This window comes from Rana temporaria, chromosome 1 (genome assembly GCF_905171775.1).
Source record: "Rana temporaria chromosome 1, aRanTem1.1, whole genome shotgun sequence".
Taxonomy (NCBI): Eukaryota; Metazoa; Chordata; class Amphibia; order Anura; family Ranidae; genus Rana; species Rana temporaria.
The window spans coordinates 639,843,178-639,915,266 of record NC_053489.1 but is presented as its reverse complement, the minus strand read 5'-3'; the positions used below and the strand labels follow the sequence as shown (position 1 = coordinate 639,915,266).

The window sequence follows — 72,089 nt, the reverse complement described above, 5'->3', positions numbered from 1 at the left end:
AGTCTGGCAGTTTTGTATCCTCTTTGCCTCTGGAGAAGATCCATTTTCGTAAATTCCTGTCACACAAGCAGAGATGGACCTGCAAGATGGAGGGGCCACCAAGCTCTTCCTATGACCACTCTACCAGTCCGTCATGGTGATAAATCAAAGGGTGGCAGGAACTTTCGTTGACGAAATCTTGTTGAGAAAGACATTTGTTCAGTCATTCAGAAAGGACGGTGGCAAATTGGAAGACAGATGAGGTCATCCATCACTGAAGACTCCCAACCAACAAGGAGAAGTGGACGGCTAGCTGGAAAGCTTTGGTTTCAAGGTGATAACAGACATGAGCTTCTTTAAAGAGCCAGTTCAACCAGCTCTACAGAGGTCCTGGGCTGGTAGGACATCATTGGAGTCATCAGGATTCCTCCAAAACATCTATCAGACGTAAAACAAGTAGATACTTTTGTAAAAGAGATGGTATTCTCTAATATGTATCTTACGTGAAGCTAAACCCAGGGGCAGATCCACAAAGGTATTACGCCGGCGTATCTCTTGATACGCCGCGTAATTTCAAATTTTGCGCGTCGTATCTTTGTTTTGTATCCACAAAACAAGATACAACGGCATCTTGTCTAGATCCGACAGACGTACGTCTTACGTCATAGCGCTTCATTTTTTCTTTCTCACCTTTTGTACACAACATTGTTTTTTGTTGGTGCTGGCCGCTACAGGTTTCACATTATTTATGTTTAGCGCAATTTTTCCACCAATTTTCATTTTCGCCGTTGGATCTAAGCTGCAATTTTTTGGCGGCCGCTAGGTGGCGTTTCCGTCGAATTCCGCGTCGAGTATGCAAATTAGCTAGTTACGGCGATCCACGAACGTACGTCCGGCGCATTGTTTTTACGTCGTTTGCGTTCGGCTTTTTCCGGCGTATAGTTAAAGCTGCTATTCTGAGGCGTACTCAATGTTAAGTATGGCCGTCGTTCCCGCGTACAATTTAGAATTTTTTACGTCGTTTGCGTAAGTCGAATAGGAATTTGCCTAGAATGACGTCACTGTCGTAAGCATTGGCTGGTTCCGGTTTAATTTCAAGCATGTGCACTGGGATACCCCCACGGACGGCGCATGCACAGTTAAAAAAAACGTTGTTTACATCGGGTCACGACGTATTTACATAAAACACGCCCCCATTACATCCATTTGAATTCCGCACCCTTACGCCGCCAGAGATACACTACGCCGCCGTAACTTACGGCGCAAATTCTTTGAGGATTCAAAATAAAATAAATAAGTTATGGCAGCGTAGTGTATCTTAGATACGCTGCGCCCGGCGCAGAGGTACGTGGATCTGCCCCCCAATCTCTAATTCCGCGTACACACGATCGGATTTGTCCGACAGCAAAAGTCCGATGTGAGCTTTTGAACGGAAATTCCGACCGTGTGTATGCTCCATCAGACTTTTGCTGTCGGAATTTCCGCCAACAAAAGATTGAGAACTGGTTCTCAATTTTTCAAACGGAAAAAATTCCGATCGGAATTTCCGATCGTCTGTAGCAATTCCGATGTGCAAAATTACGACACATGCTCAGAAACAATTCAACGCATTCTTGGAAGCACTGAACTTAATTTTCTGGGCTCGTCGTAGTGTTGTACGTCACCGCGTTCTTGACGGTCGAAAGTTTAGAGAACATTTGTGTGACCGTGTGTGTGCAAGCCAAGCTTGAGCCGAATTCCGTTGGAAAAAACATCCAAGGTTTTTCCAACGGAAAATCCGATCGTGTGTACGGGGCATAAGGCTGCATTCATACCTGGAAGTTTTGAATGGTGGCGATTCTGCCCGCAATTTCAAAACGCTCTGTTAAAATGGCAAATCGCACAACTCCAATCTCATGCATTTTAATTGCACCTAAAAATGTGGTGCGGTTCTGTGGCGATCGGCACGCAATAAATCGCTGCTGCAATCGCGGCAAACCGCATTGTGCAAAGCTTGTGACCCGAAAGAAGCTCCTCATCCTATTTGGGTGACTAGCCTGACGCCATATCGTTTTGCCACAACTGCAGCGTGATTTACTGCATGACAACTGCGGCAGAACCGCACCGCATTTTTAGGTGCCATTAAAATGAATGGCATCTAAAATTTTCGTTGTGCGATTTGTCATTTTCGCTGAGCGTTTTGAAATCCTGGGCAGAATCTCGGGGATTCTGCCAACGATTCAAAATGCCCAGGTGTGAATGTAGCCCAAAAGGTCATTAACACATTAAGCCCTGTTTCCCACTAGTGCAGCTTTGAAATCACACTACTTCTGCGCGATTTCAAAGCTGCACATCAGTGCGATTTGCACTGCAGATTAATTGCAGCTTGCGACTTCATTTAACATAAGTCCATACAGTCACAATGAAATCAGTAAAAAGTAGTGCAGGAAACTTTTTCATAATCGCTGCGACATGAGTCAAGGTAATATGAATGATTCCACTGCCGGCATGCGGAATGCGACTTGTCGCACCTGTGTGAATGAGGGCTCGAGAAAAAGAAGAAATGGCTGCACATCCAAAGTTTCCAAAAGTGCCTTTTATTGCAGATGGTCAAAATACACCAGAGACACCAGGTGTTAGTCACGTAGATGTGTTACACACATCTGATCTGTGCTTAATCATGATTAAGCACAGATCAGATGTGTGAAACGTGTCTACGTGACTAACACCTGGTGTTCCTGGTGTATTTTGACCGTCTGCAATAAAAGGCACTTTTGGAAACTTTGGATGTGCAGCCATTTCTTCTTTTTCTCAAGTCTTTACGGAGGCAGGTCTGGGCTAGCACTCCTACTTGGTTCCAATCAAGGTATTGCACACACCTGGAGCAGCAAATTCCTCTTCTTTTGAATGAGGGCTTAGGTTAGGTTCACACCTACGAGTTTTGCAGTGCGTTTTCAGTTTTGCAGAAACGCACTACAGTCCATTTAATATGATTTCCTATGGGTCACGTTCACATCTGGGCGTTTTCAACCAGTGCATTTTTTTAAAAGGATCAGGGACTTTTTTGCCTTCAGCAGGTTGCATGCTGGGTTCCGTAGACTTCAATGGAAACGCAGCAGAAATGCACCAAAAACACAGTGCTTGCGTTTTTTATGCGTTTTTGATGCATTTTTTTGCTGGCTTCTCCCACATGACAACACGCACCTCCCAAAAATGCAAAACGCATCAAAAAGGCATGTAAAAAACGCACCAGCAAAACGCATCAACCACAACCTGCATAGTTATGAACCTAGCCTAATGTAATTTTAAAAGTGGGTTTAAAACTTTTTAATATGCAGCTTTCATTAAGAATACCTGTTGATCCTGCCATAAAGGTTGGGGCACTTCCTGGTATGGGGTGACGACTGTCCCCATTTGTGACCTCGTCTTGGCACCTTGATACCCTACGAAGACTACAAGAAACAATGGAACATTGTGACCATTGTCACAAGCCGGTTCAGACTAATGACATTCAGCCCACGCTGCAATGGGTACATGTAGGCAAGAAGTGGCTGAAAGAGGTTGGAGGTGCTGAGCACCACTGAGATAAAAAAAACAATGAAAACTGATGCCTAGTACACACGATAGGATTTATCCGCGGATACGGTCCTCCGGAAATTGCAGGATCGATCCTCTCGTGTGTACGGGGCCTAACTTTTTTTTGTAAAAAAAGGGCACCAGCAGTGTATTATACACTGTGCTTTAGCAAACTAAAGGCTAGGTTTACACTACTGCAGCTGCGACTTTATCCAATTTTCAGTGTGATTATTCCATGCGACTTTGTTGCGTTTTGGATGTGGTTTGTATATTCATTGGGGCCAAAATCACAATTGAATCGCACCAAAGTGGTACAGGACAGGACCCTTTTCCAAAATTGCACTGCATGGCTGTCTGAATGTAAACCGCCAGCATTGAAAATAATGTGATTTCCATTGTCATGCAATTCTGTGAAGCTCAAGTCACATTTGAAATCGCATTAGTGTGAACCAGTCATAACTGTCATCCAGTAAGGGTTCTTTCAGACAGGCAGTAAGAATACCGCCCCCAGGAAAGTGATTCACGGTGGATCATTTTTAGAGGGCGGTATAGCAGCGGCTGACAGGCACTACTACCACCTCCTATGCCCCAAAGCACCTTGTCCCCATGTTTATGGGGAAAAGGGCCTCTTCCCCACAACATTGGGCTGTGGTTGGTGGGGGTCTGCGGAAAGGGGGCTTATCAGGATCTGGAAGCCCCCAGATCCTTCACCCCCATGTGAATGAGTATGGGGTACACTGTACCCCATACTCATTCCCCAAAGAAAGTGTCAAAAAGAAATAAAAACTCTGTTTTTGACAAATCCAGCGTTATGGCAGGCATCCTGATTGAGTTGAGTTGTTTTGAGTTGAGTGGCATCTTGATATATCACAGTCATTTACCCCGTAGGATCCCGACGCGTTTGGTGTCTCTGAAAAAAAAAAAAACAGGGGCTAGGAGGAGATAGAAGCAGGTGGAAGCAGCATGAGAGATGGAATAAGAGAGGCTATGTAGGAAAAGTTTGTGTGAAAAGCCAAGTCTTCAGTTTCCTGCGAAAGACCAAGATGGTAGGGGCCTCCTGGAGCTCAGCAGGGAAGCCATTCCACAGCACGGCACCCTGGTGGGAGAAAGCTTGACCACCACGCCGGGTCTTCTTAGGCACGGCGATGTGGAAGAGGTCTCTCCTGCTCGAATCTAAGTGATCTTCCCAGAACTCGTCTGTGGAAGCGTGAACAGAGGTAACTCGGAGCAAGGCTTCTCATGATTTTGAACATGATACAACAACCTGCTTTAAACAGAGTATGATGGTAGACCGGCAACCAGTGCAAGGCACTGTCTTCTTTGGCAATCCCAGATATAATGAATTGCAATAGTCTAGGCGGCTGCCTATCGTGGCACAGATGATGGTTTTCTTGTCCGGAGGGTCCAAGTATTTAAACAAAACCCTCAGGAGTTTTAGCTGCCAATGGCATGCACTGACAACCGTATTTACCTGCAGGACCAGGGTTAAGCCTGAGTATAAGATGAATCCCAAGTCACGAACCTGGGAGGCCACCTCAGGAGGAGAACCAAATGAGGAAGGCCAGGGTGGAATATCTGGAGGAATAGCCAAATCACTGAAGATGATCAATTCAGTTTTTCTACCATTGAGTTTCAAAAAAATGGTGGACAATCATGTATTGATGGCCTCCAAACAGTTGACAAGGGTGCATCAGCCGACTGGTCCCTAAGAATCCTCAGGTAAACCTGGGTGTCGTCCGCATATACATGGTACTGGACGGCGTGGGTGTTTAGAAGGTCGGTAGGAGGCCTCATATAGATGTTGAACAGCAGAGGAGACAGGGCAGAACCCTGTGGCAGTCCAAGGCAGTGTTAAAATGAGTCTTGACTCCCTGAACTTTGCCCTCTAAAAAAGAGGCCACCGACCTGCTCATGCCCAAAGCTGATCTCATCGGCTCCAGTAAAATTATATGGTTGATGGTGTCAAACGCGGCTGACAGATCCAAGAGGACCAGTGCTATCTCTGTCCAAGCCTTGAAGGACATCATCGTAAACACTGATGAGGCTCGTCTCTGTTCCGCGACCAGGTTGAAATCCGGACTGGAATTAGTCCAAAAGATAAAAGGACTCAAGATAAGCCTGTAGCTGGATAACCACCAGGCGCTCCATCGCCTTTGCCACAAAAGGCAAGTTGGAAATCGGCCTATAGCTGCCCAGGACGGCAGGGTCCAAGGTCGGCTTCTTCACCCGGGCCAATACTACTATGGCCTGCTTCAAAACGCCTGGGACGGTGCCTGTCCTGAAGCTACAATTGACTATTTCCCCAATAAAGGGGGCCAGAAAAACAGCGGCTTCTTTAACCAAACCAGCAGAACAGACATCCAGGGGGGAGGAAGATGGTCTCAAAGAGGCAATTACCTCAACCACCTGTTCAGCCGTTACCAGTTGGAAACAAGACATTCCAGGGGCCATCAATGTTCGTCAAATGTTCTCCTGCAAATCTCCGGCCTAATGATATTGTCGCTAATGGTCTTAATCTTAGAAACAAAGTCTGGTTTGGATAGTGGGGGGGGTCCCAAACCGGTTTTTCCATTTTTGTATTGCCAGCAGTTTCTACACAGTTTACAGATGCGCCACTTCACAGGCAGACTAAGATGACCCCCTAGGCACTATAGTTAAAGGAATATTACATATTTATTGTTTCACTTTCAGCATCATTAAATCACTGCTCCTGTAAAAATTATCTTTAAAAAAAAATAATTGCATTGATACATGGGACATGTATCAATGCAATTATTTTATGGCCAATAACTTGCATATAAGCCTTCAAAATGGGAACTTTAGATTTTTTAGGTTCAGTTCAGGTCGCAGGTCAGGTCCGAACTTTTTACATTTTAGGGAGTTCTGGTGCCAAACGAGCCAGGGGGTGTTCAGTCCAATTCTACTGCTCAATGCTAAAGGCAGTTAGTATTCGTTAACCATGGACATCATATATTTTCCAGCACGATTGTGCAGCATAATCCTGTGTATGACTTTGAATGATGAGCAGATTGTTTCAGCAAAGCTTACAATCATCATTACAATCAACCGGATGTTTGTCACCGATCCCTGGTAATTCTTCCCATTTTAATCAGAGGTGTCAAATTCTTTCCTGTAGGCAGTCCCCATACTATGCCTTTCACTCCATGACCTCAGGTCAGCAGATAATCCGGGTTTTCTTTTCTACAGAGTAATGGGCAATGGAGGGAGTCATGGGCCAAGATTTCCTGGTTTACAGTGACATATTTGACTTAACCACTTGACCACTGGGCACTTAAACCCCCTTAATAACCAGACCAATTTTCAGCTTTCGTTGCTCTCACATTTTGAATGACAATTACTCAGTCATACAACACTGTACCCAAATGAAATTTTTGTCCTTTTTTTCCCACAAATGGAGCTTTCTTTTGGTGGTATTTAATCACCGTTGGGTTTTTTATTTTTTGCGCTATAAAAGAAAAAAGACTGAAAATTCTGTAAAAAAAATACATTTTTCTTTGTTTCTGTTATAAAATTTAGCAAATGTGAAACTTTTTTTTAAAAATGTTGGCCCAAATTTATACTGCTACATATCTTTGGTAAAAATAAGTATAAATTGGTGAATATTATTTGGTCTTTGTGAAAGTTATAGCATCCACAAGCTATGGTGCCAATATCTGAAAATTGTTCGGGGTATTGCAGAGTATTGTGCAGGGGTATTGCAGAGTATTGTGCGGGGGGTTATGCAGAGTACTGCGCAGGGGGTATTGCAGAGTATTGTGCGGGGGTATTGCAGAGTATTGTGCAGGGGGTATTGCAGAGTATTGTGCAGGGGGTTTTGCAGAGTACTGCGCAGGGGGTATTGCAGAGTATTTCACAGGGGGTATTGCAGAGTATTGCGCAGGGGGTTTTGCAGAGTATTGTGCAGGGGGTTTTGCAGAGTACTGCGCAGGGGGTATTGCAGAGTATTGCGCAGGGGGTATTGCAGAGTATTGCGCAGGTGGTATTGCAGAGTATTTTGCAGGGGGTATTGCAGAGTATTGTGCAGGGGGTTTTGCAGAGTACTGCGCAGGGGGTATTGCAGAGTATTGCGCAGGGGGTATTGCAGAGTATTGTGTGGGGGTATTGCAGAGTATTGCGCAGGGGGTATTGCAGAGTATTGCGCAGGGGGTATTGCAGAGTATTGTGCGGGGGTATTGCAGAGTATTGTGCGGGGGTATTGCAGAGTACTGCGCAGGGGGTATTGCAGAGTATTGCGCAGGGGTATTGCAGAGTATTGCACAGGGTATTGCAGGGATGGCTGGATTTGTGACTGCAATAGTCACAGATCCAGCCCACAGCGCTGCTGACACCCACTCTCTCCTCTCACACTGTACCGATCGGTACAGAGAGAGGAGGGAGGAACCGGCGTCATCAAATGACGCCGGTTTGTTTACATGTGATCACTCCGTCATTGGACGGAGCGTTCACGTGGTAAATGGCCGCTATCAGCATCAATTTACCGCGTTCCGTGGGGCGCGCAGGAGCGCGATTCTGGGAGGACGTCCTCCCAGAGTTAAGGAACCGCCTTGCAGCCGTAATTCGGCTATGGGGCGGTGATTAAGTGGTTAAAGCTGAAGTGTAATGTATGCATATAATACCTTCTCTTTTCTTCCTTCCCCAATGATCAACATGCAGTTAAAAAAAATTGAAACTTTTGAGGCCCTGCAATTTAATAACTGTAATGATGTGTATGCTTTATGTTATAATTCAAGTTCAATTGTTATACCCAGTTCCTTATCATGTTGGGAAACAGTTAACAGTTTTGGTCATGTGATCTGGGGGTGGGGATCTGTGGTTATTTCTAAGATGGAGGCTACTGAATAAAGACCAAGCTCATGCTGTCTGCCTATCCTTCTGTAGCAGTGTACGTAGCGGTGCTTTCTGTTGAGCAAGGCCCTGAGAGAATTTGGATAGATACCGTATTTATCGGCGTATACCGAGCACTTTTTTGCCCTGAAAATCAGGGCAAAATCGTGGGTGCGCGGTATACACCGATACCCGCTTTCCCGCGCCAAGTTTTGAATACTGTGCCGACATTTACCGAGCGCAGTACACTCGGGTATAGTCGGGCAGTCTCGGCTCCTTCCGCACTCACGTCCTGGACGTACAGGACGTCAGCGCGGGTAGCCGAGCATTGCCGACAATACACGAGTGTACTGCGCTCTGTATATGTCGGCGCAGTATTCAAAACTCGGCGCGGGAAACGAGCGGGGGGGACACGAGGACGCCGTAGAAGGACGCCGGACCCGCCGAATCGGACACCCGACCCGCCGAAGAGGACACCCGACCCGCCGAAGAGGACACCCGACCCGCCGAAGACGGACGCCGGACCCGCCGAAGAGGACACCCGAAGCCACAGAAGGACGCCGGACCCGACGAGGCCGCCGATGGACGCCGCGCAAGACACCAAAACTATAAGTACAAAAAAACATTTTTTCCACAGCATTGGGGGCCACTTTAGGGGTGCGCGTTATACGCGGGAGCGCGTTATACCGCGATAAATACGGTAGTTGAAAATACCTAGTGATGTCTCCAGCTCCTTTTTGGAGGTTGGGGCTTTCATGTTAAGAACTGCTGTATCTTCTTTGGATCAGGCTTCAGACCCTCTTTGGTTAGAAGGTGTCCAAAATATGTAACTTCTTCTATCCCAATTTGCATTTTGTTTGGATTGAGTGTGAGATTCTTCTCACGACACCGATTGAGCAAAGCAGTAAGGTTTTTGTCATGTTCCATTTGATCCTTTCCATAGACCAGCAAATCATCAACTATAACTTCAACACCCTGTAGACCAGCGATTTCTTTTGAAATATTTCCTGTGCAGATGCTATGCCGAAAGGTACTCTTGTGAAGCGCCATCGACCCGAAGGGGAGTTAAACGTGGTCAAGTAACTGCTGGCTTCATCAAGACGCAATTGCCAGTAACCAGAATGGGCGTCTAGTACACTGAATACTGTTGCTCCTACTAGCTTGTGCGATATATACTCTATGTATACTCTATGGTGGGGAGTTTGTAGTGTTCTCTCATTATGACTTTGTTCAAATCACGTTGGTCAATGCATATACGAATTGCACCTGTGTTCTTCTTCTCCACCACAACCATAGAACTTACCCATTCAGATGGTTCCGTGACCTTTTTTACTACCCCCAGCTTCTCCATCCTAGTGAATTCTTGTCTGACTTTATCCACAAGAGTTAAAGGTATTCTTCTTGGGGCGTGAATGACAGGCTGTGCCCCCTCTTTTATATGTATGCGGCTTACACCCAGGAGGCACCCCAGGCCCTTGAATAGATCACAGTACTCACGTTTAATGCCAGCCTCTGTCAGACCTCTGTGCCCACCAGCAACAGTCATATGGGCTTTCAAAACAATACTTTCAAGACATGGAGTGTGTGAAGAACTCGTGTCTGATAATGGGCCACAATTCTCATGTTCTGAGTTCCAGTGCTTCCTGCGTGAATGGGGAATCGGGCACAAATCCACAAGCCTCTATCACCCACAGGCCAATGGTCTAGCAGAGAAGTATGTTGGCATAGCCAAATCCATTATACTGAAAGCGCAATCATCAGGGCAGGATGTGTACCTAGGACTGTTAAACTATCGTGCAACACCTATGGAAGGTTTATGCTCACCTGCACAGCTGCTAATGGATAGAACACTGAGGACCACCGTGCCTATTGCACCACAGAAATGGCAGCCGCAGCCTCAGTCCATTCCACACGATCGAGTAAGAGATCAGAGGATCATAAACATGAAAAGGCAAAAACTGTATGTGTTTCGTCCACTCTCTGCTGGGCAAGCTGTGCGACACAGAGTAACTGGGAATACATGGGAACCTGCTTGAATTGTCAAAGAAGCCAATGCACCAAAATCATATATAATTGAGACCAAGTGTGGACGAAACAGGCATCATCTTCGTCCAGACACTGCTGCGGATACATCATTAGAGGAACTGCGTGACAATGGAGATGAAGAACAAGCCTATGACGGCACAGAAGTCCGAAACACGGATATTAAGTCTACTGAGGACACAGAGGACAGCATAAACTTACCAGCATGTGATAACACTGGGAGTGACTCTCAACTGGACACCAATCCTACGGATGATGAGCCAACGGTTACTTTCTCTCGCTATGGTCGAGCTATTAAACCAAAGATATGGAGGGACTTTGTCTCATATTAAATGCTTCATACTTGAGAGGGAAGATGTTGGGCACTTGCCTTAAAGCGCCAGCGCCGACCCTGGGAACAGGGCGGAAAAGTGATCACCGCCGAGTCACCCCCGAACAGAGTGTGTGTATCATCCACTGACGGTCACGGACCTATGGCATTGGCAACCTGAGACTGACATGGGAAGTGCCATGTGGCGCTATGGGGGGGGGGGGGCTCCCAAAAAAAAAGCTCCCTGCTTGTAAAACCTGTCCTCCTACGGCTGGGCTGCGGCCACCTCCCGCACTATATCCCCGGCGGCACGGCACCTACAAAAAAAATGAGCTCAGCTGTCTGGCAGGCAGCGCAGCATGGAGGAGCCGAGTGTGACAGGCGCCCCCCATGCTTCTTGAAAAGTGTGACCGGCCAGACCAGCGTCATTCCACTGACTAACTAGCGTAGGCGGAGCCTAAAGCTCCGCCTACCCTCCTCTGCGCGACTTCAAGTTTACTGAGGCGCTATAACGCTAAAAATAGCGCCTGCAAAGCGCCCTGAAAGAGCGGATCCATTCACTCCAGTGTGAAAGCCCAAGTGCTTTCACACTGGAGCGGTGCGCTGGCAGGACAGTAAAAAATCCTAAAGCGCCCCTGCCTATTGAAATTAAAGCGGTGCTTTGCGGGTGTTTTTTTAAACCCTTTCTTGGCCGCTAGCGGAGGTTAAAAGCACCCCGCTAGCGGCTGAACAGTGCTGCTAAAAATAGCGGTGCTTTACTTTCCGATGCCCCCACCGCCCCAGTGTCGGGGGGGGGGGGCGCCAAAATGCACCTTCGCCTGAATTGGCAAAAATCCTTGCACCGGCCCTGGGCGCAAGTTCCGAATGCGCCCAGAAAGAACTACGCCGTCATATCTCCTATCTGAATCCGGCCCAATGACTATATGTGTCTGCTGATCTTTGCTCTGAGTTTGTTGAAAAGAACACTTGGGCACCTGCACACATCACAGCACCCTGTCTTGGATCTTCTTTAAAGATTATTATATGGAAGAACACATCCCGGGCATCCCTTTAGATGGGCATTTGCCTTTCTGCTGGCCACTGGGTGCTGCAGGATTTAGCTGTGCAATCTGCTGATCAGTTGTTTGAGCATGTACATCAAAAGGCATGCTGTGAATTTATACAAAGTTTGGGAACAAAATTACTAATGACAAAGAAAGCTAACAACTGTGAGAGGCAGCCAACAACAGTAAAAATCAGGAGGAGAAAGGATTGATGATGATTGACAAGTCGGTCAAAGAAATTAAGGTGGGCTTAAAGGGGTTGTAAAGTCAGAAGTTTTTTTATCTTAATGCATTCTACGCAGCCCCCCTAACACTTACCTGAGGTCCCGTCCCTCTCTGTCCAGCGATATTCATGAGTGTCTCAGCTGTCCGAGATTCTCCCTCCTGATTGGTGGAGACATAGCAGTGGCACCATTGGCTGCTGCAGCTTCTGTTTGCAGATGACGTCCTCTTCTATCTGACAAACCCCAAAATTTCAATCCCAAAGCTATTAGACTTATGTACGCAGTATGGAGAAATATCAAACTTTAAAATCAACGAAGCCAAAACCGAAATCATGAACATAAATATAAACAGGCGGGAAGAGAAGGATCTCAGAATGAAGCACCGATTTACGTGGGTAAAAGAACTTAAGTATCTGGGTATTTATTTAGCAAAATCAACAAAAAAAATGTACGAGATAAACTTTACCCCCCTGTTAAATGAAATTAGGAAAGAAATAGGGAAGGTGAAAAATAGACCACTATCTTGGATAGGGCGAATTAACTATTGTAAAATGGTTATACTTCCAAAAATTACTTACAGGTTTCAGATGATACCTATAAGTTTGCCTGGAATACTTTTCTCAGCTTTAAAGAAACAGATTATGAATTTTATTTGGAAAGACAGGAAACATAGAATTTCTCTCCAGACCCTAAGACAACCCAAAAAAAAAGGGGGACTAGCGGTACCAGATATTAAAACTTATTACGACGCAGTGATGATGGCGAGGGTGGTGGAGTGGGCCAGAGCCAGTAAAGAAAAAAGGTGGGTCAATATTGAAAATTAATTGTCAAAAACAAGGTTGGACAAGATCATTTGGAACCCGCCCCAATTTAGGGCACTTGATAAGAATACACACGAGATAACAAAAAACGCACTAAAAATTTGGGACACAATATATAAAAAAATGGAAAAGGAATATAACTCACCCTTATTAGCATTAAAAAATGATGATTATTTTGCACCGGGCAAAACACATATTGGAGGAAATTGGATAAAAAAGGACACTATGCAATTAAGAGATGTAATTAAAGACGGGCACCTAATGTCACTACAAGAATTAAAAAAGAGAACATTTTTTATAGAAATTAACGAGTGGAGGTATCAGCAGCTAGACCATTTTATTCACACTCTGCCGCACCCATTAAGGTCAGGGGAACAACTGACCGAACTAGAAAAAATATGTACAACGGAGAGGGTTAAGGGATCTATTTCAAAACTATATAAGATCTTGTTGAAATTGGACAGGCGAATGATTCCTCCATTCGTTGAAAAATGGGAGAGGGAACTTGGGTCACAAAAAGATAGGGTCACAATAGATAAAATGTTGACTTTGGTACACTCCTCGGCGGTAGATAGCCGCACCGCGGAGATGAGTTATAAATGCATCACTGGGTGGTATATGACCCCAGACAAACTATCTAAATTTAGGGAGGGGCAAACGGGAGACTGTTGGAGGGGATGTTGTCAACCGGGAAACATGGCCCACCTATGGTGGAAGTGCCCAAAAGTTGTGGAATACTGGGAAAAAATCTTGGGGTGCATAGAAGAAATCACAAAGGTGAAAATTAAGTTGGACCCCTGGGTGGTATTGTTCCACGGGGGAGAGGAAGGAATTAAAAAATATAGAAAAAGCTTGGAGCCACACCTACTGAATGCAGCCAAGAGGCTAATACCAAGAAAATGGCAGGAGGTGGACTGCCCTTCTATGTGGGAATGGATTGATTCAGTAGAAGAAACATATAGAATGGAAGAACTGAGAGAGGGATTGGAAGGCAATAACATAGCACAAGACAAGAAATGGGATAACTGGCGGATTTTTAAGAAATCTTGGAGCTATGCTGAAAAATTAAGGGAGGAGAGCTAAGATAACACCTCAAAAAGGGGAAAAAAAAAAAAAAAAGGGGGAAACTTAGGTGGCATCAGAGATTATTTAAGGTGAGATAGGGGGAGGAAGGGAGGGGATAGGGGAGGGGAAGGTGGGGGGTAGGAGTAGGGTGGGGGAGGGGAGGCGAAGGGGACAAAAATGTAACTTTCAAATTTCATATTTAAAAAAAAAAATATATATATATATATATATATATATATATATGAATGAATGAATGAAAAACTTATATAGCGCGGCACATGCGAACTGAATCGCCTCTGGGCGCTTGATGTTTCGTGTCTCATGACATCAAAAGAGCAGAGTTTTAATCTGTCTTCTGAAAGTCAGGTGGTTTTCCTCCAACCGAACGCTGGTTGGTAAAGCGTTCCATAGTCTCGGACCTTGAAAAGCAAACCTTCTTTCTCCTTTGGACTTGTATTTGGTTTTTGGCACCTTGACCAGATTTTGGTCAGTGGATCGCAGAACGCGATTAGAATTGTGAGGTTCTATCTTGTCGCAAAGATATTGCGGAGCCTTCCCATGGATGCACTTATGTGTCAGGCAGAGTGCTTTAAATACAATTCTGTCTTTTACTGGCAACCAGTGAAGGGTTCTCAGCGAAGGTGAGATTGATTCCCATGTCCTTTTCCCAGTCACCAGTCTGGCGGCCGTATTCTGTACGACTTGCAGATGAGCGATTTGGTACTTTGGGAGCCCGAGGTAAAGGGCATTTGCATAGTCCAGTCTGGAATTCACGATTGTTCCCACCACGACTGCTACGTCTTCTTTGGGGATAAATGGAATAAGTCTGCGTAGTAGGCGCAACAAATGGTGTGATCCGCTGACTACTGACCCTATTTGTGCGTCCATTGTCATGAAGGTGTCAAAAATGACTCCTAGACTTTTGACTTTGGAGCTAGGGGTGATGATTTGGCCCAGAATGGGCGGCGGTGTCCAGGTTGTTGCCAGTTGACTCTTTCGGCTGGCGTGAAACATAAGAAGTTCTGTTTTGGAGCTGTTGAGTTTAAGATAACTCTTAGTCTTCCAGTTTTCTATCGAAGAGAGACATTTCTCTAAACTGAGATGATGATCCTTTTTGTTGCAGATGCGAAAATACAGTTGCGTATCGTCTGCATAAGAGTGATAAAGTAGTTCTTGGCTACTGATAATATCAAAGAGAGGGCGAAGATAGATGTTGAACAGCACCGGTGACAGGGGGGATCCTTGGGGGACTCCACATGGCACCGTGCGTTTTTCCGACGTGAAAGATCCCAGTTTCACTGTTTGTGATCGGTTTTCAAGAAAGGAGGAAAACCATGGTAAATCACCTTCTGCGATTCTGGCTACCTCGGCCAGTCGCATCAGTAACATTTTGTGGTCTACTGTGTCAAAGGCTGCGCTTAGGTCCAGCAGAACCAGGAGACAGGATTCTCCCTCGTCTGCGGCCTCGAGGGCATCGTCCCATATTTTGAGTAAGGCCGTTTCTGTCCCGTGTCCGGGACGGAAACCTGATTGAAATGGATCGAGTAGATTGTGGGTATCCAGATGCTGTTGCAGCTGTTGTACCACTATTTTCTCCATTATCTTCGAGAGAATATTTAGGCCTGTTATGGGGCGGCGGTGAGTTGGGTCCTTGGGATCCAAGTTAGGTTTTTTCAAGATGGGCTGGATTGTGCCCTCTTTCAGCAAGGATGGCACTATGCCTTCCTTAAATGACTGATTTATAAGCTGTGTGATGGGAGGCGCCAGAATGTCGGCGCATTCCTTCAGCAGCTTGGTGGGAATGATGTCATTGGGTGCTGTGCTGTTCCGCAACGCACCAATGATATTTTTGGTGGTATCGATGGAGATGGGTTCCGGAGTGAACTTAGTTGATTGTAGAAGGTTTCTGTTGGTGTTTTGTGGTTGATTGAAGAGGGGGCTGAGGGGGGTATTATTTTGCAGAATACTTACCCGGATTCTTTCGATTTTGTCGATGAAGAAATCCGATAGTTCATTACAGAACTCTTGGGTGTCTGAATTGGGGACTTCAAGACATCCCGGATTCATGGTCTGGGTGACCATCTTGAAGAGTTCTGGGGGGCGGTTCATGGCGCTGTTAATCGTCATAGAAAAATGATGTTTCTTGGATTTGAAGATATATATATATATATATACTGGAAAAAGTAAAGCAAATAAATGATAAAGAGACACACTAATGATGCGAAACCAAAATTAGAGACGCTAAGGGCTGGCAAACAGAACATGAGCGTATATACGCATACTCTATGAGGTCGGAGTCTGAAGTGTTAAAAAAAAAAAAAAAGAAAGCACTTGCCTCTAAAGTTACGGCGGCATATCGTAAATCCCCCGGCGGAATTCAAATTCCGCGGCTAGGTGGCGTGGGAAATTTAAATCAGGCGCGGTCCCGCGTCGAATGAACGGCGCATGCGCCGTCCGCAACATTTCCCAGCGTGCATTGCTCCAAATGACGTCGCAAGGACGTCATTGGTTTCGACGCCGTATTCGCGAACGACTTACGCAAACGACGTAAAAAATTCAAAACTCGGCGCGGGAACGACGGCCATACTTAACATAGGATACGCCGCACATACCCCTCATATAGCAGGGGTAACTATACGCCGAAAAAAGCCGAACGCAAACAACGTAAAAAAAATGCACCGGGCGGTCGTTCGTTTCTGAATCGGCGTAAATGCTCATTTGCATATTCGACGTGTAAAAGACACGGAAGCGCCACCTATCGGCCGGCGTGAGATTGCAGCCTAAGATCCGACGGTGTAAGTCACTTACACCAGTCGGATCTTAGGGAGATCTATGCGTAACCTGATTCTATGAAACAGGCGCATAGATACGACGGCCGGACTCAGAGATACGCCGTCATATCTTCTTTCTGAATCCGGGCCTGTATCTTTCTGTTCAGATCAAAACTTGAGGTCAGTTTAACCACTTAAAGGGGTTGTAAACCCTCCTGTTTTTTTAGGACACTTTTCTCCCATGCTTGTTTTTTTCTCGCTGCTGTAAGTAGGATTGTAAATAAACACTTGTTCGTTTTATTGGATGTTGCGCAATGAGTCTTTCCTCTTCTTGTTGCCATGCCATGTATCTGGTCTTTATATTTCTGAGGAGAAGTCTGTGTGGTGCTTCCCATTAATTCCATCAAAAGGACTGTTGAATAACGCTGGAGTAGCCTAAACCTGAGGGGTGAAGCTCACTAAGGCGACTATCGACCTGTATTAGTTCTATGTTCCCGTAAGAGGCCATATTTATCTACCTGAAAGGGGAGCACTGGGTGATTACCACTGGAGGATATAAGGAATCATTTTGGCACAGTTTGGACTATCACTATATGGACTTTTTAAAGATTTTTTATTTCATACAGTTTTTGTTGCACTTTAATTTTGCATGTTTGCACATTATATAATATATTAATGATGAAATATATAATGAATTGTAAATAATCAGCACTGATGCACTTTACTAAATAGGTTTACTGAGTTGATTCATTATTACTATATCAGTGACAGCGCAACACAACTTTATATTTTTTTTGAACTCCTATTATTTGGCTGTTAGTTGCCATTAAAGTCCCACACTTTTTTGGGGGGCAATTTCTCTTTCTATGCAATAGCGGGATGTTGGCAACAACCAAATGGTTTTCTCTGGTGGATCCTCTGGACTGTCTAAAGGGCTGGTGGTCTTACACACACATCTTAGGCCTCGTACACACGACCGAGTTTCTCGGCAAAAAACAGCAAGAAATTTGCTGTTTTTTTTTTTTTGCCGAGGAAACCGGTCGTGTGTACACTTTTCGACGAGGAAACTGTCGAGGATCTCGTCGAGCCAAAAAGAGAGCATGTCTTCTTTTTCCTCGACGGCAATGGAGAAATTTGGCTCGCCGAGATCCTCGACAGCCTAACAAGGAACTCGACGAGCAAAACGATGTGTTTCGCCGGTCGTGTGTACGAAGCCTTACACACACTCCAATGCTGTCCCTGGCTCAACGCTGTATCCTGGCCTAGGCCGACAAGGCCCAGGCCTAGGGCAGCACTTTGCAGGGGAGCAGTACGAAAAGAGTCCCCGCCGACTTGCACTACACTGTTAGTGTAGCCCCAGTCTTATGGGGTGGACTAGGCTGAGCGGCAAATTAGTCTAGCGCCCCCATAAAGTAGAAAATCAGTGTAATTTAGGGAAATCCATTGTACCCCCCCCCCCAAACTAGTGTGCCCACTCAAATATTTTAGGGTGGGTCTTAAACAGCAAGGGGTGTGGCATTGACAGGAAGGGGTGGGTCATATTTAAATTAGGGGGTGCATTAGTTTAGTCAGGCCTAGGGCAGCACAAAACCTAAATACACTACTGCCCTGGCTACCTCCTCAGCCCATTCCTGGAAGAATGTCTACCCCTGCCAGAAGAAGAAGAAGAGAAAGGTGCCCTAATGTAACCAGACCAACTAAAAGACTATAGGAAGAAGGCATGTATAGTTTTTTTTTTTTTTTTTAAAAAGACTAGGGAGTACATCAGGGGAAAGACTGGAGTTCTACTTGAATTTTCGTTTAGCATACTCATATAGTACAGAAAGAGAAATTGCACAAAGCTGACTACAAGAACCAGATTTTTAAATTTACCACTCGTATCAGAACAGATAGAAACCGCTGTGGAAGCCGTTGTTCATATTGTACATGGCAAATGATCCATGTGTTCCAAAGCAGCTGGGTTACTGCTAAGTTGGGTCATTCTTCACCAGGACTAAGGAATGCGGGTAGATATGTATAAATACGGCAGTTCATCAGGTCATATGAATTCCTCCCTCTTATTTACGGTGGAGAGATGATAGAAGGCTCATAACATCCGAGGCAGAAGCCCAGGGACACCTTACAAGGCAGGAGCACAGCTGAATCATCGCCAGGATGGAGAGGATGGTGGGATGATGACAGCTGGATCCTGTGTATAGAGCTGGTTGCTCACTCCGGGGCCAGGAAGGTTCAAGTTCAATGACCATGGACTTTGTAAAGCGAGTAAAGAACTCAATATCCATAAGGGTAATGAAGACATGGCTTACACAGGAGACTGTAAAAAAACAACAAACAAGATTGAGGCCCCGTACACACGACCGAGTTTCTCGGCAGAATTCAGCCAGAAACTCGATCGGAGCTGGATTCTGCCGAGAAACTCGGTCGTGAGTACACTTTTGGCCAAGGAAGCCGACGAGGATCTCGGCGAGGAAATAGAGAACATGTTCTCTATTTCCTCATTGTTCAATGGCAAATTTCGGCTCGCCGAGATCCTCGGCGGCTTCACTAGGAACTCGACGAGCAAAACTATGTGTTTTGCCCGTCGAGTTCCTCGGACGTGTGTATGAGGCCTTACTGTTGTTTTCTATCTAATCACAAAACTTTATACCTGTCCAGGGCTAGCTGCAAATTCTTCTGAGCATCATGTTGCAGGTATCTGGTAGGGTCTGTCTTTGACTTTGCCTTTTAGCTCTTATAGATACAAATAACATATAAAAGAACGGCCTCTTATGCATAGGCGTGCGCACAGGGTGTGCCAGGTGTGCCCAGGCACACCCTAATCACCCATTACAGCACAGATTCCCCCTACTTCCCTGGCTCCCTCCTTCCCCCCTGCAGTGCTACCAGCTTCCCTCCTCTCCCACCTGCAAGGATGTTTTAAGGGGCCGGTAAATATGTAATTGACCATCCCCTTCCCTTTCTGAATGAACATTGTGAGTGATCAGTAGTGTGTGTTTGAGCTTTGGGGTGCACACCCTAATGCAATAGACTGCGCACACCTATGCTCTGATGACAGGTACAGATGTGCAGAGGCGGCTCTTTAATTAGGCAAATTAGGCGCCTAATTTGCCTACTAAAGGAAGAGGAGCACTGGCGTAGCGTGTGCACCTGGTGGACCCGCACTGTCCCTGGGTCCGATGCCCCAGCCAGCCGCCAGAGTTTTTTATGAAAATTTCAAATAAAAACATTGTAAATAAAGAAAAAGGTACTTATAGCAGAGTTCCGGCCACAATTGCACTTTTTAAATATAAATACCCCTGTAATACACAAGCTTAATGTATTCTAGTAAAGTTAGTCTGTAAACTAAGGTCCGTTTTGTTAGGTTGTTACAGCATTTAGACACTTTATAAAATAGAAATTGACTGGGGCCATTTTAAGTGTGGGCATCATGAAGCCAGACTGTATGACTTCCTGGATTTCAGCCTTGCAAATCTCGCACATGCTCAGTGCTGCACAAGCAGTGTCAGATCAGGTTTCAGGACCTGTACTGTCCAAGTCACATGATTCTTTGAGACTGGGGAGTGCACAGACTCCTGGAAAGTTACACCCACTACATTCCCAGGAGTCTGTGCGGTGAAGCTTAAGCACCTAGGTGCAGGAAGTGGGAAGATTAACTATTCTGCCTAGCAACAACACTTTGAAGGCATCTAAAAAAAAAAAAAATTTTCGTAAAGGACTAATGACATTTTTTTAAAACTACTGATGTAATGTTATATTTATGGGTGGAACTCCACTTTATGCCGCATACACACGACCGTTTTTAATGTCATGGAAAAAACAAAGTTTTTCTCGACGTGATTCTTGTCAAGCCTACCTTGCATACACAGTATCGTGAAAAAAAAATGCTCAAGCAAAGCACGGTGACGTACAACATGTACGACGTCACTCAAAAGGGGAAGTTCCATTCGGATGGCGCCACCCTTTGGGCTGCTTTTGCTGATTTCATGTTAGTAAAAGTTTGGTGAGAGACGATTCGTGCTTTTCAGTCTGTTACAGCGTGATGAATGTGCTATCTCCATTACAAACGCTAGTTTTACCAGAACGAGCTATTCCGTCTCATAACTTGCTTCTGAGCATGCACGTTTTTTTTTCACATTGTTAAAGCCTACACACGACCGTTTTTCACGACATGAAAAACGACGAGAAAAATTAGAGCATTTTCTAAATTTTTAATGCCCATTTTTCACGTCAAGAAAAACGCTCTGGAGCCCACACACTGTCGTTTTTAATGACCAATTAAAAAAATTTAATTTATCTCGTCATGAAAAACGGTTGTGTGTAAGCAGCTTTAGTTTTTTTCTTCTATTATAATAATTACAGTGTCATCATCTATATACAGTAATAGAAGGGGGAAATTTAAATGTAACATTGTGTGTTTAGTATTACTTTAAGAATGAATGGCACCCCTGCACGTCTGCTAAAGCAGTGCGTTTCTGTGCGGGTCGGGAACGTGTGCGATTATTCCAAACTAGCACGTATGTGAACCTAGCCTAAATGTCCAATCCTTGAAGTTGTCTAATCAATTTTGAATAGTTGTCGAATTCGAAAAGTTTTCAAATCAATACCGAACTTGAAAAGTTTTCTATTTTGAATAGTTTTCCAATTTTCGAAGAGAATAAAATAGAATAGAAATTAAAGGAAAATAAAAGACAAAATATATATATACCGTATTTATCGCGGTATAGCGTGCTCCCGCGTATACCGCGCACCCCTAAAGTTACCCCCGAAATTCCTGTAAAAAAATATGTTATATGATTTTATTACTTACAGTTTTGGTGTCTTCCCAGTGTCCATCGTCCGGTCCGGCGTCTGTCTGCGGCCTCGATGGTGTCCTCCCGGCTTCTCCAGCGCGCGCCTCAAGTCGAGTCTCCGCTTCCCGCGCTCAGTTCGAACGCCTCCGCCGACATATACCAAGTGCAGTACACTCGGGTACATTCGGCAAGGCTCGGCGTCGCTCACGCTCTGTGACGTTTATGTGTGAGCACGAGCGAAGCCGAGACTAGCCGAATGTACCCGAGCATACTGCACTCGGTATATGTCGGCGCAGGATTTCAAACAGAGCGCGGGAAGCGGCTATCGGCGTATATCGCGCACCCACGATTTTCCCCTTATTTTAAGGGGAAAATAGTGTGCGATATACACCGATAAATACGGTATATATATATATATATATATATATATATATATATATTCTATTCCTTTATTTTCTTTTCTCATTTATTCTTTTTGGAAATTGGAAAACGATTCGAATTCGAAAACCTTTCGAATTTGATTCCTTTTCCAATTTCCAAAAAGAATAAATGAGAAAAGAAAATAAAGGAAAAGAATAGACAATATATATATATATATTCTATTCTATTCCATTATTTTATATTCTCATTTATTCTTTTTGGAAATTTGAAAACTATTTGAATTTGGAAACTTTTCAAATTGCCAAAAATAATAAAATAGATTAGAAAATAAAGGAATGTATTAGAAAAAAAATATATATGTATTTTTTCTATTCTATTCCTTTATTTTTTATTCTCTTTGGAAATGCAAAAACTATTCAAATTCAAAAAGTTTTTGGAATTTGAAAACTATTCAAACGATTCAAAAACGATTTCGTCCCAATTCGAATTTCGTCATTTTGGATTTGTTTCAATTTGGTACTATTATAATTCAGAAATACGGATACTATTCCAAATAACGAACCGCACATGTCTAAGACCCCTTTCACACTGAGGAGTTTTTTAGGCGGAACAGCGCTAAAAATAGCGCTGCTATCCCGCCTGAAAAACTCCTTCACTGCAGACTCAATGTAAAAGCCAGAGGGCTTTCACACTGAGGCGATGCGCTGGCGGGAGACAAAAAAAATCTCCTGTCAGCAGCATCTTTGGAGAGGTGAGAGGAGCGGCATGTATACCGCTCCTTCACCGCTCCTTCCCATTGAAGACAATGGGAAACCGCGGCAATACCGCCTGCAATGCGCCTCTATAGAGGCGCATTGCGGGCGGTATTAACCCTTTATCGGCCGCTAGCGGGGGTTAATACTGCACCGCTAGCGGCTGATTCCCGTGGCAATCCCGGCGGTATAGCGAGGCTATTTTTAGCGGCGTTATACCGCCACCACGGCTCCCGCCCCAGTCTGAAAGGGGCCTAAGAGACACCAGAAGCTGGCAGATGGTTACTTTGTAATGGTAAAATTTTACACGTGTATTCATCCTTCTGTTTATGTCCCTGTACAGTACGTTAATTGACAAAATAGGCTTTATTATCCATTGTGTTTATTTTTCCTGTATAACTAATTTTTTTCCACATACTTCGAGGAAATTATGTTGTTCAATAAGTAGTTACATTTAGCAGAATAATAGATTCCCTTCCATTGTTCAGTCTTAGCTGTCAATGATTTGAATTTTTTCTCTGAGTATTTTTTCCCAGTCGTCTTCTCTCGTCACATGCAAATAGCTGCAATCTTTCTTCCACAAAGCCTGGATGTCAGCTGGGGGATCGGGGGTGAGATCGGCTTGGAGAATGACTTCTGGAAATTTAGCAGCTGAAGCCGGAGCCAGACAACATCGGGGCCTGTTGATGGAAAATGAAAATAAAAGGCCTTTAACCATTCACTGCCAGGGCCAATTTTGCATTGTATTTCATTTTTTTGCACGCAGACCTGAAAATGACTTAAAACCACCAAAACATCTTTTCTGAAAGCAGAAACGCTACGAAATCAATTATTTTTTATGTCACACGTTATTAGCGCAATCGTTTATAAAACACAACATTGCAGTAACATATAAATGAACCACTTCAGCGCTGAAAGATTTACCCCGCTTCCTGACCAGGCCATATTGTGCGATACGACACTGCGTTATTTCGTGTGACGCTGTACCCAAATAAAATTGAAGTCCTTTTTTCCCCACAAATAGAGCTTTCTTTTGGTAGTATTTGATCACCTCTGCGGTGTTTATATTTTTGCGCTATAAAGCTGACAATTTTGAAAAAAAAATATATATATTTTTTACTTTCTGCTATAATAAATATCCAATAAAAAAATTAATTTCTTCCTCAATTTAGGCTGAAATGTATTCTGCTACATATTTTTGATTGAAAAAAAAATCAAATAAGAGTATATTTATTGGTTTGCGAAAAAGATATAGGGGCAGATCCACAAAGAGAGTATGCCGGCGTATCTACTGATACGCCGGTGTACTTTCAAATTTCCTGCGTTGTATCTTTATTTTGAATCCTCAAAACAAGATACGACGGCATCTGGGTTAGATCCGACAGGCGTACGTCTTCGTACGCCTTCGGATCTAAGATGCAATTCTTCGGCGTCCGCTGGGTGGCGTTCCCGTCGTAATCCGCGTTGAGTATGTAAATTAGCTATTTCCGACGATCCACGAACGTACGAGCGGCCGTTGCATTCTTTTACGGCGTCTCTAGTCGGCTTTTTTCGGCGTATAGTTAAAGCTGCTATATGGTGGCGTACTCAATGTTAAGTATGGCCGTCGTTCCCGCGTATAATTTTAAAATTTTTATTTTGTTTGCATAAGTCGTCCGTGAATCGGGCTGGACGTAATTTACGTCCACGTCAAAACAATGACGTCCTTGCGACGTCATTTAGCGCAATGCACGGCGGGAAATTTAGGGACGGCGCATGCGCATGCGCAGTTCACATACGCTGCGCCCATGCAATTGTTTGTGGATCTGCCCCATAGTGTCTACAAACCAATGACATCCTTGCGGCGTACTTTGAAGCGATGCACACTGGGAAATTCCACGGACGGCACATGCGCTATTCGGGAAAAACGTCAATCACGTCGGGTCACAGTAGATTTACATAAAACACGCCCCCCTGATCCAAATTTGAATTAGGCGGGCTTACGCCGGCCGATTTACAATACGCCGCCGCAACTTACGGAGCAAGTGCTTTGAGAATACAGCACTTGCCGGTCTAAGTTGCGGAGGCATAACGTAAATCGGATACGTTACGCCGCCGCAAAGATACCTGGTTCTATGTGAATCTAGCCCATAGCGTCTACAAAATAGGGGATATAATTATGGCATTTTTATTATTATTATTTTTTACTAGTAATGGCGGCAATCTGCGATTTTTATCGGGACTGCGACATTATGGCGGACACATCAGACACTTTTGACACATTTTTGGGACCATTGACAATTATACAGCGATCAGTGCTATAAAAATGCACTGGTTTGTGTAAAAACATCACCGGCAGGGAAGGGGTTAACACTAGGGGGCGATCAAGGGGTTAAATGTGTTCCCTCATGTGTGTTTCTAACTGTAGGGGGAGGGGACTGACCTAAAGGAAATTACAGATCGTGATTCCTAGCTATTAGGAACTCACGATCTGTCTTTCCTCACAGAACAGAACAGGGATGTGTGTCTTTACTCCAGTTCTTTGGCTAGAATTATTGCCCTCGCTCTAATGCCGCGTACAGACGGTCTTTTTTTGTGATGAAAAAAAACGACAGTCTGCGGCATGGAAGTGGTTTTAATCTAATAACCATTATAAATGCTATAAATGTGAAATACTTGTTCTGTTTGCTGTCGGTTTGTTGGTAATGGTAAGACACCCCAACCGCAGAGTGGGGGCAGAGCTGGTAATGGTTCTCCTCCCAGCAATGTTTAATCGTCCTTATAATGTCTTCGTCCTTAACCGAGCAGGAGGTCATCACTCCCTGCAGCTGTGGAAGATTGGAACATGATACAAAATTTCAGTGAAGAGAAACAACTGGTCGCAGCAAACACGTTTGTTTCAAAATGAATGTTTTCTTTTTTTTTTAGCTTTGAAGCCCAACAAAAGGGATATTTGGAAATCTTCCCTTGCAGTGGGGGTGCGCTTGCACTGTAAAGGGTTATCTGCTCATTTAGTCCAGGCAGGGGTGGACTGGGCTAAAGGGCAACTGCCCCCCCCCCAGGACACTCTGATGCCCTGTAAAAAGGCTGCACCGCTTCCTTCACATACATACCTTAAAGAGGAAGTAAACCCTGATGGGTTTTACTTCCTCTTTGTTCCCCTGCAAAGGTAAAGCATAATGGGCTGGTATGCATCGCACAGTAGCCCATTATGTGTCACTTACCTGAAACCAAAGCCAGCTCTGTGACTGGCTGGAGTCGCGTGATGTCACTCCCACGCACGGGAGCCACCAGTCAGGGCATAACCCCATCTAGAAATGGCACAGCGTGCCATTTCTAGAGTGCGCATGCGTCAAATACACCGGCCCATGCACAGAAGACATTGCCGTGTGAGGCAATTGTAAATATCTCCTAAACCATGTAGGTTTAGGAGATATTTCCAGCACCTACAGGTCAGCCTTAATCTAGGCTTACCTGTAGGTGAAAGTGGTCTGTAAAGCTTTACAACCACTTTAAGGCCGCGTACACACGGTCGGACCAAACCGATGAGAATGAACCGAAGTTCAGTTTCATCGGACCAAACCGACCGTGTGTATAGCCCATCGGTCTGTTTTCCTTCGGTCCAAAATTTTAAAACATGCTTCAAAACCGAACCGATGGACCGCTGCCCGATCGGACCAAACCGATGGTTAGTACACAAAAGCATCGGTTCAAAACCCGCGCATGCTCAGAATCAAGTCGACGCATGCTTGGAAGCATTGAACTTCGTTTTTTTCAGCAGGTCGTGTGTTTTACGTCACCGCGTTCTGACCCGATCGGATTTTGAACTGATGGTGTGTACGCACATCAGACCATCAGGCCACTTCTGCGGTGAACCGATGAAAACGGTCCGTCGGACCATTCTCATCGGTTCGGTCCGACCGTGTGTACGAGGCCTAAGGCTTTCTGGTGAAGAAGAATAAAAAGTCTCCGCTAGTGTCCTCATGAGTGCAGGATGAGGACGAGGACAAGTTGACCTCCTGGCATTGATGGTGTATATACCCTGTCTAAGGAGAGGCTGGCTCCGTGCCTTACTGGAGGCTCTCCTCCCCCGGCGAGCCCCCAGATGGCCAGTTAGTCGGGTTTATCATGCGCTGTCCAACCCAACACACCTGGTGAGCAGAGAGTACCTGGAGCAGAGCTCCAGCCTGGGATGGGAGTCAGGAGGGAAGAGGGAGAGCGGTAGAGGGGCAAAGTTGCTGCACCATGGGCCTCTGGGTTGTATTTGCCTCCTGGGCTAAAAGTTGCCAGTCAGCCTCTGAGTCTAGGAGAGAGTAGAAGCACTTTAACTTACCTTATCCTCCGTTTCCCCTGACAGATGGCACTTCCCCATGCTCCAGTGGTGGACTGTCCCTTGGCATCATCACATCTATGTCAGGGCTATAGACCTTGTAATGGTCTTGAACATGTCAGGACCTTAGACTTCTGAAACATGGGGTAGAAGATGTAGCAGGGACCGGTCTAGTAGCATGGAAGAGTTGAGGATGGGGTAAGTAAACCTTTCTAGAACTAAACAAGCAATTAACCTGCAGGCACAGCGCCGACTGCAAGGGAGAATTTCTACGTTTCTCGGAGTTGAGCTTTAAAGTCCAACTCCACACACAAGAATCTTACCAGGTTTATATCAGTAGGCATGCCCTAGCCTCGTCTCCATTTATGGCAGGTTTCTTCAGCGTGTGATCAACAAGATCATTTACCTGTCCGAATAGTACAGCTCCTGCTGTGCTTTTTACGGAAGACTTTAGAAGGCCCCATTACTGAGGTCACGTCTCTGGCCTTCCTAACGCCAAGCCTTTTTTTGGCAATAATGGTAGATCAGAAAAGCCCCCCATCCGCAGTTCCTAACAACCACAACCCAGGGTTGTCGGGAAGAAGCCTTTGTCAACATAGGGACAAGGTGCTTTGGGGTGGGGGTGCCCCAAAGCACCCCCCCATGTTGAGTTTACGTGACCCAGTATGGTTCAGGAGGAGGTGGGAGGCGCTCGCTCGTCCCCCCCCCCTTTTCTGACCTGACGGGGCCACACAGCCCACACTAGTGTGTACTGAACCTAACACTCTCTGCACTGTGTATAGCAGATAATCAGCTCGTTCAATTAAACTTTCATATCTGGAAGCTGATTGGATTCTATGCAGAGCTGCACCAGATTATTCACGCTCCTGTTTTTATTAAATAACCCCCTGAGAGTCAAGACAAGCTAAAAACCAGAATGTTGGTAACCCAGCGGGGTTAATTTACTAAGGCAAATAGATTGTGCACTTTGGAAGTGCCGTTGCTCCAGAGCTTAGTAAATGAGGGAAAGCTTTGCTGAGTTCTATCATCCAAGTGTGCAAGTAAAAATTATGGGGTTTTTTTTGTTTGTTTTTTTGTCCTTGCATACGATTGGATATTCTTTGCAAAGTGAAGCTTTACCTCATTTACTAAGCTCTAGAACAACTGCAAAGTACACAGTCTAGTTGCCTTTAGTAAATCAACCCTAATATCTAATACTGAATCTATAGTAATTAAATAACAAAACAGTCCAATTAAAAAGCCTGTAATCTACCTTTTTGTGAAGCTCTGCTGGTAATCTGAGCTGTTTCTTAGCGTTGAATTCTTCCATCATGGCTTTAATTTTTCCACTGTCCCCATCAGCAAGTAGCCACAATATCCTTTCCATGTTGTAAGGCTCCTGTAAATGTAAAACATTAATTAACAGTGTCATACAAAAGGTGTTTGGCTTCTTTTGTTTCAGGATTAATCAGACTGAGTTTTAGCAGCAAGACCTACAGTAGGTGTAAAATATTAATTGCATTCTGCTATTTTTCCACTAGATGTCAGCACTGACCAGATTTTTAAATTCTAGGGGCCAGATTCACGTAGAGCATCGGATCTATAGATCCGCTCGTTCTACGTGAATTAAGATCCGCTCCCGTAAGTTTGGGAGGCAAGTGGCTAATTCACAGACAACTTACCTCCAAACTTGCGACGGCGGATCCTAAATCCCCCGGCGGAATTCAAATTCCGCGGCTAGGGGAGTGTACTATTTAAATCAGGCGCGTTCCCGCGCCGATTTAAATGCGCAGGCGCCGTCCGCGAAATTTCTCGGCGTGCATTGCTCCCACTGACGTCGCTAGGACATCAGTGGTTGCGACGCTTACGTAAACGACGTCCGTCCGTATTCGAGAACGACTTACGCAAACGACGTTAAAAAATTTAAATTCGACGAACGTCGGCTATACTTAACATTGGCTGCGCCTGATAAAAGAAGGGGTAAGTATACGACGGAAAACCGCTACGGAAACGACGTAAGAACACTGCGACGGGTCCGCGTACATTCGTGAATTTGCGTATCTCGCTGATTTACATATTATTCAGTGTAAATCAGCGGGAACGCCCCCGGCGCCATTTTTAAATTGAAAAAAAGATCCGACAGTGTAACACATTGTAACACTGTCAGATCTTAGCCCTATCTATGCGTAACTGATTCTATGAATCAGGCGCATAGATAGGACCAGTTTACGTCAGAGATACGATGGTGTATCTGTAGATACACCGTCGTATCTCTTTGTGAATCTGGCCCAAGGTATATGTTTAGCAGTTATATTGATCCAGCTTCGACCAATCTTAAAACGGAGCTCCGCCGATTTTAAATTTGTAATATACTGATACATATTTTTTAAATAAGGATACTTACCTGTCCAGTGTGCCCGCGATGTCGGCACTCGAAGCCAATCTATCCCGCGGCTCGTGGTCACGCTATCTTCGGTAAGGGAATCAGGAAGTAAAGCCTTGCGTGACTTTCACTGCGCGTTCCCACTGGTCCCTGCAGTCTTCTGGGACCTGTTTGTCTCCCAGAAGACATTGGGGGGGGTAGGAAAATGTGCCGGAAGTGGCGTAGATACCCGCGGGTGGCTCGGGTATCTATGCCCGGAAGTGGGAGCAAATTACCTGTATTACACAAGTATCTTCTCCCCCCTCCCCTCTGAAAAGTGCCCAATGTGACACCATAGGGGGGGAGGATTCCGAAAAGCGGAAGTTCCATTTTTGCATGGAACTCCGTTTTAAGCCTCGCCACACGATCGGATTTCCGTCGGACAATGCATAGGACTTTTGTGCGAAAGGCGTTGGCCGTGAACTTGGTATGCATACAGATGGCAAAACTTTGTCATCCAACAAATACGAAACTATGTGGTTTTTCAGCTCCTTAGCGCCACCATTTGGGCAACTTCTGATAATGTTGTGCTATGGTTAGCATTGCTTCTGAGCATGCGTGTTTGTATTTTTTTTTCCAAAGGACTTGAGTACACACGATCGGATAATCCGACAACACACATTTGTTGGCGGAGAATTTTAAAGCATGCTATCCCACATTCGTCCGCGGAAAATCCGACAACAATTGTCCGATGGAGCATACTGTACAAACGGTCTGATTTTCCGACAAAAGCCTGTCATCACACAATTCCCATCTGAAAATCCGATCGTGTGTACGAGGCTTTAGGCTGGCCATGCATTATACCATTTTCTTCTATAGATTTCGATTAGATTTACCAAAACCTAAATCTAAACACTTACAATTTGTATCCAATCAGGCCGGACCTTCTACTACATAGTTGAAGTTAAATCTAAAGAGAATTGAATAAGACAATTGTATAATATATGTCCAGCTTAAAGCCTCGTACACACGATCAGATTTTCCGACAGGAATTGTGTGATGGCAGGGTTTTGACGGAAAATCTGACCGTTTGTACGCTCTATCGGACAATTGTCGGAATTTCCGACAACAAATCTTGGATGGTATGCTTTAAAATTTTCCGACAACAAATGTGTGCCATCTGATTATCCGATCGTATGTCTGGTGGAAAAAAATCCAAAGTACAAACACGCATGCTCAGAAGCAATGCTAACCCTAGCACAACATTAGCAGAGGTTTCCCAAAGGGTGGCGCTAAAGAGCTGAAAAACCACGTTGTTTTGTATTTGTTGGCTGAGAAAGTTTTGCCATCTGTATGCAGAACAAGTTCATGGCCAATGCCCTACAGACAAAATTCAATGGCTTTGACAGAAATCCGATCGTGTGTATGAGGCTTAAAGCGGGGGTTCACCCTAAAAAACAATTATATAACATTACATCCAGCATACTAACGACATTTACAGTATGCAGGTCTTTTTTTTTTTCACCGTACATACCGTTATATATTGTGATTTTCTGATTCCTGCGGGGCTGGGCGTTCCTATCCCTAGGTTAGATGATTGACGTCTGGTGAAACAGTTCCCATGTCGCACAAGGCGCGTCACCAGATTTTCGTAAATAGCCGAGCTGCGAGTCGGCGCTATACGGCAGCGCCGGCTATTTACGGAAATCTGGTGACGCGCCTTATGCGCCATGGGAACTGTTTCACCAGACGTCAATCATCTAACCCAGGGATAGGAACGCCCAGTCCCGCAGGAATCAGAACCCGGAAGCCGGGGAGAAAATCACAATATAACGGTATGTACGGCAAAAAAAAAAAAAAAAAGACCTGCATACTGTACATGTTGTTAGTATCCTGGATGTAATGTTAGAATTTTTTTTTAGGGTGAACCCCCGCTTTAAGTATATACCGTATTTATCGGTGTATACCGCGCACTATTTTGCCCTGAAAATCAGGGCAAAATCGTGGGTGCGCGATATACGCCGATACCCGCTTTCCCGCCACGAGTTTGAATATACCGAGCGCAGTACACTCGTGTATCTTCGGGCAGTCTCGGCGCCTCTCGCACTGACGTCCTGAGCGTACAGGACGTCAGCGCGACAGTTGCCGAGCCTGCCCGACGATACACGAGTGTACTGCGCTCGGTATATGTCGGCGCAGTATTCAAACTCGGCGCGGGAAACGAGCGGGGAGGACGCCGCAGAAGGACGCCGGACCCGCCGAAGAGGACACCAGACCCGCCGAAGAGGACACCCGACCCGCCGAAGAGGACACCCGACCCTCCGAAGAGGACACCCGACCCGCCGAAGACGGACGCCGGACCCCCCGAAGAGGACACCCGAAGCTGCAGAAGGACGCCGGACCCGACGATGCTGCCGATGGACGCCGCGCAAGACACCAAAACTGTAAGTACAAAAAAAACAAAAAAACTTTTTTTCCACAGGATTGGGGGCCACTTTAGGGGTGCGCGGTATACGCGGGAGCGCATTATACCACAATAAATACGGTATGTGCCATCCCTGGAAGATCCCCCTTGAAGTTGGAAATCATCGTAGTAGATTGCCACTAGCTTCGGGGTCCCATGCCGAGAAGTTGAAGGGATGTGTTTGCACAGGTAGAAGTCATATGTGGTAGTTCACACATATGAGTGGATGATTAATTATTATTTGTGTCTTTACAACTAGCACAGGACACTTTAGAATTTGCACTAGATAGGTTTTAAGGGGGTAGTTACATATAAAATATAAAGATATTTCTAGCGCTGTCTACCCAATCCACCCTCAATACAATAGATTAGCCCCGGTTCATACCGATGCGATGTGGGAAACGCAGCCTATCCTGTGTGCGCTTTATAACAATTGTATTGTGTTTATGCAATCTGCTGCGGGTGTCAAAATCTAACGACACCCCAAAAGCAGCTCACAAAATTCAGTGCGTTTGCCTGAACCGAATCGCATGCGTTGGAACACCCATGCGGTCTAGTTCCAGTGTGTACAACAAATAAAGCTGTCCTCACCTCTTTCATGCGGATGCAGTGCGATTTCAGCTATTCAAAATGAATGGGCTCAAATCGCACTGCACAGAATCACATTTGATTTGCACAGGAATGCGGTGCACGTCCTGTACGAATCACACGTGACAGTGTGAACTGGGGCTGAAAGTGTCCGAAAATCGTAACATTGAACTTTTCTTATTTGCTCCCTTTTTATCTGTTAAATATACCAATGAAAGCATTTTGTTATATCTGTTGGATAATATCACTTTATTCTGTCAATATTCAAGGCTGTCCTGTGCATACTTCCTGTGTTATCCCAAGAAATTATCCATCCTAGTTCTTATCTTTGCACTACAGAATAATTAGGGCCAGATTCTCGTAGAATGGCCTAAAGTTGCGGCGGCGTAACGTATCTCATTTACGTTATGCCGCCGCAAGTTTTACAGGCAAGTGCTTGATTCACAAAGCACTTGCCTGTAAAGTTGCGGCGGCGTAACGTAAATCCCCCGGCGCAAGCTCGCCTAATTCAAATGATCCGGCTAGGGGGCGTGGATCATTTAAACTAGGCGCGTTCCCGCGCGCCGAACGAACTGCACATGCGCCGTCCCTAAAATTTCCCGACGTGCATTGCGCTAAATGACGTCGCAAGGACGTCATTGGTTTCGACGAGAACTTAAATGGCGTCCAGCCCTATTCACGGACGACTTACGCAAACTACGTAAATTTTCAAATTTGCGACACGGGAACGGCAGCCATACTTAACATTGACTGCGCCTCATATACCCAGGGGCAACTTTACGCGTCGCAAATCTAACGTAAATGACGTAAGCTCACTGCGTCGGCCGGGCGTAAGTTCGGGAATTCGCGTATCTCGCTCATTTGCATACTCGACAGGGAAAACGACGTCGGCGACACCTAGCGGCGAAAAAAAAAATGCATTTAAGATCCGACGGCGTAAGAGCCTTACGCCTGTCGGATCTAATGCTTATCTATGCGTAACTGATTCTATGAATCAGGCGCATAGATACGACGGGCGGACTCAGAGATACGCCGGCGTATCTCTTTTGAGAATCTGGCCCTTAGTGTCTATGTCAGCCATTCTTTCTCAGCCTAGGGTTCCTGCAGAGGTTGTTAGGAGTTCCTTGAGCTGTGGCTGATTGTCCTCCCTTCTGATGGTACCTTCATAACAGTGGCGGAACTACCAGGGTTGCAAAAGTAACACTTGCAACCGGGCCCTGGAGTTCCGCCACTGTGCCCACCAAGAGCCGGCACTGTTGCTCCATGGCTGCAGTTGGTAAGCAGAGAGTGTCTGTCCAGCTTGAGTACCAACAAACTCCCCCCCCCCCCCCCTGGAGTTGGATCTACTCCTTCTCCCCCCGCCCCTCTCCTCCTGTGTGTGCCCACAGCCCTGCCAACATTCCATTCCCCGGCAAAGCTGTTCTCAGAAAGGGGATGAGTCGGTGTAGGGAAAGCCCGGTAGCTGCAATTACATTGAGGGGTATATGCAGACTATAGGAGCCTCCTTACTTCTTGGGGTGAGTGAGCTCACCAGCCATGGTGACTAGGGTGTCCCCCCTCCCTCCCTTTTCTCTCCTGCCCTTAAGTACACAGATGTAAAGGGAGCTCTGTGGACTTTGATGTAAGGAGGGGGCTTTGGTGAGCAGATACCCCCTTACATCAGAGTTCCATTTTAGACTAGAGTCCACAGCTTTCCCCCTTCACATCAGAGCCCTACTTACTTTAGAGTTCCTCTTTACATTAAAGTCTTTAGAGCTCCACCTAACAGTGAAATTCTGCAGACTCTGATGTAAGGGGGGCTCTGCAGACTGAAAGTTCAGATGTAAAGGAGAACTGTGCAGGTTCAGATGTAAAGGGGAACTCTGCGAGCCTGCTGCAGAACATGTGAAGGGGTCCCACTGCAGGACCATATTAAAGGGCACTGTTAACCTCCCTGGCGGTATGATTCTGTCTGAAAAAAGGTGCTGAAAGCGGTACAATATTTTGGAAGGAAATTTGGCGTTTTATACTGTAGGCCTGTGATTTTTAGGAATAACTCACTTAAATCTGACCAAACAAGAATCTAATAGGCATCCCGGGTATGACATTTTTTTTAAAACAACATTTTAAATTATAATATAATAAATAATTATAAATAATTATAACAAGTAATAATATAATTAAAATAAAAATTATTCAATAATGTAATCAAATCAAAATCACTGAAATTTGCTCAGTTGCAGAATTGTCGCTGTCATTATTTATTTATTTTTTTATGACGAATTTCCCCACAAATCGCTATCGCACAATTCTGCAAGTGATTATAATTTATTATCGCTGTTTTTTAGCTGATCTAAAACCATTTTTGACATAAAGGGACACTTTTGCTTGCTATGGACAATCTACAGTTTTCAGGCAGAAAGAAAGGTTTTTATTATATAAAATGACATGCATGACACAGGACAGACCACTAGGGACAAGGGGGGGTGTGTATTTTTTTACATACAGTACTGTAATCTATAAGATTACAGTATGCTGTATGTAATGTGCTTGTTTACTTTTTTGAATTTGGCGCCGATCTCCGCTCCCGTGCGTCGTAACGTCGCAGGGAACGGAGATCGGCGGCACAGGAGGACGCTGTGTGAATCGAGCGAGGTCCCGCTCGCTCACACAGCGGGGATGCATCGCTGGATCCAGGACAAGGTAAGCCAGCGCACGCTGCAGGCTCTGCACATCTACCCCGAGCGTGACTCGGGGTTACCGATCGTAACAAGAGGAACATTCTTCCCACTGACCACCAATGGAAGAGGCATTTTCCTAATAGACCCAATCCACTATTATTACCAAGGGTTCTTAACCACTTAACGCCCGCTGCACGCCTATTTACGTCCACAGAATGGCATGTACAGGCAGATGGGCGTATATATACGTCCCTGCCTTCTAGCGGGTGGGGGGTCCGAACGGGACCCCCTCCGCTGCGTGCGGCGGGCGGCTTACTTCGGGGAGCGATCCAGGACGACGGCGCGGAGCTGAAGAACGGGGAGAGCCGTATGTAAACACGGCTTCCCCGTGCTTCACTGTGGCGGCGTATCGATCGAGTGATCCCTTTTATAGGGAGACTCGATCGATGATGTCAGTCCTACAGCCACACCCCCCTACAGTTGTAAACACACACTAGGTGAACCCTACCTCCTACAGCGCCCCCTGTGGTTAACTCCCAAACTGCAACTGTCATTTTCACAATAAACAATGCAATTTAAATGCATTTTTTGCTGTGAAAATGACAATGGTCCCAAAAATGTGTCAAAATTGTCCGAAGTGTCCGCCATAATGTCGCAGTCACGAAAAAAAATTCGATAAACACTTATTGCGATTTTTTTTACCAAAAATAGGTAGAAGAATACGTATCGGCCTAAACTGAGGAAAAATAAATTTTTATATATATATTTTTGGGGGATATTTATTATAGAAAAAAGTAAAAAATATTGCATTTTTTTCAAAACTGTCGCTCTATTTTTGTTTATAGCGCAAAAAATAAAAACCGCAGAGGTGATCACATACCACCAAAAGAAAGCTCTATTTGTGGGGAAAAAAGGACGCCAATTTTGTTTGGGAGCCACATCGCACGACGGCGCAATTGTCAGTTAAAGCGACGCAGTGCTGAATCGCAAAACCTGGCCTGGGCATTTAGCTGCCTAAAGGTCTGGGGCTTAAGTGGTTAAAAACCTAAAAAAAAATATTTCACTGATTTCTCTGGGAGTAAAAGGTTGACAAAAGCTGCTCTATAATGTAGAGATGAAGAGAGCAGGAGAGGTTGAATTGTTTAGTAAAAGACAACTGGGCAGGGCTGATACCACTCAGTCCACAAAGATGCCGAGTGTTGTCATCTCACAACAAGAATTAGGAGCTGGGAGCATTTCTGCAGATCAGCGGGTATTTATTGTACCTGCAGAGTCTTTAACAACTACTAGTTTGACAATTTCTCTGTTATACAACTCACATTCATTTTGTATAAATGTTTTAGATAGATAGAGCTTTATTTTTTGGGTATTTAATAAACAGTTTTTTTATATATCTTCTTAAACCTAAACTCCAGGCAGATATAAAAGATGCAAGTTAAAGTGTTTCTAAACCCACAACAGTAAAATTAAAATCAGTCTGTATATGAAGTATAGCATGCTTGTTATTCTCACTGTGGAACCTATAGGGTTAATCCTCCGCAATGTCTAAAAAGGATGTCTTCTCTGATCCTCCCCTTCTTTTACTGTCCCCAATCCATCGCCTGATAGAACAGAGCCTTGGGGGTACTCTGCACATGCTCAGTTTGGCGTGTATTGCTTTAGAGCTTTTTTTTTTTGGAGAGTGCATGTGATTAGCACAGGGCCAATCAGCAATGTCCAAACAGAGGGTCAGGGGTCCTGCAGCCTGTCCTGCAGGACAGTCAGAGGAGAAGGAAAACTCCTCCTGCAAGCTTTAACCAGACACTGATAGAAGTCACAAGACTGCTATGTACTGCTGATGAGAAAAGGTATTTAACAGTTTATATTTACTAAAATATTTTGCATTTCCATGTTCTGTGTACTGTGGGAGATCAGAGATTGTGAATGCAGGGTCCTGGGTTTAGTAACACTTTAATGCATCATTGTAATCAGAAACACATCCACAAATGCATTTTTTACTGAAAACACTATAGCAGGGATATGCAATTAGCGGACCTCCAGCTGTTGAAAAACTACAAGTCCCATCATGCTTTTGCCTCTGGGTGTCATGCTTGTGGCTGTCAGAGTCCTGCTATGCCTCATGGGAATTGTAGTTCTGCAACAGCTGGAGGTCCGCTAATTGCATATCCCTGCACTATAGGTACCTAAATCTGACTATATTAGCCTCCTGCATTCCTTGTACAGCAGAGCTCAGACCAAAGGTGGAAGAAGCAGCAAAGAAGGCAATCAGATGTGCTGTATTGCAAGGATCATACTGATAGGAGGAGAAAGCACAGTGACAGAGAGATGAGCTCATCCGTCTGCTGTTTCTCCTTTTGCTGTCAAATCACAGGGCGAGGTGGGGTAGAGACCAGTAAGTGTTATGGAAGTGGAGATAAATGTCAGCTCTATAACATTTAATACCTGGATATCCATTGCAGAAGCCAACGTCATCTCTGAATCTCCTAATGAAAAGTCTCCGTGTTGAACGGCTCTGTGAATGATATCATTTTTATTTACAGCAGCAACCAGCTGGATGGGCAGTCCCATCTTCTGAGCGATGACGCCCGCTGTGAGAGGAAACAGAACGGAAAAAAAGGTAAGTCTGTATAATAGTTCTGATTATCTCAGGTAACAATTAGAAAAAAAACTAAAAGATCTTCCCACTAAGAAAATAGGTGAGGACCAGTATCAGGGGTGAGACTATAATGTGACAGGACCATGTGAAGTCTAACTCATTCATGGGCGTCCGCTCCATAGGGCAAAGGGGGGAAATTGACCCCCCCTGGAAAATCGAGAAGGTGTTGAAGAGTCTCACGGCTGTGGGCTGTCTGAGCAGTCCCAGGCCGGATGTCACACAGACACAGCGAGCAGAGTGAAGCCGCCTCCCCTCCAGTGTTTATGTGTACACAGGGGGAGGGAACCTGCTGTGCCCATGCCGTGCTGATGGCTGATCTGAGGTACTGAATGGGATGGGGGAGGGGGGGTCCGTCTGTGCTGAAGGGGGGGGGGGGTTGTGCTGAATGGGGGTCCATCTGTGCTGAAGGGGGGGTCTGTGCTGAATGGGGGGATGTGACGAAGGGGGGTCCATCTGTGCTGAATGGAGGGGTTTGTGCAGAATGGGGGGGTCTGTGCTGAATGGGGGGGTCTGTGCTGAAGGGGGGGTTGTGCTGAAGGGGGGGTCTGTGCTGAAGGGGGGTCCATCTGTGCTGAAGGGGGGTCTGTACATTCTCTAGGCTATATTTATATGGGCATGGAGTGAAGCTGAATTATCTCAAGAGCAATTTCACACTGCCAGCTGGCCGCGTTATCGGTAAAGTGCCGCTTTACCATTGTTTTAGCTGCGCTATTTATCTGCTAGCAGGGTGCTTTTAACCCCGCTAGCCTTTAAAGAAAGGGTTAAATGCGACTGTGTATCGCCACTGCGGAAGCGCCCCCCCCCCCCCTGAAAACATTTCAGCGGACGCCCATGAACTCATTCCTTACCAGCATGGGCAATCCACAGACACTCTGGTGCCGGGGGCATAATGAGATAGAATGCAGCGCATATTTAAAAGATAACTGAAGCTGAAGATTTATTCTACTGTAAACTGTTGCTTCATATCATATTACATCATATTACCCATCTCATACCTGTAATATTCCCAGCTCCGCCTGTAGGTACAACTATCTCCACAGGGGGCAGTGTGTCTTCCTGTGATGCTGGGGCACATCGGAAGTACCCATAGATGAAATGGGCTATCTGGACCATCACTCGAGACCAGTTTACAGAGTTAATGCTCATTAAATTATGCTTGCTTGCAAAACTTGTGTCTGTGAAGAGTTTTCTTACAGGTACATCCAGCTCATCCGATGTTCCTTCAACTGCCAAGGGATAGGAGAAAATTTTGAGAAAATGTAATTTAGTGAGATTGTGCGCATGGAGGATGTACAATATCTCAAACAGTACATTTTTTCACCTATTAATCAGAGCATTTCCATCCTAATGAGATCTATTTTTGGGCATTGTTTTTAATTACTTTCAAAATGAATTTACATAGGTAGATTCACAAAGAGTTAGGCCGGCTTATCTACAGATAAGATGACCTAACTCTGAATCTAAGCCGACCTATGTTTAGGTGTATTCTCAAACAGAGATACACTTAAACATATCTAAGATAGGACGGCTTGCGCCGTCCTATCTTAGATTGCAATGTTTTTGCTGACCGCTAGATGGCGCTTCCATTGCGGCCGGCGTAGATTATGTAAATGAGGGGATACGCCGATTCACGAACGAATGCAAATGTACGCCAGGCCTACGCCGTCGCTTTACGTCGTTTCCGTAAGGGATAGGCCGCCTAAAGTTATTCCACCTATGAAGTGGAATAACAATGTTAAGTATGGCCGCCGTTCCCGCCGCGAGGTTTGAATTTTTTACGTCGTTTGCGCAAGTCGTCCGCGAATCGGGAGTTACGTCGTTTACGTCCACGTCGAAATCAATAGGCCCGTACGGCGTACTTAGTCGCAATGCGCCCTGGGAAATGTAGTCGCCCGGCGCATGCGCAGTGTAAAAAACCGTCAAAAAACGTGAGGTCAAGCCTCATTTCCATAATACACGCCCCCCTCCCAGTCATTTGAATTAGGCGCCCTTACGCCCGCTCGTTTTAGGCTACGCCGCCGAAAATTAGCAGGTAAGTGGTTTGAGAATCACTAATAGCCTAACTAATTTACGGCGGTGTAGCCTAAAAAGGCTAGGCTAGGCCGCCCTAAAGTTAGGCGCCCCTACGTGAATCTACCTAACAGTGTATAGTATAAATGCTTTTTATTATGTTCATGTCTAGGAAAATAAATATCTTCTAAATATTTGTAGAAATATGCTCTAACATGTTTTCCGGTTCAAATATTTTGTTGAAGATTGTACAATATAATACATATTGGTTATGCAAATTTTAAATTAAGTAGTTGTGTATATATATAACTTTTATCTTCTCTACAATTGTGTAAAAGGAAATATAAAACAAGTATAAGACAAAAACTTTTTGTCAAAAATAAATAAATATAATATATAAAAATAATATATGTATATATATATATATATATATATATATATATATATATATATATATATATATATATATATATATATATATATATAATGAAATAAGATAATTTAGGAAGTACCAATTGTGTACTTATAAATTATAGTATAATTTTAAACATGCAAAGGGTAAGATAAATCAGATTAAATAAACAATCTGTCAGGGGACAGTCGAGATCAGCTTATAGCATAACAGGGGCCAAGATCCGGCTAGGTGGCTTGGCGCATCCTGAAGTGAAGAGAAAGGTCATCAACTGTCTAGAATGCAGGTATGAAAAGCAAACAGAGGCCCGGATTCACAAAGACTTACGACGGCGTATCAGTAGATACGCCGTCGTAAGTCCGAATGCGGCGCCGTCGTATCTATAAGTGTATTCTCAATCTGAGATACGCTTATCTGTTGCTAAGATACGACTGGCGTAAGTCTCCTACGCCGTCGTATCTTAGCTGCATATTTACACTGGCCACTAGGGGCGTGTACGTTGATTTACGCCTAGAATATGCAAATGCCGTAGATACGCCGATTCACGAACGTACGTACGCCCGTCGCAATTAGTTACGCCGCTTACGTAAGACATACGCCGGCGTAAAGATAAAGCTGCTCTCTAGGTGGCGCAGTCCATGCAAGGTATGGACGTCGGAACAAGCGTATCTCTTTACGTCGTTTACGTAAGTCGTACGTGAATGGGGCTGTGCGTAGGTTACGTTCACGTCACAGGCATTTAGCCGGCGTATCTTAGGACGTAAATTCGACGTGATACTGAGCATGCGCGCGCATGCATCTACATGGGGTCACGCTTAATTTAAATACAACACGCCCACGACCTGCCTACTTTGAAATACGCGCGCTTACGCCGGCCCATTTACACTACGCCGCCGTAACTTAGGACGCAAGTGCTTTGTGAATACTGCACTTGCCTCTCTAAGTTGTGGCGGCGTGGCGTAAATAAGATACGCTACGCCCACACAAAGTTACGCCGTCCTACGTGAATCTGGGCCAGAATCCACAAGTGGTAGAATCATAAAAACTTGTATTGTTTGTGGTGTGAGTATATCTATTCAAGTAAATAGTAATGTATTATGTAAGACTGCATGATATTTGCTTAATTCATAGGGGAAAAAATAAATAAAAAATGGGGGGTAGAAATGGGGAATACTCTAGAGGGTGATGACAATGGCCCAGATTCAAGTAGAATCGCGCAATATTTGCGTGGGCAAAGAGCAAATTTTTTTCTCTGCGCCTACGCAAATATTGCGCTTTGCCCGCGATTCACGGAGCAGTTGCTCCGTAAATTGCGCGGGCAATATGCTAAGCAGCCGGGCGCAAGGCTGCCTAATGTAAATGATCCCGCCGGGGGCGGGAATCATTTAAATTAGGCGCGCTCCCGCGCCGAGCGAACAGCGCATGCTCCGTCGGGAAACTTTCCCGACGTGCATTGCGGCAAATGACGTCGCAAGGACGTCATTTGCTTGTAAGTGAACGTGAATGGCGTCCAGCGCCATTCACGGTTCACTTACGTAAATGACGTTAAATTTGAACGTCGCGAGCGGGAGGCGCAGCTATACTTTAGCATTGGCTGCGCCTGCTATAGCAGGAGCAACCTTATGCTAAAGGTGCCGTACGGAAACTCCGTACCTTGCGTGAGAAGGGCCCGCGCAACTTTTGTGAATCGGTGGTAGTATGCAATTTGTAGTATGCAAGTTATTCCACCTATGAAGTGGAATAACAATGTTAAGTATGGCCGCCGTTCCCGCCGCGAGGTTTGAATTTTTTACGTCGTTTGCGCAAGTCGTCCGCGAATCGGGAGTTACGTCGTTTACGTCCACGTCGAAATCAATAGGCCCGTACGGCGTACTTAGTCGCAATGCGCCCCCTGGGAAATGTAGTCGCCCGGCGCATGCGCAGTGTAAAAAAACGTCAAAAAACGTGAGGTCAAGCCTCATTTCCATAATACACGCCCCCCTCCCAGTCATTTGAATTAGGCGCCCTTACGCCCGCTCGTTTAAATTAGGCGCGCTCCCGCGCCGAGCGAACAGCGCATGCTCCGTCGGGAAACTTTCCCGACGTGCATTGCGGCAAATGACGTCGCAAGGACGTCATTTGCTTGTAAGTGAACGTGAATGGCGTCCAGCGCCATTCACGGTTCACTTACGTAAATGACGTTAAATTTGAACGTCGCGAGCGGGAGGCGCAGCTATACTTTAGCATTGGCTGCGCCTGCTATAGCAGGAGCAACCTTATTTGCTTGTAAGTGAACGTGAATGGCGTCCAGCGCCATTCACGGTTCACTTACGTAAATGACGTTAAATTTGAACGTCGCGAGCGGGAGGCGCAGCTATACTTTAGCATTGGCTGCGCCTGCTATAGCAGGAGCAACCTTATGCTAAAGGTGCCGTACGGAAACTCCGTACCTTGCGTGAGAAGGGCCCGCGCAACTTTTGTGAATCGGTGGTAGTATGCAATTTGCATACTACACGCCGATCACAAAGGCCGCGCCCCCTAGCGGCCAACGCAAGAATGCAGCCTGGGATGTGAAGGCATAAGGAGGCTTATGTTTGTCACATCCTCGGCTGCATTCGGTGTAACGAGGTTCCTGAATCAGGAGCACTCGTTACACCGGAGCAAGTAAGCACTTGCGCCGCGCAACCTATGGTTGCGCGGGCGCAAGTGCTTCTTGAATCTGGGCCAATAATGTGATTATATTGGAATAGGAGGTGATCTAAGGTTTGTATTTAAGTCAAAATTAATGTAAGGCCTTGCGTAAGTGATGATTTATCCATGGGCTCCATAATGTTTCGAATTTAGAAATGTTGTCCAGATAAATCGCTTCTGTTTTGGCGTGAATCAGAGCTGGTTCACACTGGGGCGACTTGGGATCCGACTTGAAGTCGCCTCAAGTCGTCCCAAGTTGCGCTGTCGAGAAAAACAATGCAAGTGAATAGGAGCGGTGTTAATACACACGACTCAAGGCGATCCGACTTCAAAAGAAGTTCCTGTACTACTTCAATCCGTCTTGTAGGCAATTTGTACCCATTGATTTCAATGGAAGTCCCCTCCAAGTCTGATCACTGTCGCGACTTTCAGAGGCGACTCCGACACGACTTGAGCATGAACCACAGGGCGATCTGGGGCGATTTACAACACGACTTGAAGTCGTCTCCAGGACAGGAGACTTTCCAGTGGCCAATCAAACAACAATCAGCTCTAGGGGAGGGAGGGGGAGGGAGGGGGAGCGAGGGGGAGGGAGGGGGGGCAGGAGAGGTTTGCCTGAGAAATGTATGTTATCTTCCTGGAAAGTCGCTTCAGTTAAGACAGTGATCCGACTTGGAGGCGACTTCCATTGAAATCAATGGGTACAAATCGCCTACAAGTCGGATTGAAGTAGTACAGGAACTTCTTTTGAAGTCGGAGCGACTCGAGTCGTGTGTATTAAAACCGCTCCCATTCACTTGCATTGTTTTTCTCGACAGCGCGACTTGGGACGACTTGAGGCGACTTCAAGTCGGATCCCAAGTCGCCCCAGTGTGAACCGGCTCTAACTGAAGCGACTTTCCAGGAAGATAACATACATTTCTCAGGCAAACCTCTCCCTCCCCCTTCCTTCCCCCTCCCTCCCCTAGAGCTGATTGTTGTTTGATTGGCCACTGGAAAGTCTCCTGTCCTGGAGACGACTTCAAGTCATGTTGTAAATCGCCCCAGATCGCCCTGTGGTTCATGCTCAAGTCGTGTCGGAGTCGCCTCTGAAAGTCGCGCTGGAAGTCGTGTCGCCCTAGTGTGAACCGACTCTCATTGCCTGGTTAATTCTATGTTTGGCCGCTACAATACATAAAGTGGAAGTTTTCCATGCTGCAGCAATTGATTGCTTTGCAGCTGTTGTTACATATAACAGAAGTTTAAATTGTCGAATAGTAATATTTTGGGGTTTACTGTTCAATAGGGCTACTGTTGGATCTGGTAATAGGGTAATGCTAAACATGGTGGATAGTAGTTCAAATATTTTTTTCCAGAAGATAAGAACAATAGGGCAGGTCCACCAAATATGTAGGTGCAGGGATGGACTGGCCATTGGGACTACAGGGAGTTTCCCGGTGGGCCGATGGCTCAGTGGGCCGGCTTCAGTGACAGCGGAATGCCGCGTCCCCCCGCTCCTCTCTCTCTCCCTCCCCGCAGCACTCACCTGGGGGGGAACAAAGAAGCAGGGGGAGGACCAGAGGAGCAGAGGGGATGACAAAGGAGCATGGGGGGAGCTATGGCCTTAGAGTTTCTCCCTTCTGCCTAATCTTGTCCCATAAGGGGGGGGCACCAAACTGATTCTTTCCCCCGGGTGAAATAATGTCTAGCTTCCCCACTGGTACTGCCTATAAGAGTACCAGTACCAGCCGTTCTACTCTAATAAAGTAGAACAGCTAGTAAAGGGGGAGAGGGGGCTTGGGTGGCCGGGGGGGGGGGGTACAGGAGTTGTCCGGCCCCCATGGTAGAGACCTGTCAAAGTGGGCCAGTCTGGATGAAGTCCAGGGCCAAATTTCTGTCCCAGTCCAGCCTTGTGTAGGTGTGTACTTATATCTGTGCAGCCTCTAAAGCATTGAGCTGGATATTGTGGGTGAAATTTAGCAATCCTAGCTGGAACTAAGTACCATGGGCCAGATTCACGTAGCTGCGGCGCAGCGTAACGTAACCCGTTTACGTTACCCTGCCGCAAGTTTTCAGATTTAGTGCCCGATCCACAAAGAACTTACCTGGAAATTTGCGGCGGTGTACCGTAAACACGTCCGGCGCAAGGCGGCCCAATTCAAATGGGGCGGGTACCATTTAAATTAGGCGCGCTCCCGCGCCGGACGTACTGCGCTTGCTTCCGTCGCGAATTGCCTGACGTGCTGTGCGCAAAATTACGACGCGCCGACGTTTTGAGAATCGTGACGTGATCAACGTACTTACGCCGGGAATTTTTTTTTTTTTTTAACCACTTCCATACCAGCCCATTGTAAAATGACGTCCACAACGGACCTCTAACGATCCGGGTGGACGTCATATGACGTCCTGGGCTTTGCGGGTGGATATCTGAACGATGCCTGCAGCTAGAGGCATCATTCAGATATCCTTCTCTTGTGCCGGCGATTCTGCACAACGTAAGAACGATCATAGAAGCGGTTCCGCCGCTAGATCGTTCTTACAGGCGGCGGGAGGGGACATCCCCCCCTCCCGCCGCCATCCGGTGCTTCTCTGGGCTCTCCCGTGCCATCGGGGGCCCGGAGAACGAATCGTCCGGCGCTGGCAGGAAGCATAGAGATGACTGGTGACCAGATGGTCACCAGTCATCTCTATGACCGTCGGAGGACCCGGGCGCGATGTGATGACGTCACGCCCGGGTCCCCGTAAGTAAACAAAGCCGCAATTGCGGCTGCTAAGCAACAGCAAGCATGAGATCGGTGAATTTTTTTTCACCGATTTCATGCTTTTCAGCCTGGAGGAGAGATGTGGGGTCTTATTGACCCCGCATCTCTCCATAAAGAGTACCTGTCACACACATTCCTATTACAAGGGATGTTTACATTCCTTGTAATAGGAATAAAAGTGATAATAAAAAAAAAAAAAAAAAAAAAAGTGTAAAAAATTAAATAAATATGTAAAAAAAAAAAATAAAAAAAAAATTCTTTTAACGCCCCTGTCCCCAGTAGCTCGCGCGCAGAAGCGAACGCACACGCAAGTCCCGCCAACATATGTAAACGCCGTTTAAACCACATATGTGAGGTATCGCCGCATGCGTTAGAGTGCCAGCAACAATTCTAGCACTAGATCTCCTCTGTAAATCTAAACTGGTAACCTGTAAAAAATTTCAAAGCGTTGCCTATGGAGATTTTTAAGTACCGAAGTTTGGCGCCATTCCATGAGTGTGCGCAATTTTAAAGCGTGACATGTTAGGTATCTATTTACTCGGTGTAACATCATCTTTCATATTTTACAAAAAAATTGGGCTAACTTTACTGTTTTGTTATTTTTTTAATTCATGAAACAATTTTTTTCCAAAAAAAAGGCGTTTGAAAAATTATTGCGTAAATACCGTGCAAGATAAAACGTTTCAATGACCGTCGTTTTATTCCCTAGGGTGTCTGATAAAAAAACATATATAATGTTTGGGGGTTCTGCGTAATTTTCTAGCAAAAAAATTATGATTTGTACATGTAGGAGAGAAGTGCCAGAATAGGCCTGGTAGGGATGTGTGTATAACAGCCCGGTATGGAAGTGGTTAAAAATTCAAAAGCGACGCGGGAAAGACAGGCATACTTTAACATGGTGGAGTACTTTTACACCATGTTAAAGTACCCCTATCTTTGCGACGGAAATCTAACACTTGCGACGACGTAACGACGGGAAAAACCTTTGTGGATCGCCGTAACTCCTAATTTGCATACCCGACGCTGGTTTACGACGCGAACTCCCCCCCCAGCGGCGGCCGCGGTACTGCATCCTAAGATCCGACAGTGTAAGTCCATTACACCTGTCGGATCTAAGGGCTATCTATGTGTAACTGATTCTATGAATCAGTCGCATAGATACTCTGAGACCCCATACACACGACAGAGGAACTCGACGTGCCCAACACGTCGAGTTCCTCGTCGAGTTCAGGGATGAAGCCGCCGAGGAGCTCGGCGGGCCGCCTTCTCCCATAGAACAACGAGAAAATAGAGAACATGTTCTCTATTTTCTCGACGAGTTCCTCGGCGGCTCCATCGGGCCAAAAGTGTACAGACGACAGAGTTTCTCGGCAGAATCCGGCTCTTCACCGAGTTTCTCGACGAATTCTGCCGAGAAACTCTGTCGTGTGTACGAGGCCTCAGAGATAGGACGGAGTATCTGAGATACTCCGTCATATCTCTTTTGTGAATCTGGTCCTATCTTCTTAGAACCTTGTAATTCGTTTCTAGAGGGGCGATGTTGGGTGTAGCAGAGTTTGTTGCTTTCCATATTTGAGGCCAATCCAAGTCTCCAGGTTGGAGATTCAAGTCAGATTCCCATTTTGATGTATATGATGGAGCATTCTCAGAGATGGGAGACAGTAGATGTCATGAGACACGAACAACTAGCGCCCAGAAGCGATTCAGTTCGCATGCGCCGCGCTTTATAAGTTTTTCATTCATTCATTCGTTTTTCATTCATTCATTCATTCAGTAGTTGTTTGTATAAGTCTGAGGCCTCGTACACACGACCGTTTTCCTCGACAGAATCCATCAAGAAACTTGGTGGCAGAGCTTTTTTGACGAGGAAAACGGTCGTGTGTATGTTTTTCATCGAGAAAACTGTCGTGGAACTCGATGAGAAAAAAAGAGTTCTCTTTTTCCTCCTCGGGAGTCTCAATTTCCTCGTTGTGTTCCTCGTCGGGCTGGTTTTCGATGAGAAACACGTTCGTGTGTATGCTTAGAAACCCGCACATGCTCAGAAGGGTGGCGCCAGTGGAATCAAACTTCCCCTTTATAGTGCCGTCGTACGTGTTTTACGTCACCGCGTTTGAGAACAACGAGATTTTGTCTTGACAGTGTGTACGCAAAGAAAGCTTGTCAAGATTCTCGACAAGCCTAACAAGGAACTCATCGAGGAAAACGATGTTTCATTTACGACGAGTTCCTCAGTCGTGTGTACGAGGCCTGAGATTAAGCCTCGTCTGTGTGGGTCAGAAATGCAGGTTTGTTCAAAGAGGGTGTAGCTGTCAGTGAATGTGTTCTGGGGATTGTTTAGTTGTATATATAAAGTTCTTTGGGCCAGATTCACAAAAGAGATACGACGACGTCTCCTGATACTCCGTCGTATCTCTGTTTCTATCTATGCGACTGATTCATAGAATCAGTTACGCATAGATATCCCTAAGATCCGACAGGTGTAATTGTTTTACACTATCGGATCTTAGGATGCAGTACCGCGGCCGCCGCTGGGGGGAGTTTGCGTCGTAAACCAGCGTCGGGTATGCAAATTAGGAGTTACGGCAATCCACAACGGATTTTCGCGTTCGCTACGTCGCCGCTAGTCTAGTTTCCCGTCGCAAAGTTAGTCGTCGTTTTTGGTGCCTTAAGTTTACACAGCAATCGTATTGCTGTATAAAGTATGGCCGTCGTTCCCGCGTCGAAATTTAAAAATGCGTAAGCCGTCCGGGAATACGGAATTACGCTACGCGCGTCGCCGTTCGAAAAAATGACGTCACTGCGCGCAAAGCACGACGGGAATTGCGAAACGGAGCATGCGCAGTAGGTCCGGCGCGGGAGCGCGCCCATTTGAATTGGCCCGCCTTGCGCCGGACGTATTTACGATACACCGCCGCAAGTTTCCAGGTAAGTGCTTTGTGGATCGGCCACTAAAACTGGAAACTTGCGGCGGTGTAACGTAAATGGGTTACGTTACACGGCCGCAAAAGTATGTGAATCTGGCCCTTTATTTGTAGATATCTGAAGGTTTCTGCATTGGGTATATCATAAGTTTCACTAAGTTTGGGGAAGGGGATAATAGAGCTGGATTCAATAAATTGGTGCATTCGTGTTATCCCTTTGTTAGACCAAGTTGAAAAGGAGGATGGGAAAGTCCAGGCAGGATAAAAATCAGGGTTATGTAGAAAGGAGAGAAGGGGATTGTGTAGGGATTGTAGTCTGTCCCATAAAGCCAAGCTATGTTTGGTGATTGGATTTGAAATTTTTCGGCGAAGGGAAGGAGAAAGCCATAAGATATTTGCCAAAGAAAGAGGGTCACACTCAGCCGATTCAATCGACACTCATAGTGGTATTTCTTTGGAGACTTGTAGGTAGATTCAGGTAGAAAGGAATAAACTTACGGCGGCGTAGCTTGGCGTGTTTAGGCTACGCCGCCGTAAGTTAGCTAGGCAAGTACATGATTCTCAATGTACTTGCCTGCTAATATACAGCGGCGTAGCCTAAAGCGGGCGGGCGTAAGGGCGCCGAATTCAAATGTGTGGAAAGGGGGCGTGTTTAATGCTAATAAGGCTTGACCTTACGTTTTTGACTTTTTTGTTACTGCGCATGCATGCATGCGCCTACATTTCCCAGTGTGCATTGCGGCTAATTATGCCGCACGGGCCTATTGATTTCGACGTGGACGTAAACGACGTAAATCGCTATTCGCGGACTACTTACGCAAACGACGTAAACATTTCGAATCTCGCGGCGGGAACCGCGGCCATACTTTAACATTGCTATTCCACCTAATAGATGGAATAACTTTAGGCCTGATAATGCCTTACGGAAACGGCGTAAATCTACTGCGGCGGCCGGACGTACGTTCGTGAATCGGCGTATCAACTCATTTACATATTCTACGCCGACCGCAATGGAAGCGCCACCTAGCGGCCATCCGAAATATTGCAATCTAAGATAGGACGGAGCAAGCCGTCCTATCTTAGATATGTTTAAGTGTATCTCTGTTAGAGAATACACTTAAACATAAGTCGGCGTAGATTCTGAGTTAGGTCGGCTTATCTACTGATAAGCCGGCCTAACTCTTACTGAATCTACCTATTGATATTTAGGGAGTTGGGCCAGTTGAGCAGCGTAGTAATATTTGCTAAAATTTGGCATGCTCAATCCGTCATGTGTTCGGGGAATGAATAGGGTATATTGTGACAGGCGTGGTACGAATACGAATTGATTTACTTTGCGTTGCAGAATACGAAAAAAGTATGCTGGGACTCGAACTGGGAGGTTTCTGAAAAGATATAAGATTTTTGGCAAAATAGTCATTTTCGTGACAGTTATCCTACCCAACCAGACAAATGGTAGTGAGGACCAGTTCTTCATTAACGAGGTAAGTCTAACATGTTTTCAATGTCAACCTTAACCGCTTGCCGACCGGATATTGTAAATATACGGTGGCAAAGCAGCTCCCCTGGGCAGGATTACGTACCTGTACATGATCCTGCACTTCCTGGTCCCGCTCCCATTTTGATTAGACACAGCGGGAGCCAATCAGTGGGTCCGGCGGACGTGATGTCCACTGGGACCCGCGGATTGTTAGGGACACAGGCAGAATGGTGGTCTGTCTATGCAAACATTGCAGTTTGCCGTTCTGTGAGAAGAGAAGGTTGTGATCCTGTGTTCCTACCACGCAGGAACATAGATCTCTGCCTTCCCATAGTAAAAGAACCTCTCACATAATTAGCAATCACTCCTTAGGCACACATTTAACCCTGTCCAGTTGTTGTTGTTCCCCGTGGGCGCCGCTGGGGGCGCGCAGCGGGGAAACAATGTGCCCGGCGCATCGCTCGGGAGCCGATGCGAGTGCCTGGCGGGCGCGATGTCCGCCAGACACCCGCGATCGTTGGTGACACAGCAGGACTTGGAGCTCTGTGTGTAAACACAGAGCTCCACGTGCTGTCAGGGAGAGAGGAGACCGATCTGTGTCCCTTGTACATAGAGACACAGCATCGGTCACCTCCCCCAGTCAGTCCCCTCCCCCCACACAGTAAGAACACACCCAGGGAATACATTTAACCCCTTCCTCACCCCCTAGTGTTAACCCCTTCACTGCCAGTCACATTTATACAGTAATTAGTGCATTTTTATAGCACTGATCGCTGTATAAATGTGAATGGTCCCAATATTGTGTCAAAAGTGTTCGATACGTCCGCCGCAATATCGCAGGCCTGACAAAAAAAAAAAAAGCAAATCGCCGCCATTACTAGTAAAAAAAAAAAAATCATAAATCTATCCCCTATTTTGTAGGCGCTATAACTTTTGCGCAAACCAATCAATATACGCTTATTGCGATTTTTTTTTAACAAAAATATGTAGAAGAATACGTATCGGCCTAAACCGAGGGAAATTTTTATTAAAAAAAAAAATGGGATATTATTATAACAAAAAGTAAAAAATATTGTGGTTTTTTTTCCCAAATTTTCTGTTTTTTTTGTTTTATAGCGCAAAAAATAAAAATCGCAGAGGTAATCAAATACCACCAAAAGAAAGCTCTATTTGTGGGGAAAAATTATAAAAATATAATTTGGGTACAGTGTTGTATGACCGCGCAATTGTCATTCAAAATGCGTCAGCGCTGAAAGCTGAAAATTGGTCTGGGCACGAAGGGGGTTTAAGTGCCCAGTAATGAAGTGGTTAAGCAATAACCACTCCACCCCAAAAAGTGTCACTTAGTGTCCAGTTTGTCCGCTGCAATGTCGCTGACCAGCCACCCCCGCTCCGTCAGGTCACCCGCACCAAAACCCCCCCTCTCACGGCGGTCAGTCATCCAGGATTTACCTCATCTAGGTTCCAGGCAGGCAGCGCTCCTACGGGCGGCGGGTGTCTCCTCCTCCTCTGCATCATGGCGGTTTCCGCCGTGCATCTCCTCCCTCCTCCTCCTCCTAGGCGTCCAATAGGATTGCCTGTCCTTTCAGCCAATCGGGTGACGGTTCTCACAACCCACTTCCTGATTGGCCGGGAGGAGGATCAGTGTGAGAATAGCGAATATTAATTTGCCATTGTCACACAGATGGGTGGGTTTAAAATCCACCCTTTTTTGAAGCCTATTAGAGCCTCTGGTTCTAATCACGTGCTTCAAACCCCTCCCCTATTGAAACCATGCATCCGACGCCCTATATGTAGATTAGGGGGGTGGACACATGCATAGGGTGGGCACCGCCCATTCGCCCCTATTGGATGGGCCATCACTGGCACAGATCACGCTTGATTAACTGCTTCCCTGGCTGAAGCAGTCCAGGAACGACAGCTAGAAGCCAGCTAAGGAAAACAAATACAAGCTTATGGCTGTTAATTGTTATAAAATGCTTCACTCTCTAGATGTGCATAGTACATAGAGATTAAACACTGAATAATAGTAATGTACAGCAAGGTGGATTTGATATAAATCAACTCAATTTAAATCCTAATTTTTAAAGAGCAATTGTCATCTCTGTCCCGCAGTGGCTCCTCCTCTGACCCTGTTGACTCACCGACAGTCCCATACACTTTAATGGGACGGCTGGTGATGCGGCAGTGACACAACAAGATGGGGGACATGGCGGCATATACAGCAGAATATACAGCCTCATGCTACATAACTGAGCTCCATTTAATGCTGAATAAACTAAATTATTCATGTATCTTAACCACTTGGTACCGCCCTATAGCCGAAATATGGCTACAAGGCGGTTCCCTTACTCTGGGAGGGCGTCAATATACGTCCTCCCGGAGAATCAGATTTGCGCACCCGAGCGGGCGCGCACACGCGATCACCGTTGCTCGCCGGGTCCACGGGACCCGCAGCAACAAGGATCACGGTAAGGAGCCAATGGAAGCGGCTCCTTACCACGTGATCGCGCCGTCCAATGACGGCGCGATCACTTGTAAACAAACCGGCGTCATGTAATGACGCCGGTTCCTCCCTCTCCTCTCTGTACGGTCCATTCGGTACAGTGTGAGAGGAGAGGGGGGGGGGAGCGGGTGGCAGCAGCAGCACTGTGGGCTGGATCTGTGACAAATGCAGTCACAGATCCAGCCATCCCTCCCTGCGCAATACTCTGCAATAACACCAATACTCTGCAATAATACCCCCCATACTGTGCAATACCCCCCCCCCATACTCTGCAATACCCCCCCATACTCTGCAATACCCCCCCATACTCTGCAATACCCCCCCCATACTCTGCAATACCCCCCCCATACTCTGCAATACCCCCCCCATACTCTGCAATACCCTCCATACTCTGCAATACCCCCCATACTCTGCAATACCCTCCATACTCTGCAATACCCCCCATACTCTGCAATACCCTCAATACTCCACAATACCCCAATACTCCAATACCTTGCAATACGTCGCCTATGGGGATTTTTAAGTAGCAAAGTTTGGCGCCATTCCACGAGCGTGTGCAATTTTGAAGGGTGACATGTTAGGTATCTATTTACTCGGCGTAACTTCATCTTTCATAGTATGCAAAAACATTGGGCTAACTTTACTTTTTTTTTTTTTTAAGCACAAAACAGTTTTTTTTTTAAAAACACGCGTTCAAAAAATTGCTGTGAAAATACCGTGCAAAATAAAAAGTTGCAACAACCGCCATTGTATTCTCTAGGGTCTTTGAAAAAAAAAAGCATATATAATGTTTTGGGTTTCTATGTAATTTTTTAGCAAATAAATTATGATTTTTACATGTAGGAGAGAAATGTCAAAATTGGCCTTGGTGTTCCCTGCATGTTGGGCCTCTCTATGTGGCCACGCTATGTAAAAATAACACACATGTGGTATCGCCATACTCGGGAGGAATAGCAGAATGTGTTTTGAGGTGTAATTTGTAGTATGCATATGCTGTGTGTGAGAAATAACCTGCTAATATGACAGAAACTAGAATTTTTTTTTTATTTTTACAGAATTTTCAGTCTTTTTTCTTTTATAGCGCAAAAAATAAAAAACGCAGAAGTAAACAAATACCACCGAAAGAAAGCAATATTTGTGTGAAAAAAAGAACAAAAATTTCAGACGGGTACAATGTTGTATGACTGAGTAATTGTCATTCAAATTGTGAGAGCACCGAAAGCTGAAAATTGGTCTGGTGATTAAGGGGGTTTTCGTGCCCAGTGGTCAAGTGGTTAAATAGAAAACTATCTGTAGGTAGATTTTTACTCCAAAAGCATTTATATTAAAAAAAAATTGATTAAAATCAAAGAAATTTGAAAATTATTTAAATAAAAAAAAAAAAAATGTTGATTCTTTTAAAAAAAAAAACATTGTTTTTTATCCACCCTGATATACAGGCAACCTACCCCCTAACAGATGAACGTTGTCTTCAAACACGGTGATCATCTGCAGCTCCTGGATCTTAGTACAGCGTCCAATTGGATACAGAACAATAATATCAATATTCCGATTTTCTCGAACACCCTCAATTGCAGCACTTCCTGTGTCTCCAGATGTTGCTGAAACACAAATTGAATGCACAGCATTAAATAATACAGAAATCTCTTTGTCTGGTCAGTAATTAAAACAATCGCTCATGAATAAATGTGAAACTTTGCAAGACCCAAATCCCCAATATATATGGGTGCAGAAATATACACCGATTGGCCATACCTTTATTACAAGTGACAGTTAAAGTGAATAACATAGATTATCTCATTACAATGGCATCTGAAAGTGGGTGGAATATATTTGGCAGCAAGTGAACATGTTGTCCCTGAAGCTGTTGTCTTGGAAGCAGAAAAAAATAAGTATTAAGGATATGAGCAACTTTGGCCAAATTGTAATGGTAAGACAACTGGGTCAGAGCATATCCAAAACTGCAGCTCTTGTGGGATGTTCCCAGTCTGCAGTGGTCATGACCGACCAAAAGTGGTCCAAGGAAGGAAAACCGGTGACAGGGTCATGGGGAGCAAAAGCTGGCACCCCGTGTAGTCCAATCCTATAGAAGAGCTACTGTAGCTCAAATTGCTGAAACAATTAAAGTGGAGCTTTTGTCAGAAAAGTTAGTCCTGCTAGATGACCCCAGGCTGGCCCCTTGTGCAGGTACAGCTATGGAAAACATTAAAGCTACTTTCACACTAAAAGCACCCGGTCTTAGCGGCTTTACCATCATTTTAGTGGCACTTTTCAGCCACCAGCGGGGCGCTTTTAACCCCCACTAGTGGCCTAAGAAAGGGTTAAAAGCTCCTGTGTTGCGGCACTGACAACCTTTTTTTGCTGGCGCTTAACGGAAGCGGTGCCCATTAATTTCAATGGGCAGGGGTATTTTGGGATCGGGGTATACATCGCTCCCAAGTCGCCCCAAAGATGCTGCTTGCAGGACTTTTTTTTCCATCCCGCAAGCGCACCGCCCCAGTATGAAAGCAGTCGGGCATTCACACTGGGGAGGCATGAGAGGCAGTTTTCAGGCGCTTTACAGGCGCTATTTTTAGCAGTGGCTGCATAGCATGAATCTATCCATGGCCGCTGTAGCCACCCTCTATTCAGGCGTCCGGTCCATTTTAGGACGTCGGCACCTGAATTTTTTAAAGCACCTGATTAGAGCAATAGGCTCTTCAAAAAAGGTGGACTCAGAGCGCAGAGCACTGCGCTCAGAGTCCACCCAGGTTTGGCGTTCCGCTTGGATGCCTAGTAGGAGCCAGGAAGGAAGACGAGACAAATGGAGGCCGCCGCTTGACCCGCTGCTCAACCCACCATCCCACAGCTCACCACCGTCACCCGCTGCCTGATCCCCCATCAAGATGGGGTAAGTTCCAGGGCAGTCAGCAAGCAGGCGGGTGGGGGGGGGTGTCACAGTAGCTGTATTGGATTGGCACAGTGGCTGCATTTGATGGGCACAGTGGCAGCATTTGACGGGCACGTTGGTACATTTGATGAGCACAGTGGCGGCATTTGACGGGCACAGTTGTTGTATTTGATGGGCACAGTAGCTGTATTTGATTGGCACAGTGGCGGCATTTGATGGGCACAGTGGCTGCATTTGACGGACACAGTGGTTGCATTTGATGGGCACAGTGGCAGCATTTGACGAGCACAGTGGCGGCATTTGACGGGTACAGTTGTTGCATTTGATGGGCACAGTGGCAGCATTTGATGAGCACACTGGCGGCATTTGACGGGCACAGTGGCGGCATTTGACGGTCACAGTGGTGGCATTTGATGAGCACAGTGGCTGCATTTGATGGGCACAGTGGCGGCATTTGACGGGCACATACCTCAATGGGTCAGGACTGTTTTGGGGGCAAATGGAGGACCCACTCAATATTAGGCGGGTGGTCATAATGTTATAGTGGTCGGCCATATTGTTATGACTGATCATTAACATTAAGTTCAATGTACTCTACAAATAACAATACTTAAAAGTACCCTGTACACTGAAAAATATGGAAGCTGGCACTCCTTTCCTCCTGAGAATGCCAGTTGCCTGGCTGTCTGTGGCTTCAATAGAGTCATTGAGCCACAACAAGCACACAGTTTAAAAAGCCATAGCGAATTTAAACCATCTGACCAGCATATTTGTTTCAGACCAGTGACTCCAAAAGTATTGAAGCCACTGAATTATCATGACAGCTGCTTTGTTCCTCTGCTATCACCATTTCTGATGAGTTTTCCTGACACCAAGAGGAAAATGGTGACAGGGGAGGGATCTCCAGCTGATTAACATCCTCGTCTCTGTTCCTGTGTGCTGTGTGAGGGGGTGTGTCCCTTCCCTCCAATCAGCTCTCAGAGCTCTCCTCAGTGATGTAACTTCAGTTCTCCGCCCCCTGCTTTTCAGAGCTGAGAGATCCTGTGTACATTCTGCACTTTGAATGAATGTAAAGGAAAGACAGCTGCAGATAAACAGATATACAGTATAGGAGGGTTTGTTTTATCTCTGGGTATCGCCTGAGGCCAGTCACCTCACTGGGTATATGTGTGAGGGTTTACAACCACTTTAAGGTTCTTTACACATTTTATGAAAAAAATTGTCCCTCTGTAAGATAACAATGATATATTGCTGACAACGTACCAACCAGGATGTTCACATGTCGATTGTTTTTCTTCAGAAAGTAATCCAGAAACTGTCCCACACAGGACATGGCGAGGTCTTTAAAAGCGTATGTTGGACCATGCCACATCTCCATCACATTCAACCCATTTTCCAGCCTGGCGATTGGAACTATGTCTTGGTGTCTGAAGCGGAGTAAAGCTTTGTCGATCAGACCTATAGGGGAAAATATATACTGTATGACTGCATTCCACGTGTCTAAAACAAAAACTGATTATATTGAAGCTTACCAGTCCTTAAATGTAGTGGCTGCATTCGTTTTATTTTTTTGTCCTTTACTTTTATCTGGTGATCTGCTAGAAATCCACCTGCTGTCTTAGGCCTCGTACACAGAGATGCAAAAAAATGTTCCACCTAATGAGCTAAATAGTGCTGTATACACTATTGGCTAGATTCAGAGAGATGGCCGCAACTTTGCGGCGGCGTAGCTTAGCGTGTTTAGGCTACGCCGCCGTAAGTTAGCGAGGCAAGTACTTGATTCTCAAAGTACTTGCTTGCTAAGTTATGGCGGCGTAGCCTAAAGGGGGGAGCTGGCGTAAGGGCGCCTAATTCAAATTTGTCTGAGGGGGCGTGTTTTATGATAATGAGGCTTGACCCGACGTGATTGACGTTTTTTTTTAACTGCGCATGCGCCTACATTTCCCAGTGTGCATTGCGGCTAAGTCCGCCGCACGGGCCTATTGATTTAGACGTGGACGTAAACTACGTAAATCCCTATTCACGGACGACTTACGCAAACAACGTACAATTTTCGAATTTCGAAGCGCGAACGGCGGCCATACTTTAACATTACTATTCCATCTATTAGATGGAAAAACTTTAGGCCTGATAATGCGTTAAGGAAACGGCGTAAATGTACTGCGGCGGCCGGGCGTACGTTCGTGAATAGGCGTATCTACTGATTTACATATTCTACGCCAACCGCAATGGAAGCGCCACCTAGCGGCCAGCCTAAATATTGCAACCTAAGATTGGACGGCACAAGCCGTCGTATCTTAGATATGTTTAAGCGTATCTCTGTTTGAGAATACACTTAAACATAAGTCGGCGCAGATTCTGAGTTAGATACGCCGACCTAACTCTACCTGAATCTAGCCGTATTTATCGGCGTATACCGCGCACTATTTTGCCCTGAAAGTCAGGGCAAAATCGTGGGTGAGTGGTATACGCCGATACCCGCTTTCCCGCTCTGAATTTGAATACTGCGCCGGCATATACCGAGCGCAGTACACTCGTGTATCTTCGGGCAGTTTCGGCGCCTCTCGCGTTGACGTCCTGGACGTACAGGACGTCACCACGAGAGTAGCCGAGCCTGCCCGACGATACACGAGTGTACTGCACTCGGTATATGTCGGCGCAGTATTCAAACTCGGCGCGGGAAACGAGCGGGGAGGACGTGAGGACGCCGCAGAAGGACGCCGGACCCGACGAAGAGGACACCCGAAGCCGCAGACGGACGCCGGACCCGACGAGGCCGCCGATGGACGCCGCGGAAGACACCAAAACTGTAAGTACAAAAAATCTTTTTTTCACAGGAATCCGGGTCAAGTTTAGGGGTGCGCGCTATACCCTGGTAAATATGGTATATATTGTCAGAAGTATTGGGACGCCTGTCTTTACATGCACATGAATTTTAATGGCATCCCAGTCTTAGTCTGTAGGGTGCAGTTCTGAGTTGGTCCACCCTTTGCAGCTATAACATCTTCAACTCTTCTGGGAAGGCTGTCCACGAGGTTTAGGAGTGTGTCTATGGGAATGTTTGACCATTCTTCCAGATGCGCATTTGTGAGGTCAGGCACTATTGTGAAGGAGAAGGTCTGGCTCGCAGTCTCCACTCTAATTCATCCCCTCGGGTTGAGGTCAGGCCAGTCAACCTCCTCTGCCCCAAACTCGCTCATCCATGTCTTTATGGGCCTTGCTTTGTGCACTTGGTGGAGGGGGATTATGGTGTGGGGGTTGTTTTTTAGGGGTTGGGCTTGGCCCCTTAGTTCAAGTGAAGGGAACTCTTAAAACGTCAGCATACCAAGACATTTTGGTCCTAACTTTGTGGGAACAGTTTGGGGATGACCCCTTCCTGTTTCATCATGACTGCACACCAGTGCACAAAGCAAGGTCCATAAAGACACGGATGAGCGAGTTTGGGGTGGAGGAACGTGACTGGCCTGCACAAAGTCCTGACTTCAACCCGATAGAACACTTTTGGGATGAATTAGAGTAGAGACTGCGTGCCAGACCTGAGTGAGTGAATAACTTATATAGCGCTACAAATGCGAACTGAATCGCCTCAAGGCGCTTGGTATCTATTTCCTTCTATTCTATAGAATAGATGGGTCTTGAGTTTTTTTTCCTAAAGGCCAGGTGATTCACTTCCGTTCGGAGGTTAGTTGGTAATGCGTTCCACAGTCGAGGTCCTTGGACTGCAAATCGTCGTTCTCCTTTGGTCTTGTAGCGGGCCTTGGGGATTTGTAGTAGATTTTGGTTAGTGAACCGAAGAACGCGATTGGGGTTGTGGTATTTTGTTTTCTCGCATAGATATTGGGGGGGGCGGTTCCTTGTACACATTTGTGCGTCAGGCAGAGGGCCTTAAATGTGACTCGGTCCTTTACAGCCAGCCAATGGAGGGACCTCAGGGAGGGGGTAATTGATTCCCAGGGTTTTTTTCCTGTTACCAGTCAGGCCGCCGTGTTCTGAACGAATTGTAGACGGGCAATCTGGTATTTTGGGAGACCGAGGTAAAGGGAGTTGGCATAGTCGAGCCTGGAGTTGATTATTGTACCTACCACTACTGCGGTGTCTTTTTCTGGGATTAGGGGAACGAGTCTTCGTAGCAGACGCAGAAAATGGAAGGATCCGTAGACTACGGACCCAATTTGAGCATCCATTGTCATGTCGGAGTCAAAAATAACTCCGAGACTTCATATCCAACATCAGTGCCTGACTTCGCAAATGCGCTTCTGGAAGAATGGTCAAACATTCCCATAGACACACTCCTAATCCTTGTGAACAGCCTTCCCCGAAGAGTTGAAGCTGTTATAGCTGCGAAGGGTGGGCCAACTCAATATTGAACCCTACAGACTAAGCGTGGGATGCCATTAAAGTTCATGTGTGTGTGTGTAAAGGCAGGCGTCACAATACTTTTGCCAATATGGGGCCAGATTCACGTACAGACCCCTATCTTTAGGCGGGCGTAGCGTATCTCAGAAACGTTACGCCGCCGTAACTTAGAAAGGCGAGTACTGTATTCACAAAGAAGTTGGCCTTTAGTTACGGCGGCGTAGCGTATATCGGGCGGCGTAAGCCCGCCTAATTTAAAAGAGGCTGGTTGGGGGCGTGTTCTATGCTAACTAATCGTGACCCCACGTATTTGACGTTTCTTACGAATGGCGCATGCGCCGTCCGTGAAAGAATCCCAGTGCGCATGCTCGAAATTACGCCGTAAATCGTCAATGCTTTAGACGTGAACGTAACTCACGCACAGCCCTATTCGCGAACGACTTACGCAAACGATGTAAAATGTAAACAATTCGACGGTGGCCCGACGTCCATACTTAACATTGCGTACGCCTCATATAGCAGGGGTAACTTTACGCCGGAAAAAGCCTTACGTAAACGACGTAAAAAAATGCGCCTGGCGTACGTACGTTTGTGAATCGGCGTATCTACCTAATTTACATATTCCTCACGTAAATCTAAGAAAGCGCCACTTAGCGGCCAGCGAAAAATATGCAGCTAAGATACGACGGCGTAAGAGGCTTACGCCAGTCGGATCTTAGCAAAATTCTGGCGTATCTTGTTTTCTGAATACAGAAAAAAGATACGCCGGAGCATCCTAGAAGTTACGCGGCGTATCAATAGATACGCCAGCGTAACTTCTTTCTGAATCTGGCCCATTGTGTATATTGACTTGCCCTTACTAAGAACTGGAGCTACATCTCCTTTAGCCACCAATCAACCTTTGTGAACAGTTTAGCAGTTTATACATTTCTCTGAATTCTCTTTAATGTATAACTTACTATGTAGATCATTCCTGGGAATGAGCTCAGAAGGAATAAAGAGAGAGCACACTTCCTTCACCAATTCCTTGTAGGAGAGAGAGCTCCATGATCTCATAGTCTGCTCATCCAGCTTCGGGATCTCCTCCGGCATATACAGACCATCATCTGCTGCAAACCCAGAAAACAGAACCTCTTCAAACCCCACGCCAGACGCGGCTCCTCTTGTGCTGGTGTACTTCATTCTTTCAGCTGTAAAGGAAAAAACAGTCATATGTAGACACGACACGCATCAGGGTTTACAGTGCATTTACTCAAGGCACAAAATAATGAGGACCCCTTAAAAAGACTTAACCCCTTAGCATATTACGTGATAATTACTGCAAAAAACTAAAACCAAGATCCACTATTGTAACAACATTCTGTCAGCTGTAGTTGTGGCTAGTGGCAGCCCGTGGTAATTTTTTTGGGGTGGGTCTGGTGCACTTACCCCATCTATGGTGGGCAGTGCTTTTTCTGGACTTCACCGGCGGCTTCTCTTGCTCAGCGGCGATGGCTTTCCCTTCCTCTGCTTTCTATGGGTATCGTGGAGGCTTCCGCTTCCTCCCTTCTTCCTCGGCAGCCAATTGGAACTCTTCTCTTTTTGGCCAATCGCAAAACGGGTCTCAGACCTGCTTCTGATTTGCCGGATTGAGGATTGGCGTTTCAATAGCAAATATTAATTTGCTGTTGTAACACCTGGGTGGGCTCCTGGCGCAACGAGCCCACCCTATTTTGAAGCATATTAGAGCCTCTGGTTCTAATCAGGTGATTAAAAAAAACACCCCACCTCTGTAATTCATCCTGAAAGGGGCCAGACGCATGAATAGGAGGTGGCGGTGTCCTGTCAAAATAGCAGCCATGGATAGAGAATGGGGGTGACGGCCATGGATTGAGGGGACGGCGCTGCGGCACCCCTAATGGACGGGCTTCCACTGGTTGTAGCTAAAATTGTTCTGTCCCCAAACAAAGGGCTAAGCAGGGAACCTCATTTAGGTTTTTATTACTATTTGTGTCTCCAGTGAAGAGATTTCCCATCACTTCCTGTTTTGGTAACTAATGCCATATTGTACAGGAAGTAACAGGGGAAATAAAGCATGCAGGAATTAAAATAGTTTTTTTAAGAGTGGATACGGTTTAGAACGGTGGTGGTCAACTTACTTGATCTTAGGGCCCAAGTGGTACAGCCTTCTGCTCTGCTCATTGTGAGTGGAAGAGTGGAAAACATTGTCTGGTTCATTGTCTCCTCAGCATGTGTGATTTAAAGTGAGAGTGATGTCTTTATGTAAGTGCATTTTTATTCATTCATAAATATTTGGATTTGCGGAGAGCACTATGGTGTTTCCTTTTCTATCTCTGAGCCGGTTATATAGATTGATCCTTGCTGCTTGATGAGATCTGGAATCATCAGTGGTCCAGGCCCTACGGCTGCTTTCACACTGGGGCGGCGGGTCCGTTAGCAGTAAAGCGCCGCTAGTTTTATCAACGCTTTACCATTGTTTTAGCAGCGCTTTTCAGCCGCTAGTGGGCGCTTTTAACCCCCGCTAGTGGTCGAAGAAAGAAGTAGAAACCAGGAAGAAACGGGAGAAGACATTGAGGAGTGTGGAGGACATGCTGCCCCATCGAGACAGGTAAGTGCCGGGCGGGTGGGGGATACACACTGGCAGCATTTGATGGGCACAGTAGCGGCAATTGATGGGCACACTGGCAGCAATTGATGGGCAGTGTCAGAAATTGATGGGCACAGTAGCAGCAATTGATGGCACAGTGGCTGCGTTTGATGGGCACAGTGGCTGCAATTGACGTTTTTTTTTTTTTTTCAGTTTGATTGTACCCCCGCAAACATTTTGAGCAACAGCCGCCACTGACGGTACTCCTTGGAAATCATGGGGTACGACTTGTCATACAAATTTGCGGTCCCAAAGTTATACTTTACAGTCACAAAGTTATACTTTAAAATTTCCAGAGGAAAGTAACGTAGGTTGGTACTACTGGCTTTCATCTAAAAAAAAGCTGGTTTCCTGTCTCTGATGCCGCGTACACACGATCATTTTTCGGCATGAAAAAAAAAACGAAGTTTTTCGGCATTTAGAAAAAACAAAGTTTTTCCAACTTCATCATTAAAACGGCTTTGCCCACACACGGTCGTTTTTAAAAAAATGCTCTAGCAAAGCGCAGTGACGTACAACGCGTACGACGGCACTATAAAGGGGAAGTTCCATTCGGATGGCGCCACCCTTGGGGCTGCTTTATCTAAATTTCTGTTAGTAAAAGACGATTTGCGCTTTTCTGTCTGTTACAGCGTGATGAATGTGCTTACTCCATTACGAATGGTAGTTTTACCAGAACGAGCGCTCCCGTCTCATAACTTGCTTTTGAGAATGCGCGGGTTTTTAACATCGTTTTAGCCCACACACGATCATTTTTTACATTCCGAAAAACGATGTGAAGCCCACACACGATCATTTTAAATGCCTTTTTTTTAAAAAACAAGGTTTTTTTCATGACGAAAAATGATCGTGTGTACGCGGCATTATGCTCACACTCTGTGGTTGATTTACTGAAGGCAAATAGACTGTTCAGTTGCTCCAAAGCTTAGTAAATGAGAAAAAGCTCTGCTGACTTCCATCATCCAATCAAGCAAAAATATTTTTTTTGTTTTTAATTTCCTTGCATGTGATTGGGTATTCTTTGCAAAGTGAAGCTTTACCTCATTTACTAAGCTCTGGAGAAACTGCACTTGAAGAGGTCAACTGCACTTTGCAAAGTGCACAGTCTATTTGCCTTTAGTAAAACAATCCCTCTGGCTTCAGTGCTTTCTGAATTTCTGACCCAGAGGATAGAACAGGCCCGGAGCTAGAGGGAACCTGGGTGTAGGGCCAGCATGACTGGGGAAAGCTGTGGGGAGAACACCAGGAAGTGGTCAGAGGAAGTTTGTGGGAGTGTAAGAAGGGGGGGGGGAGTTGTGGTCATTGGGAATGGGAGAAGTAGGGGTTCATTTTTACCCTGGGGCAGAGGGAGGGGTCAGCTCATTCCCGGGCAGCAATCCGATAGGAGAGGACATAGACAGGGAATTTTCCCGCCCACCATCCCTGTTGTTGGATAGGTGGTTGTACGTTGGGGCATGGGTCTCGGGTTCGTGGAGGTTGGAATAGTGAAGGAAAACAGGTTATAGTGTGGGGACGGGTTGGACCTATCTGGGTATGGGTACCCTCCCCTAGCTGTAAATAATGGGCTACCAATCATTGGGCTGCAGTGGCATGAAGCGGGTAACAGTTCGTCCCTGAGGTAGTGGGATCACGGCTAGGGGCCAGGATGGTGAGGTGGTGGTAGTGCAGCCGATGCAGTAGATATACATTCCTTCACGGACCTCAGACAGATAGTAGTTCATAAAGTTGGGGTTATGTTTATTTGGTGTATATATATATATATATATATATATATATATATATATATATAGCCAGATTCAGAGAGAGTTACGCCGGTGTATCAGTAGATACGCCGTCGTAACTCTGAATCTGCGCCGTCGTAAATTTAAGTGTATTCTCAAATTGAGATACACTTAAATCTAGCTAAGATACGACGGCGGGCGCCGTCGTATCTTAGCTGTCTATTTAGGCCGGCCGCTAGGGGCGTGTACGCTGATTTACGCCTAGAATGCGTAAATCAGTGAGATACGCCTATTCACGAACGTACGCTTGCCCGTCGCAGTAAAGACACGCCGTTTACGTAAGGCGTTTTCAGGCCTAAAGTTAGTCCACCAAAAAGCTGGCCCAGCCAATGTTAAGTATGGACGTCGGTCCCGCGTAAATTTTTTTAATTTTTACGTCGTTTGCATAAGTCGTCCGTGAATGGGGCTGGGCGTAATTTACGTTCACGTTGAAACCAATAAGTCTTTGCAGCGTAATTTGGAGCATGCGCACTAGGATATGTCCACGGACGGCGCATGCGCCGTTCATTCAAAACGTCAATCACGTCGGGTCACGATTCATTAGCATAAAACACGCCCACCTCTTCACAATTTGAATTAAGCGCGCTTAGGCCGGCACATTTACGCTACGCTGCCGTAACTTAGGACGCAATTGCTTTGTGAATACAGCACTTGCCTCTCTAACTTACGGCGGCATAGCGTATATGAGATACGCTACGCCTGCCTAACGTTAGGCGCGTCTTTTTGAATCTAGCTAAGAGTTATATATTTAAATTGAGTTTCTTTTTTATAGAATTTGTTTTGTTAATAAAGGGGTCTGTTGGCCATTTAACCAAGAATGTATTGCATGGTTATTTAAGGTGGTAAGTAGAGATAAGTGATGGGTCATGCTTTAGTTCAGATCGGAACATCAGCAATACACCAGTCAAGATGTGAGGAGCGGAAGACTTCTTTGTGTTTAGGATTTTCTGTGCAGCAAAAGTCACATATCTCTCAACTGTCCCTGATTTGGAACAATGTCCCTCATTCCTCCTCATTTGTCCCTCATTTTGGTCTGATCTCTATAATTGTATATAAAATACATGTTTTATCCTTCAAAAAGTGTTTCCCAGAGCTAAACATTTCATCCAATTTCTAAATTGCTGCATTTGTAGATTTTAAAAGCCAATATAAAAGGAATAGTAGTGGTAAAAAAAAAAAAGCAATTGTGGATTAAATTCATTTTTTGGGGGTTAATTCTCCCTTAAGGGGGTGTGACATGGGCGTGTCTTATGCCTACATACATTTGCTGATAGGTGTCCCTAAATCCCATCTCAAAATGTTTGAAGGTATGAAGTCATAATAGTTAGTGACTGTGTATTTATGTAAGAAAATGTTTGAATTCGATTTTGTGGCCTTTAACCAGTTCAGCCCCCGAAGAATTGGCTGCCCAATGACCAGGCCATTTTTTGCGATTCGGCACTGCGTTGCTTTAACTGATAATTGTGCAGTCGTGCGATGTTGTACCCGAACAAAATTGACGTCCTTTTTTTACCACAAATAGAGCTTTCTTTTGGGGGTATTTGATCACCTCTGCGGTTTTTATTTTTTGTGTTATAAACAAAAGAAGAGTGACAATTTTGAAAAAAAAAACACAATCTTTTACTTTTTGCTATTATAAATATCCCAAATGTTTTTTTAAAAAACGAATTTTTTCTTCAGTTTAGACTGATGCGTATTCTTCTACATACCGTATTTTCCAGCGTATAAGACGACTTTCTGGATGCAAAAAAATGCATCCAAAGTCGGGGGTCGTCTTATACGCCAGGTACAGTCTCCGTGCTGCGAGAGTGTCAATGGTTTAAAAGACGCTCCTTCTCCTCAGTGTGTTCTGTGATAGGCGGAACACAAAATTTCCCAGCAGCGCCTCTGTTCTGTGTTCCTCCTATCACAGATGCCTTCTCATCCTCGGACGAGATGAGAAGACGTCCGTGATAGGCGGAACACAGAACAGAGGCGCTGCTGGGAAATTTTGTGTTCCGCCTATCACAGAACACACTGAGGAGAAGGAGCGTCTTTTAAATCATTGACGCGCGCAGCACGGAGACTGTCACCGCACCGCACCGCCTCGCCTCGCCATGCCTGAAGTCTATCCAGAAAAAAAAAGTGAGTGATGGCACTGTTTGCAGTGATTGCACTGGGGGGCAAGTTCAGGCACAGAGAGGGGGCAAGCTCAGGCACAGAGATGGGGCAAGCTCAGGCACAGAGAGGGGGCAAGCTCAGGCACAGAGAGGGGGCAAGCTCAGGCACAGTGAGGGGCAAGTGATGGCACAGTGAGGGGCAAGTGATGGCACAGTGAGGGGCAAGTGATGGCACAGTGGGGGCAAGTGATGGCACAGTGGGGGCAAGTGATGGCACAGTGGGGGCGAGTGATGGCACAGTGGGGGCGAGTGATGGCACAGTGGGGGCAAGTGATGGCACAGTGAGGAATGTAATGTAATGGCACAGTGAGGAATGTAATGTAATGGCACAGTGAGATTTGAAAAAGCCTGTTTCTGTCAGCGGTTCTGGCTACCCCTCAGCTTCCAGAAAGACTAGTAAGAAGGGGGTAGTCTTATACGGCGAGTATATCCCAAAACCAAATTTTTCCTGGAAAATTAGGGGGTCGTCTTATACGCCGGAAAATACGGTATTTTTGTTTAAAAAAATTGCAATAAGCATATATTGATTGGTTTGCGCAAAAATTATAGCGTCTACAAAATAGGGGATAGTTTTATGGCATTTTTATTATAATTTCTTTTACTAGTAATGGCGGCGATCTGCGATTTTTATTGTGACTGCTACATTATGGCGGACACATCGAACACTTTTGACACTATTTTGGAACCATTGTTATTTATAAATTGCTATAAAAATGCTCTAAATACTGTGTAAATGACACTGGCAGGGAAGAGGTTAAACACTAGGGGGCAAGGAAGGGGTTAAGTGTATCCTAGGGAGTGATTCTAACTGTGAGGGGGCTGGGCTGCAAGTGACACGACAGTGATCACTGCTCCCGATGGCAGGGAGCAGTAGATCCCTGTCCTGTCAGTAGACAGAACTGGGAAATTCAAATTCTTCCTCTCCTGACCACAATCGCGGGGTTTTCGGCGAACATCGAGATCCCGGGACCAGCGAGCACTCCAGAGGCCCGCTGAGGGGAAATTCAGGTACGCCCCATTGCCTGCCCATGCCATTCTGCTGACGTATATTGACGTGCGGTGGGCGGAAAGTGGTTAACACATGATTATAATGGGGGTTATTTACTAAAGCTGGTGCAGCTCTGCATAGAAACCAATCAGCTTCCAGGTTTTATTGTCAAAGCTTAAAGGAACACTAAAGGCAAGATTTTTTGGGGGGTAAAATAACAAACATGTTATACTTACCTCCACTGTGCCGCTCGTTTTGCACAGAGTGTCCCCTAACCGTGTCTTCTGGGGTCCCTCGGCGGCTGTCTCGGCTCCTCCTCGCAAAAGCTTTCTACCTTCATGTGAGCTCCCTCGCATGGTGTAAAGCTTTTGCGAGCGTGCTCCCGTGATACAGCGGCAGGCATAGCCGCCGACTGTATCACTCGGCCCCGCCCCCCTGGCGCGCCGCATCATCCGTTGTGATTGACAGCAGCGCCAGCCAATGACTGCGCTGCTATCAATCCTTCCAGCCTAGCCAATCAACGGCCAGGCTGGGAACCGAAGAGGATCACGTGGACGCGCGCGGGACTTTCGAGGGGTCAGGTAAGTAAAAAAGGGGTTCGGGGGGGGCGGTTACCGTCGGATGTTTTTTCACCTTAATCATACCTCCCAACATTTCAACTTCAGAATGAGGGACAAATGAGCATACCTCCCAAACGAAGTTGTTGAGCAGGGGGGGGGGGGGGGTCCGCGGATCATCAAAGTTGTTGAGCGGGGGGGGGGATTCCGTGGATCAGAGTTGTTGAGCGGGGGGGTTTGTCGCCAATCGCGGGACCGCGGGATTTAACGCGAATCGCGATAGTCGCGGGGGGGGGTGCCACGAATACACGGGGACAATAGCACTGTTCGCGGGAGCGTGGGATTTACGGCGAATCGTGGGACATTCCCGCAAAATCAGGGACGGTTGGGAGGTATGCTGTAATGCATAGAATGCATTAAGGTGAAAAAAAATGTACCTTTACAACCCCTTTAACTGAACAAGCTGAAGTTGGAAGCTGATTGGTTGCTATGCACAGCTGCACCAGATTCTGAATGTTCCAGTTTTAGTAAATCCCCCCCAATGTGTTCTGCTCTAGGCTGTAGTACTGTAGTCATGGAAGGCACCTTTTAACATGCAGAGTGAAGTTTTGGAAATAAAACAAACATTTCTAGTCTTCTCTGCTAGTGATTTCTCACCCTGATGATGTATGATGAGTATTCCCCGGAGATCCTCTGCTCGTCTCACAGGTTACACAAGTTTTATGTACAGAAATAAAGTCCGCTGTTTCTGATTCGCATTTCCATGAAGCTCTTCCTTCCAACGCTGAAGTGCCCTCTGCTCCCAGAACCATGTGACCGCATTCTTAAAGGGGCAGCTGTGCTGACAACGCGCACCGTCAGCCATCTAGTATGAGTACACTGGAGTGTCCCTTCTGTGCAGTGTAGTTTCATCTCTAGAGCTTGAGTATAGTAATAGTCATACATAGGATTAAATGTTCTAATAAAGAATGCTCTTGCTGCAAAGTTTGTATTGCTTAAAGTATAACGTTATATATTTTAATATAACTAAGGGCAAACGTTTTTTCTTAACCTCCTCACACCCGCGCTATAGCCGAAAGACGGGAGGGCGGACATCCTCTTGTGCATGAGCTGCCTGCAAGCGTCAATGAGACTCGGCTGATCACAGATCGGAGTAAGGGGCCGATCCCGACCCCCTACCATGTGATCAGCTGTCAGCCAATGAAAGCTAATCACGTGATGTAAACAGAAGATCGTAATCGGCTTTTTCTTTTTCTCACGCTAAGCAGTGCCCACCAGTGCCACCTACCAGTGCATATCAGTGTTCCCTATCAGTGCCACCTACCAGAGCATATCAGTGCCCACTAGGGATGAGCTCCGGCGTGATCGCACACTCCAAGTGCAGAAGTCGGCACTGTGCTGCGCTAATCACAGGCTTGGAAACATTTCCCGATCTCTGCAGCCAAGCATTGGGACAATGTCTCCCTGTGATTAGCGCAGCGCAGCGCCGACTTCCTGGCGGGCTCTGCACTTGGAGTGTGCAAACACACCAGAACTCATCCCTAGTGCCCACCAGTGTAGGGTGACCAGACATCCCCAGTTTCAGGGGACAGTCCCCTGATTGAGGACACTGTCCCCGGACCAAGTCTGTCCCTGGTTTTGTCCCCAGATTGGATTTAATTGGGGCTGGGGCAATTTCAAAGACAATCAGTGCAGAATTAAAATAAAAAAATTAGAATTACACCCCCCCCCCCCCGCTCCTTTATGCCTACTAGCATAGGGGGTTGTATTTTTCCCATTATCTGTGGCCCTTTCTGATGATCATGTGCTGGTCGGAGTGGAGGGAATATTTCTTCAGTTTCGGGCGCATGCCCATTCAGCTCCGCTCGCATGTTCTTCAGCCTTGGCTCAAATCCTGGCCATTCACCTGCCGTTCTCCTTGCCTTCCCTGGCGGAGTGATCTTCCTCCGCTCCCCATCCAGTAGTAGCCGGGGCCCGGAGAGTAATGCCGCGTACACACGGTCGTTTTATGTGATGAAAAAAAATGACGTTTTTAAAAACGTCACTTTAATTGACCGTGTGTGGGGGAAAACGTCGTTTTTATGTCTTCTAAAAAACGACCAAAAAAAAATTGAAGCATGCTTCAATTTTATGTGTCGTTTTTCAAAACGTCAACTTTTACTTCACAGAAATTGACCGTGTGTAGCAAAAACGTCGTTTAAAACGACGTTTTTTCATCCGCGCATGCCCAGAAGCTACTTATGAAGCGAGCTTCAATGGAAAAACGTGGTGGAACGTAACCTCGCTTTGCTAGAACATTGTGAGAAAAACGATGGTGTGTAGGCAACTTCGTCTTTGAAAATTGAAGTTTCAAAAACGTCGTTTTTTACTTCACAGAAAATGTCGTTTTTTTTCATCACATAAAGTGATGGTGTGTACGGGGCATAAGACTAGAGAGGCTGTGAGGCGGGCAGCGAAGGGCAGAGAGTCGCTGATTGTTGCCATTACTAGTAAAGAAAAAATATGTCCCCGGATTTCATTTAAAAAATCTGGTCACCTTACACCCGTGCCTCTAAGTGTCACCTATCAATGCCCACCAGTGCCACCTATCAGCGCTGCCACTGCAGGCTTCAATTTCAAATAAGCGACACATAATGGACTACACATAATGCGATGCACAGTAGCCCATTACGCTTTACCTTTGCAGGGAAATAAAGAGGAAGTACAACCCATCAAAGCTTTCTTTTGGTCATATTTGATCACCAGTGATTTTTATATATTTTTTTGCGATATAAATTAAAAAGTCTGAAAGTTTGGGGAAAAAAAAAATATATATTTTTTATGTTCTGCTACAAAACATATATCCAATAAAAACATTAACATTTTGACCAAAATCATAAGTGTATATTGATTGGTTTGTGTTAAAGTTATAGCATCTACAAACTATGGAATTTTTATTTATCTTTTTTTATACTAATGGTGGTGATCAGCGACTAATAATGGGACTGCGATAGTGCAGAGGACAATCTGACTGGGGGAGGGGACTGGCTAAATGCCACTGGCATCACCAGTGACATTAATACAGATGCAGCACTAATGCCGCGTACACACGATCACTTTTCAGCATGAAAGAAAACGTTGTTTTTCAGCATGTCTAAAAAATGAAGTTTTCCCAACTTCATCATTAAAACGACATTGCCCACACACCATCGTTTTTAAAAAATTATCTAGCAAAGCGTGGTGATGTACAACACCTACGACGGCACTTTAACCACTTAAGACCCGGACCTTTAGGCAGCTAAAGGACCCGGACAGTTTTTGCGATTCGGCACTGCGTCGATTTAACTGACAATTGCGCGGTCGTGCGACGTGGCTCCCAAACAAAATTGGCATCCTTTTTTTCCCACAAATAGAGATTTCTTTTGGTGGTATTTGATCACCTCTGCGGTTTTTAATTTTTGCGCTATAAACAAAAATAGAGCGACAATTTTGAAAAAAAAACCAATATTTTTTACTTTTTTCTATAATAATTATCCCCCAAAAATATATAAAACATTATTTTTTTTTCCTCAGTTTAGGCCGATACGTATTCTTCTACCTATTTTTGGTAAAAAAAATCGCAATAAGCGTTTATCGATTGGTTTGCGCAAAATTTATAGCGTTTACAAAAAAGGGGATAGTTTTATTGCATTTTTATAAAAAAAAGTTTTACTACTAATGGTGGCGATCAGCGATTTTTTTCGTGACTGCGACATTATGGCGGACACTTTGGACAATTTTGACACATTTTTGGGACCATTGTCATTTTCACAGCAAAAAATGCATTTAAAATGCATTCTTTATTGTGAAAATGACAGTTGCAGTTTGGAAGTTAACCACAAGGGGGCACTGAAGGGGTTATGTGTGACCTCATGTGTGTTTACAACTGTAGGGGGGTGTGGCTGTAGGTGTGACGTCATCGATTGTGATTCCCTATAACAGGGAACACACGATCAATGACAGCGCCACAGTGAAGAACGGGGAAGCTGTGTTTACACACAGCTCTCCCCGTTCTTCAGCTCCGGGGACCGATCGCGGGACTCCAGCGGCGATCGGGTACGCGAGTCACGCGGCTACGGAGCTTCGGACCGGGTTGCATGCTCGCGTCCGCGACCCAACGGCTGGGCTTAAAGAGCCACGTACATGTACGTGGATGTGCCATTCTGCCAACGTATATCGTCGGTAGGGGGTCCTTAAGTGGTTAAAGGGGAAGTTCCATTCGCCTTTGGGCTGCTTTAGCTGATTCCGTGTTTAGTAAAAGACGATTCGCGCTTTTTTGTCTGTTACAGCGTGATGAATGTGCTTACTCCATTATGAACAGTAGTTTTACCAGAACGACCGCTCCCGTCTCATAGC

The 72,089-nt window shown here is 45.7% G+C and overlaps 1 protein-coding gene across 1 annotated transcript; it reads right to left on the bottom strand.

Annotated features, from left to right (window-relative positions):
• Positions 1-22,943: 22,943 nt before the first annotated feature.
• THNSL2 (threonine synthase like 2) lies at positions 22,944-68,529 on the bottom strand. The gene is made up of 9 exons (XM_040335463.1): positions 68,373-68,529; positions 60,543-60,773; positions 56,491-56,685; positions 53,786-53,938; positions 38,593-38,823; positions 37,384-37,529; positions 28,141-28,266; positions 25,235-25,386; positions 22,944-23,259 (listed from the first exon to the last, which is right to left on the bottom strand). Exons 2-9 carry the CDS (start codon positions 60,763-60,765, stop codon positions 23,070-23,072), a joined length of 1,416 nt encoding a protein of 471 aa, XP_040191397.1. The 5' UTR covers positions 60,766-60,773; positions 68,373-68,529; the 3' UTR covers positions 22,944-23,069.
• Positions 68,530-72,089: the final 3,560 nt, after the last annotated feature.

What these genes read in the sequence shown, in the direction of transcription:
- THNSL2 (XM_040335463.1), bottom strand. Translation starts at nt 60,765, where the DNA reads ATGAAGTACACCAGCACAAGAGGAGCCGCGTCTGGCGTGGGGTTTGAA. An exon ending in CAGCAGAGCTTCACAAAAAG is followed by an intron (nt 25,387 to 28,140) that starts GTAGATTACAGG and finishes AATCTTCCACAG; the next exon opens with CTGCAGGGAGTGATGACCTC. An exon ending in ACCGACAGCAAACAGAACAA is followed by an intron (nt 23,260 to 25,234) that starts GTATTTCACATT and finishes TTCCATCAACAG; the next exon opens with GCCCCGATGTTGTCTGGCTC.